This window comes from Corylus avellana, chromosome 1 (genome assembly GCF_965113065.1).
Source record: "Corylus avellana chromosome 1, dhCorAvel1.hap1.2, whole genome shotgun sequence".
Taxonomy (NCBI): Eukaryota; Viridiplantae; Streptophyta; class Magnoliopsida; order Fagales; family Betulaceae; genus Corylus; species Corylus avellana.
In genome coordinates, this window is record NC_142490.1 from 15,294,694 (window position 1) to 15,348,269 (window position 53,576).

At 35.7% G+C, this 53,576-nt stretch overlaps 4 protein-coding genes across 5 annotated transcripts; 3 read left to right on the forward strand and 1 right to left on the reverse strand.

Annotated features, from left to right (window-relative positions):
- The first annotated feature begins 11,077 nt into the window (after positions 1-11,077).
- LOC132169190 (uncharacterized) lies at positions 11,078-12,375 on the forward strand. The gene is given in 3 exon segments (XM_088513600.1): positions 11,078-11,231; positions 11,400-11,948; positions 11,951-12,375. Coding segments are annotated over 3 exon segments (1,128 nt in total).
- A 2,964-nt stretch (positions 12,376-15,339) lies between these two features.
- Positions 15,340-17,295, reverse strand: KCO5 (Ca2+ activated outward rectifying K+ channel 5). Of its 2 annotated transcripts, XM_059581382.2 has the most exons (3): positions 17,177-17,295; positions 15,849-16,843; positions 15,340-15,720 (listed from the first exon to the last, which is right to left on the reverse strand). In XM_059581382.2, exons 2-3 carry the CDS (start codon positions 16,841-16,843, stop codon positions 15,573-15,575), a joined length of 1,143 nt encoding a protein of 380 aa, XP_059437365.2. In that variant the 5' UTR covers positions 17,177-17,295; the 3' UTR covers positions 15,340-15,572. The 2 variants fall into 2 exon arrangements, with proteins under 2 accessions (XP_059437365.2, XP_059437364.2); XM_059581381.2 differs by lacking the exon at positions 17,177-17,295 and having other exon boundaries at positions 15,849-17,100.
- A 3,724-nt stretch (positions 17,296-21,019) lies between these two features.
- Positions 21,020-23,289, forward strand: LOC132169192 (acyl transferase 4-like). The gene is made up of 2 exons (XM_059580261.2): positions 21,020-21,452; positions 22,396-23,289. The coding sequence occupies exons 1-2, from the start codon at positions 21,036-21,038 to the stop codon at positions 23,287-23,289; spliced, it is 1,311 nt and encodes a 436-aa protein (XP_059436244.2). The 5' UTR covers positions 21,020-21,035.
- Positions 23,290-49,964: 26,675 nt separating this feature from the next.
- LOC132171484 (HXXXD-type acyl-transferase family protein) lies at positions 49,965-51,882 on the forward strand. The gene is made up of 2 exons (XM_059582806.2): positions 49,965-50,590; positions 50,825-51,882. Exons 1-2 carry the CDS (start codon positions 50,174-50,176, stop codon positions 51,713-51,715), a joined length of 1,308 nt encoding a protein of 435 aa, XP_059438789.2. The 5' UTR covers positions 49,965-50,173; the 3' UTR covers positions 51,716-51,882.
- The last annotated feature ends 1,694 nt before the right edge of the window (positions 51,883-53,576 follow it).

Consider the following 53,576-nt stretch of genomic DNA (forward strand, 5'->3'; position numbering starts at 1 on the left):
ATGGGCAATAAGCCTATAACAAAACAATAGGGTTTTGTTTTGTAGTATAAAATAAACACTTATATTTGTGTTTTTTAAGTGAGACTAAAGAAGAGACAAAAAGAAAAAGAAGAAAAGAAAGAGTGCGGCAGCGCAGGGAGAGAAAGAAAAAGTAAAAGAAGAAAAATGGTTTCACCTTTTTCACATCTGTCAGAGTTTGGAAGGTCGTTTGTGATCCGATCTTGATGCAATTTTAGTATGTTGCTTCTGACGACGAGTGCTACGTATTGACTAGTGTCGATCGTTGGAATTCCTCTCCAGTCGCTTGGTTGTTAATACCTACTTGGTGAGATCTTTCTTTATTCTTGTTAGAATCCACTTTAGGGTGATGAATTTATGTTTAATCCAAGAATGCATGTATTCTCGATGTGATAATAACCTCTAGATATTTCTTTGGGGAAAACAATTGTAAACTCATTATTATTGATAGTGGAAGATTTAACTGGACTAGGTCCTATGTTTTTTACCTTCGCATTGAAGGGTTTTCCACGAAAAAATTTTGGTGTCTTGCTTGTGGGTTGCTTGATTATTATTTTGCTATTGTGACTATTTAATTTGTACAAAGAGGGGTAGATTAATTCCGCTAAGCATCTGAAATTGGTGTTCACTCCTAACACATAAATAGTGATCATTATATTTTCAAATAAAGCCCACTGAGACTAATACATATTGTCTTACCGAGACTCACACACAATGTCTCGTATCACAATATCATTACCATAGTTAACACAAATGCACGCAAATAGCAACATAAAAATACTCATGATATACACAAGGCACATAACTCTCACTAACTTAATAGAACAAAAGACTCTAACAACCCCATATGAGTCGCATGCTTATAAAACATTATAAGAGTCAAATACCCTTGGTTAGTGGGTTCGCCAACATATGTTCTGTGGGAGTATGCATAACTCAAATGTGATATTCAATTAACTTTCTCTCTAGAAATAAATACTTTTATGTCAGTATGTTTGTAGCACAATGAGCTCCTAGTATTTCGAGATCCTGACACGTAGCATATCTCAATAGTTGAGGAAGCTAAAAGTAATTGTATGACACTTTTCCACGTAATAGTCCTTCCCACCATCACAAATACACTAACTGGATAACTAAAATAATCGGCATCACAATATCCAACTACATCAAGAATGTGGATTACCGTTACGTTGACACAAAATTCCTAGCACCCCTGCAAGTACCTTAGTACTTCTTTGCAGCTTTCAAGTGATTAAAGTATTTACCAAGTACACCAACAATATAATCATATGATTTTATGTACATATTTAAGGCTTCGTTTGGCAACAGTCTTGTCCTAGATACTGTTCATCTTTTGACTAGTTGACCATCAATATTTCAGACACTATCCCCATATTGCCCTTAGCTTTCTCTGCAAACACTGTTTGGGTGGGCGTCGCTTTCAAGAGCCAGCCCACATCGCCCAGCCAAAGCAGCCCGAGGCATCAGCAAAAGGGACCTAAAAATCCGAGGCATCGGCAAAAGGGACCATCGGAGGGGAGACAAAAGCATTGGCGGTGGGTGGGCCCGAAACGCTGCGACGGAAAGGAGAAGAGGAAGCGGGGGTGGTGGGGAGGGAGAGCTTGAAGAAGCCACGGAGGGTGAGGTCGTCTGGCTCGAAGAAGAGCCTCTTGGGATTGGGTTAGGAGCGGGAGGGGTCAGGGTGTAGTGGGTCTTGGAAAGAGGAAGACGACGAGGGAGAGCGCCGTTTCATGGGGTTGGAGCCAGAGCAGCCGCAAGTGGTGCAGGGTTGGTGGTTGTTGGAGTTGAAGCTGTTGAGCTCAAAATTTGATGTGGGTCTTTCTTGTTTACTGCTGCTGAACTGTTTTTCTTCGTGTTAATTCCACATGGTTGCCTGATATTCTCGTCTTTTGGGTGGAAAATGCATCATAGGGGACCGGGATTCGATACTATTGAGCTTTTTAGGAATATCTGAAGACCAATGTGTGAAGCTTCTTATATATTGTAAGTTTCGAATTACATGGTTCCGATTGAAGCCTGTTTGTATAGTTATTAGTGAACATATGTGTGGAAATTGACAAGTTCTTCATTTTGTTTGTCTCTGCTTTTGGTTCTTGATCCTTGGTTCATCTAGTATCTGGGCTACTACCCCACATGTACCCTCCAACACCTGAAAATCAGATCAGACCATGAAATGCAGGGATAAAAATTCTATCAGACCATCTCTCATCTCTTGGCGTCATGGGTTGGAGAAATGGGCTACAAAACCAAGCCCGCATCCCTCTTGAATTCCATTTCCACACTGAACGTCATAGCCATGGCTTGGTAGAAGTGCTTCTTCTACGGAGAGAGCGGTGGAAATGGAGAAGAGGAAAAGAGAAGCTGCGCCATTGTTTTTGGGAGAAACATCTGAAGGGCAAAAGTGTTATTTCACATTAGGAAAAGGACAAAAACAGTGTTTAGGCCGGGGTCATGCCCTTTGCCAAACACCGCCTAAGTGCATATCAAGCTACACACAGATAACGTAAATATGATTGCTTGGGGTTATTGAGACTTAGAAGTTATCACATTTTCACAATATGTGTCTTTCTAAGAGAGACATTTCAGGATCACTAAGGATTGTGATGTCACAATAAATTTATGATGCATGTGAAAACATAAATATGCACTCATAAATATCCCCATTCACCAAATAGTAAGATTTTTATCTTACACACATGTTAGAGTTCGCAACACACATTGCATTCTTATACATTATTTTCATCTAAAATTCATGCTAGAGTCTCTACACATAATGAACTCTTATGCACTATTTTTTATCTCACATTCATGCTAGAATCTGCAGCATATAATTGACTCTTACGCATTATTTTTATCTCAACTCCATGCTAGAGTCCATAGTACACAATGGACTCTTACGCACTATTTTTGTCAGAATTCTATTCTAAAGTCCGCAATAAAAAAATGAACTACTACGCATGATAAAGCAAAATAATTAAATACAAAGACTTAAAATAACTCACTATCGAAATGATAGGACTAGGTAACCAAGTGCAAAGTATTTAACCATTTTCTTCATCGTCCCAAGCATCCTACCAAATAATAATTTACCGAAAGGGCAAAGTAATTATTCATATAGACCTTAGTATAACAGTTCACAAAATAATAATCCAACATATATTTATTTTTTATTTTGAATAATATCCAATAAAACCCAAGAATTTATCATGGTTAGTCTCACGATAGGCGATCACATAATTACTCAAAATCATTTATTTCGATGTACAAGATTATCCATGTTGAACAACAACAACAAAACTCCAATAATTTATCATGATTAGTCCCACGATAGGCGGGTACATAAACACTCAAAATCATTGGTTTGGTCTATAACAATAATATCCACATTAAACTGAAGGTTCATTTATTTCAAAATGGATATCATAATAAATGCACGTAGTTCAACTTCAATTGGAAGATAATAGAAAATCATAAATATTACTTCAAATCATAATCAAAATGAACATTAGTCATAAATTGTATATCTCTTTTTTTTTTAAAAAAAAAAAAAAAACTTCTCTTAGGTAAAACTAAAAATGAAATCCATTTATTTATCTCACTTAGTCCTGAAATATTTTGAAATAACTCATTAAAATGATTACCAAGTGCACTTTACAATGATAAAGACACAACATATTGAATAATTACTTGATAATTATTATAAAATATTCTGGACAAAAATTGATTTTTGTTCATTTAAATAAGAATTTTATATTCGCAAATAATCTCTAGATTTACACAAAGATATCTTTCAAACAAGTTAGAAATTTAACCAATGGACACAAAATAATATTCAATCAAAATAACACAAAACCGTAGTAACCACCAAATTACACCACATGCACGGCATCACTGAATTACAATAATGGCAATGATACATCATGTATTAAACATGCTGATGCTTTCAAAGTTTGCAAAACCCTTTATTGAATTAACGATAAAATTCAACAATTTATTGTAGTTAGTCCCATGATAGGTGAGAGCATAACTGGTCAAAATCATCAATTTTATTCATAACATAATTATTCATTCACAAAAAACCATTTATTGAATTTACGATAAAATCCAACAATTTATAACAATAAAATCATCGTGTAGGGGAGAGAAACACAAGGGAGAGTCAAACAAGAGTAAATTAATATACATATTAGGACACCACTTCTAGCCTAAAAGCTTAAGCTAATGGGCTTGGGTCCACTTAGGTATATTAACCACTCTTATTCTTTACAGTTTCACAATGTGTGACACAAACCTCACAAGTGTATGCACAACACATCCATTTTATACACAACACAATTATTCATATTGCACAAAATTTCTTAATTTCAATAGGATTGTATATAAATTTCACAAGCAATAATACATGCATGATTTATGTATTTATTATAGCACATGCCTTAAATTCAATATTTGTTCATAACAAAATATTTCAGAATCACAAATCTAATGAACATTGTATACAAAACAATATGTGTATACAAAATAAGCTGATATTAACATTTGTTTTCTTAAATATAGTACTTACCCCTTTCATTTCTCAATATGTGACATAACACTCACACGTGCATTTATAACAAATCTCCTCTTCACGTGTGAGTTTCTTCTACATTGACTCAACTCTCTCTTATATGTGAGTCATTTTACAAATCATAGAGTGTCACGTATACAAGAGTTATACAAATAGCATTTTATCAACTTATGGGCTGGAACCAAAGTTTTATGAGAAAATATATAACTTACTACTCTAATAAGATGACACATTTCCAAGAAATAATACTTAAAGTCTCTTGGGTCAAAAATGCTTGTTGTTCATAACAAAGGAAATAAAAAATTTTGGATTCTATGTTCTATATTTAACACGCATGCAGGAAATTATCAATTTGTCCACCATAAGCTTACATCTTTATGTTAAACATAAATATACTGTTTAACACATTAACAATTTATGCTCGGCAAAAAATATTTCTATCAAAATAAACATCACATATGATTGAAATAAATATCAATAGAGTTGCAAAAGCCCTCATTTTTAGGGACAAAAATAATATGTATACTCAAAACCATATGTATACATAAAAAACAAAATAATATGTATATTCACAAAAATAAAACACATTGTTGAAATAAATATTGCACAAAAAACTTATCAATCTCAAAATAAATACTGCAATTGAGACCAATCTCCTTTTCACTAAAATCCTCATATCCAATAAAACCAAGTTTATAAAAATATAAACAACTCATAGTTGGACATAAAAAGACATGAATCTAGGATAAATTCACACAAATTTAATGTTTAACTGCTTTGTTTGATAAATATGTAAATTAATGTTAAAGCAAAAGTCTCATCACTCCATCACATATGCACACATTGTTGAAGTTCGCACATAGCTCTATCACATGTCCATCTTTAACCTTTTTTTTTTTTTAATAAAAATTAAGTCCTTATGCTTCGACTTCCACTTTAGTAATCATAAACTGAAACTCAACGATGGCTACTTTGAACAAGTCGGTACAAAACCCAAATCCACAATTCAAGAAAAGCCATAGCTAAAATTGCCAAATAACCCATAAATGCATGGTAGATGCCAATATAGTGTTGAGAAGAATACAGAAGCAGAGAGCAATTTACAACATGACACTAAATTCGATCAGTCTATATGAATTGATTGATGCACCCATTATGCTCAGGCCTATTCCACGACAGAATTATGGTTTGAGATTTATATAGGATCCCAAAAAAGCTTGTTTCTTCTAATTTTTACTTTTTTTTTAGAAGTTTATGACAATCCATTATCAATTTGGACCCAGATTTAGCAAATCCATTATTACCTGTAATCTCATACCACCCAAAATGCAAACAATCTACGATTCATAATCGAAAACAAAACCTACCTAAAAAATAAAAATAAAAAAGGCAGCAGATTAAGCGACTTACGAGTATTTGGCACCAAAAATCAAGATTTTTCGAACGGTACACTTAGATTACTCATAGCAGTGGTGGCGGCGAGAAATTCAGATCCACTGCCGCCTCCACTCGAAATCAAATCTCATTTGTTCACAATGTTTTTCAAATAAAAAAAAATCCAGTCTAAAATGAGATTTATTACAGCCAGGAAGAAAAGAAACAGAGGCTCTGATACCAATTGTTAGAATAAATCAATAATAAATCTGTTCTTTCTTCATAGCATGTATAAATAAATCTAACAATGTCATACTTTCAATATTCTCATGACAAGCTTTCAATATCTACCTCCATCAATCTCCTGTAAATGCCCAAACATATAGAAAAAGACTGTGTTTTGTGTGTGGAGAGAGACTATTACTCTCAACCTTAGTTTTCACATATGACATAGTGAAGCCTAATGAGTAAACTTTACTTATATATAGGGTGAGAGTAAATTGCTTCCTCATGTGTCCACAAGATTGGCTCATCCCATTAAGTGCCCAAAACAAAACAAATGACTATATTATGACTTTTATTGCCTCATTTTCTACAAATTAGTTCTACCATATATAAGACTTTGTTGATTTAAACGTCGATTTTTATTGTATAATAGTCTAATAAATAGCATTACTTTAAAATATTTTAGCATTTTGTCCAAAATGAAGAAAGGTAAAGATCAAATGTAGAGACATTTTAGGATGTAATTCTTCATTTCTTTTTTTTTAGTGGGTTTGAAGAACCGGATTCGCCGGATGCGAATGCTCTTCTCTGACTTTGTGGAAGAGATTTCCAACCATGGAGTAGCCTGATATATTCAGCAGCATAGTTTAGTCAGTGGTCAAAGTAGCTCTAGATTAGATGGTGATAATGATTGTCTCTTATCCTGTTTCCATTATGCTAATGCCTAATTGCTAATTGCCCATGTTTTTCATTGACATAATCATTATCAATTTCATGAAATATTGAATACTATGCTTTCTAGAGCACATCTGGGCAAGCAGTCAATGACTCCTTCTCCAGAAGAGCTCACTTAATCCTCAGATGCTGCCTACAATTGGTAAAGAAAAATCTCAATTATGTTTAAGTTTAATATATCCCAACACGTTATGGATTAGGTGGTTAATACAAAAGGGAAAAACACACACACACACACACACACACACATATATATATATATATATATATATATTGATGAGGCTGACCCATGCCTATTGACTTCTGCATTAATAAGTTGTTGATTTGTGTCTCATACAAATCTGGTGAGACTTCATGCCATTATATGGTTGTTGATTTACACGATTGGATAATGATACAGTTTTCGATTCTATCTAAATTATATATAACATAATGAACTTCAACTATCCTCTCTAATTATTTGGATCTTATTTATCGTCTGCAACTTTATCAGTATGTGCAACTTTACCAGCTAGTGTTTAAAGTATGAATTTGTTGGTGCAGTTATTGGTACAACTTGACCAACGATGAGCTACCTGTAAAATAGTAAACGCGTCAAATGATCCGCTAGTCCAGAAACCAGAAACACTCTGATACTCAAGTTAGAATTTTTATTTGTAGTGAAAATATAGCAATGAGTTAAGTTTGTTTTCGAGGAATCAAGTCCCCTTTACCTAGAATTGTGCTACCTTTTATAGGGTTTTATGTAACCGCTTTCCTTATTGATGTTTGTGGGAGAGAGAAAATCTTAGCTAAAATATCTGATATGAGAGATTCTGATCTAACAGCTTATTTGAATGAGATTGTTTGGGTGAGACTCATGATGAGACTTATTCCGAACATAATTAAACTAATAATTTACATTTTTTTATTAGCTTAACATTTTAAGACAAATAATAATTTAAAATGGAAAGAGTATATAGGTACAGTGATTTTTTTTGCATCATGCAAGAGTTTTGATGGTTGACAATATATATAAGTTGTAACCCTATTTTGTTTCGAGACCATAATGAAAAACGGCATTCTCCTAATGTTCACGACGACCTACTCTATTCTATAGGTCGTTGTCTTTATGACTTGAACTCGTAACGTGATGCCTGACTTTGATACCAAATTATGCAAACCTTTGTTTATGAATAATTAGTTAACATAGGTCAAAGGGACAGAATCCGGCGTATCAGGAACAAGAAGATTGCAAAATGTATAATATTTATACAAACAACGTTTGTTTATGGGCACACTATCTGGCCATGAGCTTATGTCGTCATCTTTCATTAACCGTTGTTATCAGCAATCATAGGAAATATTTGCGAAGGAAGTTTCAACTACCATATAATAAAATGTGGGGGAGGTGGAAATTAAGTGGGGCATGGATTATTTATTCCCTTACAACATAGGCTTCAAACTCAACCAATCCACTCCATTATTATTTGTTTTGGGTTCTGTGTACAGTGTAAGCTAAGCCCTAGACCAGTGGCGGACCCAGGAAATTCGTCCACGAGGGGCATGGTTTTTATTTTTTTATTTTTTTATTTTTTTAAATGAATACAAAAAATAAAGTTTAACAAAAATATAACAAGCCGAATAAGTGAATAATTCAACAAAAATTTTAATTATGTTCTAAAACATGTAAATATAACTTACAATTTGTTTTGTCACGACTAGCACTAAGGCAATTGTCCTCGACGAGTCTTCATACCTTGGAATCGCTTCATTATTTCTTCATTATTGATAGTCTTGAATATATCTTTCTCAATGTAGGTAACCTAGGCATTAAATGGTGGCTTTTGTTTTACCGAGGTTTAAATGATTTTATAGACCATTAGATTTAAAATGAAGGGTCACGATTAACAATTGGAGAATTTCCAATTTTTTTTCAATTGAAATCTTTTTAATTTTTTCCTAATTAAAGGAGATCCAGATCCGAATTTGCAGCCTGGTAGGCCTAACGCCTGGCCTGCCCCCTTGGCCCATGGCCTTGGACTTGTCTTACACGTATCCCCAGGAGGCATAATTTTTTTTTGTCTTGTGTGTTGTGTCAATGACAACATACTATAATTTTATTAATTTATAATATTATTTTTTCCACTCCAAAGTCCAAAGCAAGCTGCACCTGTACAAAATTGTCAAATGAAAAACAGTGCATTTGAAAACTGAACTGTTCATCATCTTCAAGCTTTCAACATTTCATTTTTCTGCAAGACTGCAACATTCAAATTCTTAAAAATTTTCAAATTTCAACGGAGCATAAAATGGCCAGAGCTTGAGGAAGGGGGCATAATCATGAGTAAGAGGGGCATAATCAGGACATAAAAAAAAATTTACCATACTAGGGGGGATTTTTGGGAGTTGAGGGTGGGCGGATGCCCCCCCTCGACCCCCCCTGGATCCGCCCCTGCCCTAGAGCATGGGTGCCATGGTGGTCATGATTGAATCTAATTTTCTTGCACCATTTTGCTTTAAAAAAGAAAAAAAAAAAAAAAAAAGAAAAAAAAGAAAAAAAAAATTGTGTTTTGAAAAATGAAATCTTTGTTAAATGTTTTGACAAAAATGATGTTGAAAAAAAAAAAACAACCTTTAAAAAGGATAGGGAAAATTTCACTTTACTCCCCTAAGTTTTAGGGATTTTTCAATTTGATCCCCAATGTTTAAAAATTGGCAATGTATCCCCACAATATTTCAAAAATTTTCAATTGAGGCCTCAGTTACTAATTTCCGTCTAATTGGACAGAAATCATCCCACGTGCCTCTAACGTGGGATTTTGATGCTCTCTATTCCAATTTTGCCTTCATTAAAACCTATGAAATTATGTAATTACTCTCATAAAAACATATGAAGTTACGTAATTTTTTTCATTAAAACTTAGGAAATTGAGGGTAATTATGTAATTTTATAGGTTTTAATGAGGGCAAAATTGGAGTAGAGGGCATCAAAATCTCACGTGAGATGCACGTGAGATGATTTCCGTCCAATTAGACGAAAATTAGTAATTGAAGGTCTGAATTGAAATTTTTTGAAACATTATAGGGGTACATAGCCAATTTTTAAACATTGGAGTCCGAATTGAAAAATCCCTAAAACTTCACGGAAGTAAAGTAAATTTAACCCAAAAGAATAATAAGAGCTAAATTAAGGTCCTTTTAAAGAGATTTGCACACTATGTGTTTGAATAAATGTTTTCCTCACTGTTTCTATCATGAGGATGAAATTCTAAGTTTGGTCATTAGAAACCAAACTTTTAGCAATATCGTCGTTGCTAATTTTAGAAAAAAATTCATATCAGAAAGTTGATGTTGTTGCTAATAACATGGCAGAAATTTTTGTTTCGCAGCCGGGTTGTAGTGGGAAGTTGACACGTTCAGTCTAATAGTCTATTAAAATCTCAATTGTACGTTGTCACTAATAGTCTAATTAAAAGGAAAAAAAAAACCATATCAACAACAACTGAAGACGTTGCTAATGCATAGTTTTCAATGAGTAACTCAATCGACTGGAGAGCGATCATATAAAAAAAAGAAAATTTTATAGTCTAATTGAAGATAAAATATAGAAGAGGTGACAAGACTAAATTACGTACGGTGAAGTGCAAAAAGTTGTAGCTAGGCAATCATATTAGGAATTGTAGAAATACCAAAATATAAAGAACAACTACACTTAGGTCCACGTTCACCTCAACTGCAAGGTTTTCCGTAAATTAAACAAATTTACAATTGACCCCCAAATTACTTGCCCCTTTTACTTAGTCATTTACGTTAAAATTTTTTGTTAAATCTAACTGCAAATAGGTCACTTGCTACATACGTTACCCTAAATCAATATAATATCCTTATATTATTACTTTTTTAAAAATAAAAACTAAAAAAAACACACGGAGGACACATAGAAGAGGAGACCTGCATGCGTGGGTCTCCATTTTTGACTTGTAGAAGGGTTTAATTAGTTTCTTGCAGAAGGGTTTTAGACTTTTAGCTGTAGAAGGGCTTAAGTAGGGTTTATACTTTATACGTACCTTTCATATCACTCTCTTAAAACCTCAGAGAAGAAACTCGGTCTAGAGCCATTTCAATTGTAGTGTACGTCCATCAGAGAAGATGATAATGAGGCATATGATCTCGGAAGCCGGTACCCTTCACAACCTGCATTCTTTGAAATACAATGGAGTCATGGCCTTAGGTTTCAGAGCGCTTTTAACCTCGTCTTTCTTGCTTCTCAAGCAACCCTCTCTCCGCCCCACTCAATCTCCACGCCAATATTCCTCATCAATCCGTCAATTTTCACACGCTAGCGGGGATCCTCGACTTGTTTATAACCAGGTTAGTTGTCCTCCCATAAACTGGGGCATCCAAATTGTCCCCGAGAAGAAGGCCTATGGGGTCGAAAGGTTCGGCCACTCAATATTCAACTTGCTTCTCAAGCAACCCTCTCTCCGCCTCACTCAATCTCCACGCCAATATTACTCATCAATCCGTCAATTTTCACACAGCGGGGATCCTCGACTTGCTTATAACCAGGTTAGTCGTCCTCCCATAAACTGGGGCATCCAAATTGTCCCCGAGAAGAAGGCCTATGTGGTCGAAAGGTTCGGCAGGTTTCATCGGGTTCTTAAGCCCGGAATCAACTTTCTGATTCCGGTGGTTGATAAGATTGCATACGCGCATTCATTAAAAGAAGAGGCTATTCCCATTGCCAACCAGTCTGCTATTACAGCAGACAATGTTATTATCCACATTGATGGTGTGCTATACGTGAAAGTTGTCGATCCAGAGCGAGCTTCTTACGGTGTTGAGCGTCCTATCTTTGCGATTGTTCAGATTGCGCAGACAACAATGCGAAGTGAGCTTGGAAAGATGACCCTGGACAGGAGTTTCGCTGAGAGAGACGCTTTGAATGAGAAGATTGTGCTTGCCATCAGGCAGGCGGCGGAAAGCTGGGGCTTGCAGTGTCTTCGCCATGAAATCAAAGACATAGCGCCCCTGCCGGGGTGAGAGTAGCCATGGAGATGCAAGCGGAGGCAGAGCGCAAGAAGAGGGCTAAAGTGCTTGACTCAGAAGGTGAGAGGCAATCCAACATTAACATCGCTGAAGGGCAGAGGAATGCCGTGATCTTGGAGTCGGAAGCTGCGAAGATGGATCAGATTAATAGAGCTCATGGAGAGGCAGAGGCCATTCTTGCCAAAGCCAAAGCCACGGCGCAGGGGATTGAGGTGGTGTCCAAGGCTATTCAGGAAACTGGGGGTGTAGACGCTGTGAGTTTGAGAATTGCTGAGCAGTATATTGATGCTTTCAGCAACATTGCTAAGGCGAGCACCACAGTGCTGCTTCCTAGCAATGCCTCTGAACCTTCCAGCATGATGGCTCAAGCTCTCACTATTTACAACAACATGCGTGATGGCTAGGTTTCATTCCCTACGAGAAAAACCAGAGGCTAGTTGATGTAGGTTGAAGTGTAGTCCGAACCCATATGTTATTTCATGTTTTTGTCGTTTAAGTGTCTTGGGTCCGGACGGACGCCGTAGCTTTATTTTATTTAAACCGTCTTTATTTCATGTTTTATTAGGTTTAGGGTTTTGGGAGTCTTTATTTCGTATTTTATTAGGTTTAGGGTTTTGTGACATAAATACATACTTATAGCGTCCAGAAAAGAGAGTTTATGTTGATTATTGATTTTTATTAATGAGAATTACTCAAAGTTGAGTTTATTCCTCTTTTTCCTTTAAACTTTTGATATAATCTATTGTTTTTAGAAGAATTCTCAAGTCTTTGATAAAATCTAGATCTAGAATTGTTTATCCGTTTTTTTTATTGTTGTTCTTCGCTACAATCCACCAAGTCGGGCTGCATCAACTGGTAACAAAGCTCAATTACTTTCCATGAATAGGGAGGATCAACCGTTGTGCAGACATGAACGAGGTGCACGTGCGCACGGAGACAGCACGTAAGGAGCAACTGGCAATTCATTTGCGGCACATGGGTGGTGAGCCAAACGGTTGTCGTCACCAACCAAGACCGCGATTCACAAAGGCGAAAGGCAAATTTAACGCTAAACGTTGGCAACACATAGAGGATCAATTCAAGGCTACAAGGGACCAAATTGAAAACCCCACTACCCAAATATCCAACATCGGTGGTCACAATGAGAATGGATCTAGAAACCTGTTTGCGGAGCGCCGAACGCAAAGACGTCAGCACCTTGCGCAAGCTCATGCGAATTGGCAGGTGAGTAGGTTCAAACTCGATATATTGGAATTCCAAGATTACTTGAAACCCAAAGAGTTCCTTGTGACAGAAAAAATAGAAAAAATCGACAAAAAGAAGGTTCCTAGAGAGGTGGCAGAGATTATGAGTCAATCGGTCGTGGAGGAGGAAGATAGCTTTATTGAGGAATATTGCTCTGTAGATTGGGCCTTTCCATCAATCTATGACATCTATCCCGATGAAGAGGAGTCGTTAGAAAAGGTAAATCTCTCGGATACACACCATGTGCTTGATAAGAGCCCCGAAAATAAAGTCTTTGATTTGAGTGTAACACCAATTAACTATGTTGATTTCATCGAGGTAGATGCTATTTTATCAAATTCTTCTAACAAAATTTGTGATGAGATCGGTATGGCGGGGAAGAGACGAGAAGAGCACAACATGCTTGACGTTTAGCAAAGTGATGCGTGGGGCATTCAAGATTATCATCATTGTCTCCCAATGATTAGGGGCATCACGTGTATTGTGGGGCGTTGCCGTGTCTTGATCTTGAGGAAGGGCGAATGGAACGAGTTGATAGGGCACCCGAAGGACCGTGGGAAGAACCGGCCGAATTCGAAGATGAATTCTCTCCTGAGGAGAATGATGTAGATCGGAGTGTAGTCTGAACTCATATGTTATTTCATGTTTTTGTTGTTTAAGTATCATGGCTGTTTGGATGGCCATATGTCTCATCCGAACGGGCGCCGTAGCTTTATTTTATTTAAACCACCTTTATTTCATGTTTTATTAGGTTTTGGGTTTTGGGAGTCTTTATTTTGTATTTTATTAGGTTTAGGGTTTTAGAGTTATAAATACATGCTTATAGCCTACAAAAAAGAGAATTTATGTTGATTATTGATTTTTATTAATGAGAATTATTTAGAATTGAGTTTATTCCTCTTTTTCCTTTAAACTTTAGATATAATCTATTGTTTTTAGAAGAATTCTTAGATCTTTGATAGAATCTAGATCTAGAATTGTTTATTTGTTCTTTTATTGTTGTTTTTCGCTGCAACCCATCAAGTTGGGCTGCATCACTAGTTGATCGAGTTGGTCAGTTTTATCTGCTGGAGTAATTTGCTTCTTTAGTTTTAGCCTTGAATTCTGTTCGTTTAATGTTCTAGGGACTAGGGAGTTTTTTGTTCATTCTTTAGGTCGTGTTGGGCAATTGGCATTGCCTTTTTGGAAGAGATCATCGGATGGAAAGTGGGATTTTTATGAACACTGCTTTATTCATTTCCTAGCTGCTAAGAGACAAAACTCACATAACTTGGGGCCATATCATATGGGGAAGCTTCCAGATTTAGAGTTCAATAGGTAAGGTGAAGTGGTGAACCAATGTCTGAGTGCAATCTGCATAATCGAAATTTTCATTTTAGGGGCAATTTTAATTGATTAATGCAGCAAGTCGTTGAAGGAGTTTCTGTGTGTTCTCAAAGAAATTTCATGGGTAAATGCTCTCCAAGTGAGAAGAATATCAGCATTTATTCTATCCCCCTCTGCTATCAATGATGTACAGCTACAATCATGGGATCAGTAGCATCATATCATGGAATCTGTTCATAAAATCTAAAGTCATCAAAAGCTATTACTCCTTTCCATTTATAAACTAAAACACTAGTAAAAGGAGAGTAATGATATAAGAATAACTAAAGTTCTTATAGCGTCTTCACAAATGTAACGTAACATTTAAAATCACCAATAAATCAAAATTCAATAATGATTATTTCAAATTCAATAATGATTATTTCAAATTCAATGATGATTTTAAGAGTTACGTCACATTTGGAAAGACTCTAGTCTTCCTTATATCATTACTCGTAAAATGAGCTCACGCAAACTCATTTAAACCGACATAAAGAAGAAGAAAACAGAGTTAGAAGTAAATCCATCTCCTAATGTTTTAAATCCCTTGTTGAACTTTTGAATCATTAGAGTGTCATATGTAAATGGCTAGGGACAACCACCATAGTCTCTCTCTCTCTCTCTCTCTCTCTCTCTCAAGTAAATGGCTGTAAGAGAACCTACCATAGAAGGGGAACGTATCCCATTGTCTTCTGTTTAACATTGCTCCTTCCTGATTTGAAACCTCCACAGAATCAAAAGAAGAAGAGAAGAGAAGAGAAGAGGGGAAAAAAATCTGACAAGATTTATACACTTATACAAATGTACATTCCTTTATGCAAAAGTTTGTTCGACCTAATATCAATCCACTACCATCTTTGCGAGGCAGGGCAATATACAGTACATGAAGTGGGAGGAAAGGAGGAAATACTCAGGCCTCCCTCCCGCAATTTCACCTCTTCTCCTAGAATGAGAAAAAGAATAGAAACAAGCAGCAATCACTTTCTCACTGTCACAAGTGATTCTCCAAAAGATAAGGCAGCATAATCTTCCCAGAGTTGTTGCGATCAAGCTTACTGAAATGATTGCAGATCTGCAATATATCTTTCTCCCCTATCTTTCCCATCTCTTTGAGCTTGTAAATTATGTACTCTGATTTACTGAAACAAGGATTAAGGAAAATATTCAAGCTTGGTTTCTTCTACAAAAAGAACAAGAACATCAAGCAGCAGAATACAACTGAAATGCCTATGTAAACAAGCAGAAAGAAAGCTTTCAATGATCTCACCTGATGAAACCAGTGTTATTGATGTCGGCCGCAAGCAAATCCCCAACTGTTATATCCCTTTGAAGCACCCAGTTGGCAATTCTCCTGTGCCTCTTATCAATTCTCGCCTCCGCCAAATACAGAAACGCCCGCGCCGCCATCAACGTCGAAAACAGAAGCCAAACGGAGGCGAACAACCGCCCCTGAAGCGTCTTGAAGGCCCTATCGCCATACCCAACTGTCGTAATAGACATAACCGACAAATAAACCGAATCAATCCAATCCAAATCCTCCACAAAATACAACACCAATGCTCCCATCCCAATACACAACACCACCACACCAAGAGCCAAACAAACCTTGAGCCTAATTCTCATCCTACCCTTTGCTACATCAACAATATAGTCCCTAGCAGAAAAACCCTGATGGGATCTTCTTCTACCCATGTGAATCCCAGCCAAGATCATGTTCTCTTGCAAATCTAGCACATAATTCACAACCCCACTAAGCAAAATATCTATGAAACCAAAACCCACCAACACAAACGCACAAGCAAAGAGTTTTGTAGCTGGTGTTAGAGGAGCTATGTCGCCATAACCAATGGTACACATCGTGACTATACAAAAATAAAGCGCGTCGACAACCGGGTGGGTTTCTACACCCGAGAAGTGTTCAGTGTTGGAAGAGTATATCAAAACTCCAAAAGAGAGATATATCAAAAGCAAGAAAATAGCTTGCCTGATGATGGAGCTCGACTCGGACTGTGGCTTCGGAATCTGGGGTGTCTCTGTTTTGAGCTCTCGCATGACGGTCATGGCTGGAGCTGTCTTGCACCGGTGCAGACCACCCGGTTTCTTCATGCGGGTACTCGGGGCTCCGAGTTGGGATGATGATGATGAGGAGGATTGTGGGTCTTGGGACTGCGGGACTCTGAAGGATGAGGAACAATCATGACGTTCGATGATTGGTTGGAGTTGGGGCCGTGCTTGGGAGGCGAGAAAATGCTCGTTTTCCATCTGGGAAAACAAAGTATTAAAGAAAAGAGAATAAAAAAACAGAAAAAGTATTGCTCTTTACAGATCGGAGTGTGTGTGTGTGGTGGGCGCAAAGTTGATTGGAGATTAAAGCGAGTCCTTTTGTTAGACGTTCGATGAAAAATCATCATGAGAAGCCCGGCCGGAGAGATGTCTATCTTGTGGTCTCACGGGCCCCATCATACTAATTGTGACCAAGAAACAGACGCACAGAAACTCGTTTCAATATCGAACAACCCAAAAAATAAAAATAAAAATAAAAATAAAAATAAATAGAAAAGCATATAAATATAAAATGTTAATTATTCTCAGCACCTAAATAATTAAGCTGGTGAACTGCTGCTAATGCTTTGATGAAAGACTCTTTCCTGCAGCAGGAGTAATGCTAGAATTCAAGCAAATAAAAATAATTAATTATGCCTCTTTTTCCGGTGGAAAGTATATCGTAGGACGATGGTGTACGAAAAGAGTCCCACCAACGTCCGGAATGAAAAGCAAATATGAAAGAAAAGATAAGGACAACAACGTCCACTCACTCACGCATCATTGATTCTTCCATCTCTAGTGGGGTAAATGGGCCTAATGAAGCCCAATACAACAGATTTTAAAGGCCCAAGAAATTGTTAAGTCTTTTCACAAAAAGGTCAAAGATGCTAATTAAGAAGAGACACAGAAAAAGCCCAAGAAAATACAGGGAGCCAGAAATTCATGTTTAGGATGAAATGCTCTTCTTTCGAAATCGTAGCCGCCAAATTGTGGAGGTGTCAAGTACGTACGTCATGATCAGAGATGATGACATGGGGTGTGAAGGAAGGAGGCCCATCGCCAACCCTTCCTCAATCAGATGATGACAGCAAGTGGACAGCAAGTGGTCAGCAAGAGCTCAGTAACATAAATCTATTCTCTGCATAATAAGTGTTTTTTTGTTTCCTTCAGCTACAAAACGGCCGGGGATGAATAGCGACATATTTTGGGTTGTAATTGTTTTATTGAAAATAGACATAAGTGGTTGCCTCAGTTGAAAGTTTTTTTTTTTTTTTTTGAAACATATCATACTCATTCATTGATAAAAGTTGTGAGCCTAAAGCTCTTACAAACAGAGCAAAAAGCTCTGAAGTAAATCATAGCCGAAGCTAAAGATACAGTCATCAACAACAGATCAAATCAACAAAAACACAGCATCCGCTAACCTATGACTAAATATCAGGTTGAAAACTCAGATCTGCATCAAACAGACACCATCTAATGCATAGGTAGCACTTATTCCTCGGCCTTGAGAGCAAAACCCCCAAACCGATACTTGTTCCTCGGCCTTGAGAGCAAAACCCCCAAGCCGATACTTATTTATCGGCCTTGAGAGCAAAACCTACAAGCCGATACTCATCCTCCTCAACTCGAAAGCCAGGATAAATTTCACATCCACAACCCAAAGGTTTGGACCAGTAATATTGGGCAGCAGCCGGGCGCAACAAAGCAGGAGGAGAAAACCTTATTACAAGCATAAATAAAACCATACAGGGAAATAAAGGGAACAATAAAATTAATGCAGGAAAAGAAATTACAGTAAATAAAACCAAATACAGGGGAGCTCAAAAGAAATACAAAACTGAAAAACAACAAAACAGGAAAATAAATGCGAAAAACACTCAAAGCGGGTCACGGCAGCCGGAGGAGGCCGATCGCGAGCTGGCCGGAAACTGCCGCGAAAGGTGGCACAAAAAGCTTGGCGCGGGAGGGGCGCGTGAAAAGACCCGACAGCGAGCGGTGAGCAGCAAAGCGAGCGCGGAGGAGATCGGCGGCACACATAAACAAACAGGGAGGGGGAGAGTTTGAGTGAAAACCCCCAAAAGCAGTACCCACCGAGAAAGAACACAAGCACAACAGAATAGAAAACACCAAAGACAGAAACAAACCTAAAACAAAAATCGGGAAGCAAGGAAGGGAGGAGGGAAGCAGGCAACGAGCATCCCTCCTCCCCTGAGGCGGCGGCGCTCTGAAGGGGAGCTTAAGGTTTCACAAGGCTTGCCTCAGTTGAAAGTGATGATAGAGAGAATCACGCCGGTGTTTTTTAATATTTTTTAATAATTTTTAATATATATATTTTTAATTATAATATTAAAATATATTATTTTAATATTAAAAAATATTAAAAAACACGGGCGTGATGCGTATTCTCTCTATCATCACTCTAGTTTTCAAGAGAGGGTCTAGTTAAGTTCGTCTTAATATGTGTTTTTTTTTTTTGTTTTTTTTTTTTATTATTGTTTTATGAGACCAATTTGAGAGGATCGAGACACTTATCTATCTCATTTCCTACTATTTGTTCTTATTTTCATACGTGGAGTGTTCGTATTGGGACAATTGTTGGGGAGCTTACCTATTTTTTTGGTTTTTGTTTGTTTTTCTTAGGATTCTTTATTCTCTATTCCTTTTGGATCGAGAATGGTAATGTAACCCTTTTCCCCAATCAATTAAAAAAAAATTTGACATATTCTTGGTTGAGAGAAAATGGTTGTCTTTTTTGTTACCGGATATAAGCCCTGTGTTTGAGGTGTAAAATATTTATTTGTCAGTTCTTTTTTCAATGTTTGTTTGCAACTTTAATAGTTCGTTTGGTTCGCAGAATAGACCTAAAAAATAGTAGTCATTTTTTTATTTGGTATGAACCTACTACTAGTAATAGTTATTCTCACTTACCAAGATGATAGGAGAAGTTATTCTTTAAAAAAACAAACAACTTTTTTCCAAAAAAGAAAATCTTTCAACCCCACCCAAAAAAAAAAATCATTGAATTGTTGTGTGTGGCCGGCCACATATCGGGATCCACTTATTGTGAGAGAGTTGATATGAGACCTACTAATTATCGGAACATGCAGTATGGATAGACCATAGACCCACCTACTAATTGTTGCCTTGTTGGGACATTTTCTGTCCAAAAAATGTTTGATGCTCTTACTAGTTTGAGGTTAGCAAACAGTCCCTAAAAGAAGATATTTTTAACCAATTTATGAGGGACCTATACGTGGAGGTAATCTCTACACCAATAAATTTGAGAAATACTAACAACACCAAATCTTTTACTAAGATAATGTTTAATTAATTCAATAGAAATAATTAAAACAATTAATAAAGAAAATGTTACGAGTACAAATTATGAGTATGCTATACATCATCTTAATTATATTCATATTTTGATAAAACATTTAGAGTGATGATAGAAAGCACGCTGAGCGTGCATGAATAGTATGCACGCCGGGCGTAAATTTTTTTTTATTATTATTTTAATTATAAAGAAAAAAAAAAACTTATGCCCGGCATGCATACTGTTCATGCACGCCAGGCGTGCTTTCTATCATCACTCAAACATTTAATACCCATAACATTTCTTAATAAATTACGTGCAATTACATAAGCAAGAATGCAACCCTTCCTATATGATGGTACCTGTGCATATTTTAAAAAGCAAGTTGTCAAAAACCCTAAAGAAAAAAGGCCATAAAACATTTAGTGAAAATTTCACTTTGGCCCCCTAAACTTTTACCCAATTTTACAAACTCCTCTGAACTTTCAAATCTTTTATTTTGGACCCTTGAACTTTCAATTACTCTCAATTAGAACCCTTACGTTAATTTTAGCCGTTAAAAATACAAAAAAAATACCAAAATGTCCTTGATTTTCATTTTTTTAAAAATAAAAAAACATTTTGAAAGTTGGAATGTTAGGGTATAAATGTCATGTAACGTTTAAAATCTGACAGAGGGGTCCACATTGAGAGTAATTGAAAGTTCAGGGGTCCAAAATGAGATATTTGAAAGTTCAAGAAAAGTTTATAAAATCGAGTGAAAACTTAGTGGACCAAAGTGAAGTTTCCCCAAACATTTAATACCCATAACATTTCTTAATAAATTAGGTGCAGTTACATAAGCAAGAGTGCAACCCTTCCTATATGATGGTACCTGTGCGTAATTTAAAAAGCAAGTTGTCAAAACCCTTAAAGAAAAAAGCCCACTTTGCTTGGAGAATTACTTGTACCAAACCCCAATAGTTCAGATTTCAAAGCCAAGGAATTTATATGTTTAAAATATACATTTCCATTCTCCTACTCTCCCTATAAAATTCTATCCAGTCCAACACATACCAAAATGGTATTCTATCCTTCAATCTTCATCTAATTATGGCTTTCTCTGTGATCAGGTCAAGAGGAACCCTAGTTAGGCCATCTGAGCAGACACCATCTGGAACACTTGATCTGTCAGTTATTGATAGATTGCCTGTCCTGAGATGGAATACTCGAACGTTGCATGTTTTTGGACATGGCCCTGAAGAGGCAGCAAAAATTATAAGACAAGGTTTGTCGAGGGCTTTGGTTCCTTACTACCCTCTTGCTGGGAGGCTGAAAGAGTCGAGCAGCCAAGGTGGTCGGCTCCAAATCGAATGCTGTGGAGAAGGCGTGTGGTTTGTCGAGGCTTCTGCTGATTGTACTCTTGATGCTGTCAATTACTTGGACGATGTTGTTTCCATCCCATCTGATGACCTTCTGCCTGACCATATCCCTGAAAATCAAGACATAGACCCACTGGTGCAGATGCAGGTATATATATATCCAATAATTAAGTGTTAAGAAATTAATTCTATTTCCCAAAACCCGTGAGATGCGAAAAATAAGAAGAATGCGGAATAACAAAGATAAGTAATCACACACGACACAAAGATTTAAGTGGTTCGGCTTAACAAGCCTACATCCACTAGCGGAAACAACCCGGAGAAAATCCACTATCAAAAGATGGAGTACAAAAATAATAAAAAGAAAATCACTCAGATCCCAAAGCCCCAATACACTCAAATCTCACTATCACACAAGAGAGATTATTCCCAAAATAAAATACAAAAGACAGATGTACAAACTCTTCTTTTGTTGGAACGGATGGCGGCTGATCTCTATTTTCTTCTCTCACTCTGCAGCACCTTTTTTCTTCTAATCACTTGTTTTTGGCTCCCCCAAAAACCACCAAGAAGAAAACACCCTTGCTGCCCTTGTACCTCCTTCTTTCAAATTCTCTCTTTTTTCTACTCCCTTTGGTGCTTCACGTTTTTGGCACACACAAATTCACCTTGTGCTTTGTTCCTTATATAGAAGCTTAACTCTCCTTTTACATGTTGGTCTAGGACTTCTACTATAAGTCAAACAAGGAGTCCAAATACACATAGGAGAAGGTCTCCAAAACCCACATGCAAAGGAGCAAACCGATTGAACCAAGAACCTCTCCTACTTGAAGAAGGAGACAAATCATTGGGTCCCACCATGACTTTTAATTCAAGTCATACTTAACATTAAGGAACCAATTCCCCTAGTACTTTGCTAAACAGTGCTATTAGCTAGACTTTGAAACATTCTCAAAGAAAAACACTTAATAGTTTTTTTCAGATTAGACGATAAAATACCCGATAAATGGTTTGTTAGCATGTTTTATTTGCAAAGAAAAAAAAATAACAGCAAAAGCTTTAACAAACAAATTTGCATCAATGTGTTTCAGGTGACACAATTTGCATGCGGTGGAATCGTGATTGGCCTCCTATTCTGCCATACCATATGTGATGGCCTAGGAGCAGCACAATTTCTAAACGCGGTCGGCGAGATGGCTAAGGGGTCTGAGCATCTGAGCACTATACCAGTGTGGCAGAGGGACTTTTTCCCACCTCCACCGGAAGAAGCAAAGATCATTGCAGCGGTAAACCCACCGCCGCCGCCGCCCCCAACACCCAACAACAGACTAGCGCATGCCAACGTAGATATAACTCTCGGTCAAATCAACCAGCTCAAGCAAGAATTTCATCAATCAACAGGACAGAAATGCTCTGCTTTCGAAATTGTGGCTGCCAACTTCTGGAGCTGCCGAACGCGAGCCATAAACTGGAAGCAAAATACACAACTCACGCTTGTCTTCTTCGCAAATTGCCGGCAGCTCTTGGACCCTCCATTGCCAAACGGTTTCTACGGCAACTGCTTCTTCCCAGTGACAATCAGAGCCTGGAGTGATTCCCTCGCCGGTGCATCAATCAGCGACGTTGTGGGTATGATCCAAGAAGCAAAGGCTACGCTTCCCACTGCGTTTGCCAAGTACATCAAGGCAGTAAAGGGTGAGTCAGTGGAGGAGGAGGAGGACGGAGACGACCCATTTGCACCGCCGAGGGCCTACTCCACTCTGGTCATTTCGGAATGGGGACGGCTGGGATTCAACCAAGTGGACTACGGATGGGGCCCACCGGTCCACATCGTTCCAATACGAGGGTCAAGCACGATACCTGTGGGCATAATGGGATCCTTGCCTTCGCCCAACAAAGGAGTGCGGTTGATGACATGGTGCGTGGAGGAGCCCCATCGCCAACATTTCCTCGATCAAATGATGGCTGCAGGCTGCAGTAAGTGATCTGTAACATTAAATATTCTCAAAAAACTATATCCAAAAGAGAAGAGGATATGATCTTCTCCAGTCCATTATAGACTGAAGAATATTCAGTTCATGGCTAAGATTTCAACTCAAAAATTTTATGGCCACAAATGAGGTACAGATCCCACTAATAAAAATAATAACAAAATATTATTTTAAATTAAAAATAATTAATAAAAATTTAAGAAAAAAAAGAAAAGAAAAAAGAAGGGGTGGCTGGCCACCATCGGTGGTGGCCGGCCACCCCATTTTGGGTAGGGGGTGGCTTGAGCCACCCCCAATGGCCGGCCAGGGGGTGGCCGAACCACCCCCATGGCCTATGGGGGTGGTTCGGCCACCCCCATCTTGCAAAAAGGGGGTGGCCGCACCACCCCCAAGAGCATTGGGGGTGGCTCGGCCACCCCCTTTGGGGCAAGGGGTGGCTTCGGCCACCCCAGACCGGCCGATTTGGGGTGGCCGAAGCCACCCCATGGCCCTTGGGGGTGGTTCGGCCACCCCCAAGGGCCAAGTTAAAAAAAAAAAAAAAAAAAAATGGGTTGGCCCTTGGGGGTGGTTCGGCCACCCCCCTTTTGCAAGATGGGGGTGGCCGAACCACCCCCTTCTTTTTTCTTCTTTTTTTATTAATTTTTTTTAATTTAATATATATATATATATATATATATATATATATATAATGGGATATGTGTTTCATTTCTAGCCATAGGATTTATGAGAAAAAATCTTCACATATATATAATGGGATATGTGTTTCATTTCTAGCCATAGGATTTATGAGAAAAAATCTTCACCATGAACTGGATATTCTCCAGTCCATTATGAACTGGAGAGGATCCAGTTGCATCCAAAAGAACGTGGAGGGGATAATTATTGTCATATTTTGGGTTGTTATTAATTGCATTACTCTTTGGGTTGTACTTCGTTTTATTGAATATGTTTCGTTCATGAGTGAAAAGCAGTAAAATTTACATATTCTTGGTGGAAAAGTATTTTTTGGTTTTTGGATTTTATTGAAAATCGTCAAATATTTTTTATATTTCCGTATAATATGAAGAGACGTGAGAAAGAGATAGACACGATTGAGATCCATTGCAGTTGCCTTGCAATTTGAATAGACAATTATGAAAAAGCCCAGCCTTAGAACATTCACATCCAGCTCAACAAAGAAGTCATCAAATTGTTGAGCAGCTATAGTGCGGAGTAAAGTATATCATATATTAATAAAAAAATGCATTCTTTTATCTCTCCTCTAATAAAAAAAACTATTTTATCATTTCTCTTCTATAAAATGAAAAACCAGTCTTCTTCTTCTCCCTCTTTCTCTTCCGGCATTATTTAAGAACTTTTATTGTTAATAACTTGCAATAGAATGCTTTATTTTAAAACAATATGATGGTTAATAAGAAACGTGGTATTAAATGCTTCATTTTTTTTTTCTTAAATATGATGACCATTTGGAAAATAATTTTTTTAAAAAAAATATGATAATTAAAAAAAGACAAATTTTAAAAAATATGACCACTAGGAAATGACAAAGTTTAAAAAATATGATCGTTGAAGAAAGAATATTTAAATGGAATAATAAAAATGAATAGCTAAAATGTTGAGCCGGATGTAGATACTTTTAAAAAGTTAATAGTTAAAAAAGTAATATTTAGGCTAAATTTTGCTGAACCGGATGTGAATGCTTTTATAAGACTTTACTATATAAATAGATGTTGAGACAATGCGTTTTAAATGTTTATAGACACTTTGCCCTATTTTAAATAGGTTTTGTGTATACTGATTTGAAGGAAATTTATGTCCATCTAAGAAGATAACCTCCTCCCCCTCCCCCTAAATGAGCTTTCTCATAATTGTGAAAGTTAGGGGCAGGAGCCAAAACAAAATGATGCAGAAACAAGGGGAGATGAGCACATGAGCCCCTGGAAGATAATGGTGAATAAACTGTGAAGCCATTAGGATATGCCATCCTGCATTAATCTTCTTCCCTGGGTACAATGCCAAGTCTGTCTAATGGGCCAACTTTGGTCGAGTCTGGGCTTGGTCAAAGTTTGGTTATTCCTCTAAAGTTACTTAAAATTGTATTAAGAACAAGGTTCAAATGATTTTTCTTTTTTTTTTTTTTAAAAAAAAAAAGTCAGTCTATTAAATTAGGGTGAAGTATATATATATATATATATATATATATATATATATATATATATTTGCACTGGCGTGCCACGCATGCCTCGTGCTGTGTATCATGGTCAATTAAATTAATAGACTGACTTTTACATGTATTAAAAGTCAGTCTATTAGAAAAGTCAGTCTATTAAAATTTATGTCATTAAAGCACATAAATTTTACATGTATTTTCAAAATTCACATGCTCTCATGACATATATCACTTTATATTATAATTGCATGTCCATACTTTTAAATATAGGTGTCATTTTAATAGATTAGATTTGAAAATTTTCCTTCAATCCCAATTTGTTTGATTTGTATACTAATCCTATTTTTACTAAAAATCGGATTCTAAAGTTCGAATGGGTATTATAAATCATTTGATTTGATTTGCAATGTTTTTCTTAATTTTTTTTAAAAAATTGTAATTAACCTTCCAAATTTGGAAGGTTAATTAAATCAAATGAAAAAAAAAAAAAAAAAAAAGAATTTTCTGCATCAAATAAAAAATTCAAAAAAATAAAAATAAAGAATTCAAATAAAAGTAGTTATAATACCATTTTCTTGGTTGCTATGATGGAAAATTTTGGGAATATGAGGATGTGAATGTCAATAGGGAATCCAAATCCACATCCCACATATCCAATGGCCCCATTGAAGAAAGCAGGCAATATAAAAGTCGACGACATGTTTTGCATTTCTTAGCTTTGCATCATGCCTGCTTGACAATCATACTTCCCGTTCACACCGAAGTCTGCAATTGGGAACCAAAATTGATGTATTTTGTTTTAAGTAATCTTGCTGTTTATGTTCATTTTGAATTTGCTTGTAATCTTTATTATAGGTTCATTTTGAGTTTGCTTGTAATATCTATTATAGGTTCATTTTGTGTTTGCTTGTAATCTATATTATTGGTTCATTTAGAGTTTGCTTGTAATCTCTATTATAAGTTCTTTTTTTTTTTTTTTTGTTGCTTGTAATCTTTATTATAGATTCATTTTGAGTTTGCTTGTATTCTCTATTTAGGTTCATTTGGAGTTTCCTTATAATCTCTATTTTAGGTTTATTTTGAATTTGCTTGTAATCTCTATTATAGGTTCATTTTGTGTTAGCTTGTAATCCCTGTTTTTGGTTTATTTTCAATTTGTTTGTAATCTCTATTATAGGTTCATTTTCAATTAGCTTGTAATCTCTATTAAAGGTTCATTTAGAATTTGCTTTGTAATCTCTATTATGTTTTTATGTTCATTTCCAATTTGCTTGTAGTTTGTCATATGGTTGTTTGCTGATGTAGATACAATCATACAATTATATTGAATTTTTATGATGAATTTTGTGTTTTTGTTCACTGAATTTGAATTTTTCGTGATTTTAATTTTAATTTTTTTTTTTTAACCATTAAACGAGCCTTTAATGGGCCGAGCCACACATTTTAAGGCTCGTGTGACCCTTTAATCGGGCTCGATAAACTGGACCATTAAACGAGCCTTAAACAGGCCGAGCCACTCATTTAAGGCTCGTTTGGCCCGTTAACTGGGCTCGGGCTCGATAAACTGAAAAGAAATTAACTCATCATTTTTGAGCTCGAGCCGAGTCGAGCCACTCGAGTACTCGACTCGACTCGATTTTCCCATTCTAGTTAGCCCAAGCTCGATCCTGGGCCAATGTAGTTTCCAATGAGCCGAGTTCGAGCAATGGTTTTCTAGCTCGGCTCGAGCTCGAGACCGACTCGATTATTTCCCCTCTGTAATGAGCCGACCCAGTATTGGCAAAGTTCAACTCGGCTCGGCTCATTTACAACCTTAGATGGTGAGTGTTCGTATTGGGACAATTGTTAGGGAGCTTACCCATTTTTTTGGTTTTTGTTTGTTTTTCTTAGGATCTTTGTTCCCTATTCCTTTCAAATCGAGAATGATATTGATTCTCCCTTGTAACCCTTTTCCCCAATCAATTAAAAAAAAATTGACATATTCTTGGTTAAGAGAAAATGGTTGTCCTTTTTGTTACCAGATATAAGCCCTGTGTTTGAGGTGTAAAATATTTATTTGTCAGTTCTTTTTTCAATGTTTGTTTGCAACTTTAATAGCTCGTTTAGTTTGCGGAATAGACCTTAAAAATGGTTGTCATTTTTTTATTTGGTCGGAACCTACTACTAGTAATAGTTATTCTCACTTACCAAGATGATAGGAATAGTTATTCTTTAAAGAAACAAAAAAACCTTTTTCCCAAAAAAAAAAAAAAAATCGTTGAATTGATGTGTGTGGCCGGCCACATATCGGGATCCACTTATTGTGAGAGAGTTGATATGAGACCCACTTATCGGAACATGTATGGATAGACCATAGACCCACCTACTAATTGTTGCCTTGTTGGGACATTTTCTGTCCAAAAAATGATTGATGCTCTTACTAGTTTGAGGTTAGCAAACAGTCCCTAAAGAAGATATTTTTAACCAATTTATAAGGGACCTATACGTAGATTTAATCTCTACACCAATAAATTTGAGAAATACTAGGACTATCAAATCTTTTGCTAAGATGATGTTTAGTTTTTTTTTTTTTTTTTTTTTTGAAAAGAAATCAGTCTTTATTGCCAACAACTCAATGAGAGAAACAAAGAGTCTAGAGTGGTGAAACTGTAATACCCCGAAATTTATACTTAGAATAAAGGTGATCTTAATATCAAGGATAAGGAGGATTTGCAATTTTATTAAGATTTATATGGAGTTAGGTAAATAGACTTAATGTGAAAGATGATGAAAAATTGCTAGTTATAATTTTAGTGGGTTATTGAAAGAAAAGTCACATTATTTTGGACACCAAAAATTCTATGAGTGACCTTAAATAAAACTGTTTTAAGACTTATAGAATGATGAGAAAGGAAGATTTTAAAAGTGGTTTCATGATTTTTGGACACTTGTAGAAGGAGTTATGATTTTTAGAAAATTCAAGTGTCAAAACAGGAATTTCAGTCAAACAGAGGTACAGGATTTCGAGGGAATTTTGAGGTACCAAAATGTTATCGGTTGCTATGATTTTTGGATATGTTTTGAATCTTTGAATGAGGAAAATTTCAAGCTAAATTTCGTGTCATTTGGAGTTAAATTGAAAGAGTTATGATTTTTCCAAGTTTAATAGGTCAAGATGTCGAATAGTTGAAATACTTGCAACTTGGAAAATTAATTGGATGGGTTAATGATGTCCGTAAGCCCCGATTTTTTGGAATAGGATCCTCTCCATTTTGAAGGGTATTGCATTTATTGCATTACCATTATTAAAAATTTTGGACAACACTACCCTTCAAAATGCACTAAATGGAGGAAATTGAGGGATTTTGAAATGGAGAGGATCCTTTTTCCGATTGTTTTGGGTATGTGGTAGTCAAAAGGTTTAGGTTCATTGAGGATATAATTATAAATTTTTATGATCACGTTTTAATGTAAATGCATGAGGATTTTAAAGCTTGACAAGTTACCAAGTTCAAAATTACACGTGGCTTTGCATGAGAAGTTGCTTGGGGGCTAAGTTTAAATTCCTTGGTTGACACCTAAACTTACAGATGGCATACAGCATGCTCCCACTACTTTCTCGGTGAACACCTGGGCAGCTAATGTGTCAATCTTACTTGACACTTGTACTGGTTCAGCAGGTGGCTAGAGTACATGTGGGACAAATGTCCCACATGCGGCCAGCTTTTACATCTTATAAAGGGTAGCAATTTTCTCCCGATTTGCTCACAGCTCAAGTGAGCATGAGATGAAGGAGAGAACCGGAAGAGGAGAAGAAAGAAAGAGGAAGAAAAAAAAAAGGATGAAGAAATAAAAAATTTGAGAACTCTCCAAGGTAATATTTTCATATCTTTTATGGTATTTTTAGTATGAAGCTAAATCCTAATTTTGTAGTTGGAACTAAATTGGAGCTTTTAGTGTATGAACACTTGAATTGCTATTTGGAGAAGTTAATTATATCCATATAAGTTAATGCTTATTTGGTTTAGATGCTAATACGTCTTGTGATAATTAGAGTGATTGTTGTAAATGTTTCTAAGCTTTTGATATTGAGAGTAAGTTGCTAAATTAAATGGCTTAGGAAGATAGCGATATTATGGCTAGATAGACTTCTTAAGCGGTTAATTGTAGTCGGATGATTTTAAAGTAATAAGAATGTTATAACCTTGGTGTTTTAGTGTAAAGCAATTGGTTAAATTAAGGCCTTAGTGGAGTTGATTATTAAAATTCTATGTGAAGCATATAAATCAAGCATGGTAGGGTTCATGTCACTCTAATATTTTTGGCTAACGATAGACGATGGTAAGATAAAGATTAGAGTTAAGATCCTTAGCAACTAAAGTGATGCATGATTGAGACTTGAAAACGAATTGATGACTAAGGTACTTTTTACCTCCGTTGTAGGAATTGTGAGTTGGATGCGGATTCAAAATAAGGGCATGCAATACCAGGTAAGGAGACACAACACCAAAAACCTCAATAAATTTTTATTATATATCTTTTGAAAAATGTTGGGGGTTTTATAAAGAATCCACTTACATGATTTTTAATTGCACTTCCTTCCATATTTTAATGACAAGTTTTATTTATTCATATGTCATTGTTTAAGAATTTTGATACAGTTACCATATTTCATGATTTATGCATGACTGCAATTATGAATGAAAAGAGTTCTCAAAGTTCATGGCACAAATGAGTTTACAAATCATATGAAATGTTATATGTGCATTCATGACATAGTATACAGTTACAGATGAGTTTACAGATCATATGAAAAGTTATATGTGCATTCATGATTATAAATGTTTAACCCGAAACACGATTATAGTGACGATCGGTACTGCATAGGGTAGCATGGCAAGCACATTGAAGGACGATTACGAGAAGGTGTGTGCTACCGGCCAAGTGGCCTTCACCTAGGGAAGTTCCCAACCTGGTAGCTCTACCCTGTGACGACAGGATGAGCATATAGGTCCTTCGGGACAAGCCAACATGTGCCGCTCACGGTAAATTTGTGATATCGCGTCAAAGGGTAAAATAGTAATTTTAAAAGAAAAGCAAAATGAAGTGCTTGCATATCTCATAACTTACTTGCTATTCTTGTATTAATTGTCAATTACTCATTTTGCAACTACCATCACTACAACAATTTAATTTTTTAGTTACGCTCATTTTTTAGTAACAGTGTTAACACGTTACTAAAGCGTAGTAACGTGTCTATAGTAACGTGTTTGACGGGTTGTGAAAGTGGTCGTGACCATTTTAAATTTAGTAACGTGTCAAATTCTGACACATTACAATTTGGTAACGTGTTATCAACTAACACGTTACAATAAATTTTGTAACGTGTAGATTCTAACACGTTACAATTTGGTAACGTGTTAGAATCTGCCACGTTACCACACATGGTAACGTGGCAGATACCTGCCACATTACAACACATGGTAACGTGGCACGCCTACCACGTTACCATGTATGGTAACGTGGTATGTTCTACCACGTTACAAAACATAGTAACGTGGCAGATTACTATGTGTGGTAACGTGGGAGATTATGCCACGTTACCATTTAGTAACGTGGCATAATCTGGACACGTTACCAGACGTGGAAACGTGGAACGATCTGCCACGTTACCATTTGGTAACGTGGAACAATCTGCCACGTTACCAAATTTGACTGAGGAATTTTTTTTTTTTTTCAATTTTCTCTGTTACAATAATTTTATCCGCTCGTTATACCTAATATACGAGTTACATATAATGACAATCCAATAATCTATCAATCCAACATCAAATATATCTATAAATTCAACATCAATCCAACTATCACAAATACCACAATCCAAACTATCCACATTTCAATTAACAATCCAACTATCCACAAATACCACAATTTAATTCAACTATCCAATAGAACCACAATCCAACTACCACAAGTAATCCAATTACCACAAATAATCCAACATTAAATATATACACAAATACTTGAACAATATTCCAGAATCCAACATTAAATAATCCAACACTAAGGTTATGCACAAATACAAAATATCCTTAAACAAACACTACTTTGACCAAAGCCGAATGAACATCATGATGACCATTATCTTCCGACTTCTCCGCACTAACTGCAAATAATAAAACAAACAATCAATCAGTTAATTGACATTTGTAATATAATATTATCAACTCCTAATAGATAAGCAATGTCCAAGTAAGTGAGAAAATTAACAATTGAATTATTGTCACATAATAACCTCGACATACATATTTGCACGACCTATGCATATACATATTTGCACGACATACATAAACACATACATATATATGTACATATACATTTATTCAATGAGGCGGCTTCAACAAATATGGTAATATTAACTATGCAAAGCTCCAATCACAACCAAACCAACCAGGAACAGCAAAGTAGAATATTTTGAGTTTATAGATATATACTCACGGGGTGCCTGAACGACGGGTATATTGTATTGACAAACGAGATTTCTGTCCAGCCGGTGTCTGGTGTAGGATTTCATTGTGATCGTCGTCCTCAACTTCTATTCTTATGTCATCTACACATGCAAATTACGTTGCAATTGTGTTAAATACAATTGTGTTAGATATGACTATAATTTATTTACCAAACAAAATTACTAGCCCTTAAAATTATATTCATCTCGTAAGATAATCGTGTTACTCAAATAAAAACAATAAGAATATATTGTTACCTGATCGGCTATCAACTGAGGATCTCACAATCACTCGGGCTGGGGACTCTGCATCTTGCAGATTCCTCAAAGTCGTCACCTCCGGCTCGGACCCCATCTGTCTCGACCCCTCAAGGCTGCGAATCCGAGCTTCATACGCCGCCATCTGAGCAGACATCTGGTCAGCCATCTGCGCTAGCCTCGCATCCATTTGCTCTATGTGCTTCTCCCTCTTCGCTTCAATGGCTCTTTCCAGTTCTTCAAGCGAGACCATCCCCCACGGTTTTGCGGCCGTGCTTGGGACGGTGTATAGTATGAGTGGATGGTGCCACGTGCAGGCAAAATATTTTTACTAACCCCTCGTACACAACCCGCATACTTAGGCTTATTGTTGTGCGCCTGAGCATACATGTCATCCGGTGTCCATTTAATTGTGTCCTAGGCCCATCTACGACGTTCTCAGCTGGGTTATTTTCTAATAACTCTTCCATCCGTGCCTGTACGTGAGCATTGTTATATATATAATTGTTAAGACTCAATAAGTTAATACATACATAAAAATTCATGACAAGATGTCTGCCATTTATAATTCGAGCTGCGGTCACTGGATTTGGGCAACTACCATCTTTCTTTTTATGAGTCTTAATATAAGTCTTGGCTCGCGTAGGAGCCTTGCCCAAATTAAGTACCTGCAATAAGTTTAAATCATCAATGAAACGTTCATATATATACTACGCAGTAAATGACATATATATATAGTTATGGTAAGTTATAGTAGTATATCCTCATATGCCACCCTTGCATAGCTCTTCGAGCCGGTGTAGTGTGGCGTTTTATTCAGTGCTCGTATTTCTTTCATCTGCAGGCAACAACTGATTGATTAGCTCGAGGAAACACGAGAATATCGTATTACTAACTCCACCCACACACGTCAAATTATACAGATGTACAGTAGCACTCAGCTTGCTATGTTTGGTCTTATCATAAAGCAGTTTGTCTACCTTTGTCAACAATTCCTCGTACTTTCGTACGTCACCTCCATCGGATTCGTCATGCACAATGTTTTCTTCCTCTCCATGCACCTCAACCCGAGGCTCACTATTGTCATCTCTAACTTCGTGCAAGCCGAATGCATCACGCAACATGGCGTGCATATTTCCACCCTGTTTAGTGCTTGCACCCACAGCTGTTGCCGGACGTGATGAATTTGAGCCATCAACAGGAGCTCTAACAGGCCTCTCGCCATGATAAATCCAGTATGTGTATTGGAGCCACATTCCTTTCACCCCTGTCAAGTGATCGTATACCAAATCTGGGGGGTGTCTCCTGTTACAGCGACACGTCTTACAGGGGCACAAAATAAGTTTGTCTAGTGTATCACAGTTCCTAACTGTGAAGTCCACAAATGCTCTGCATCCGTCTCTGTATTCTTTCGTACCCCTAGATTTCTTCATCCAACTCTTGTCCATAGTGTTACTACGTACATTATAAACATTAATATATAAGAATTACGCTAAACCTAATAACATGTACGTTCGTTGTTTTATTAATAACATGTACTCGATCTAATAAAAATTTGCAAAACCTAAACCAAACCAACCACGAAACAAATTGAAACGCATAATTTGTTACGGGGACCTAAATAAAATCAAGCTTAGTTATGTTTATGTCGCAATATTTTTAAAGAAATAAAGTTACATAATTTGTACTTCGTATGCAGACCCTAAATAAAATTCATCTAATTAACCACATATGTAGGTTTTTTTAATTTTAATTTTAATTTTTTAGCATTATGTATTTTTAATTATTATATTTGTAATCATTTATATAAATGAGTACAAATATAAATCTATTTTCTATTTTTTTATTTTTTACTATGTAAATGATAATTTATATAATAAAGGTTTGCAAAACCTACACAAAATAAAAAAAAAGTAACCTAATAGCAATTAGATTTCTTAAAAACGTAAATATAAATATTTTGTATGCATGCATATATTGAGCAATCCCCTAAATTCCTACGTACGTACCTATCATACAAACATGCATGGACCATAAAAATATTATATTTCAACCAAACTAATAAGTTCATTAGCTAACAAAAAAATATAAATATATTAAAAAATTATATATATATATATATATATATATATATATATATATATATATATATATATATATATATATATATATATATATATATATAATTGGTGATGATGACAGGGAGATGGCCGGAAAATGAGTGAGTGGTGCGTTGCCCGTCAGTTGCCGACCGAAGATGACGTCGCCGGTAAAGAGAGCAGGTGGCGGTGGCTGGTGCGGCAGATTTAGGATGAAGAGCCGAGCGACCTGGGAAGCTACAAAATCGAAGTGGTGAAGCTGATCAGAGAAGAGATCAAAGGGGGCTTTGTGAGAAGAAGAGGAAAAAATGCAGAAGAAAAGAGGGAAAAAAAAAAAAAAAAAAAAGGAGAGGAAGAAGAAAGTCTTGCGCAGGCTCGCATTGCGGGTTCCCAAGCAAAAATAGTAACGTGCCACATAGGCATGTTACTACAAGAGTAACGTGCCCATGTGGCACGTTACGCTTGTTGTAACATGCCTTGCATGGCACGTTACCTTTTTGTAACGTACTCTTATTGTAACGTGCCATGCATGGCAGGTTACTACTAATATATAATATATTATATATATTAATATTAATATTACTTAATTAATTCTATAATTAAGATATATATATATACTTATAATTAAGTATATTAATTAATATATGTATGTATATATATATATATATATATATATATATATATATTAATACACTTAATATATTATATATATCTTAATAAGTAGGTGATTGATATATATGGCATATATATATATATATATATATATGTAATATGTAAAGTATGTTTATACATGACGAAGAGCCGCTCTATTTAATTAATTTGTCCCTACTTGTATCTATTCCTCAACACTTGGCTCATTAATTAGCTAACTGGTAGATGAATCGATCCAACACTACCTTCTTCACTTGTATTTCACCCTTAAGCTCTATATATATCTAGGACGTCGACGGACACCTCTATTTTGTCTCCACTTAATAATTATCAAATAATTAATTAATTAATTATCAACGTATAAGATATATATATATATATATATAATATTACGTGTGTATATATATATATATATATATATATATATATATACACGTAATATTAAATATGCGTAATATTACGTATATGGCGTGCATATATATTTCCACCATGCATGTTCAGGGCTTGCATCGGCCAGTTCTCTTAATTTATTGGTTAATTAATTGATCAATTAAGTAGTGTTATAATTTGCATGCTTGATGTTAATATAGGGCTATAATGCTAGTGCATAACCTGACTATGAAATAAAGCATGGTGTTAGTGTTTATAGAGCTGATAGCCTCTAGCGTGCTTGACACATAAGTAGTGATGCCTATAGTGTTGTAAAACACAAGCAGTAATGCATATTCTTTTCTAGAGGCATATCTTAGCCATATCTTTTTTGGGTTCTAATCTTTCTCTAGAGACTCACATGTAATCTAGATTATGATTTGCCTGCCCCAAAGTCTTAAGCGAGCCCCAATATTTTTTTCTCAAAGTTATTAATAATAGAATGAATTAATGTAAACAAAATTGTATGATCATTTACAAGATTATACTTGTATAAAAAATACACTTCTCATCTAGCAAATAATGCAAAGAGTGCCTGAAAAAATCTTTTTATCATCAAATTTCTAAAAAATTTTATTTTTTAATTTATTTAAAATTCTAACCAAATAATGACGTGGTAGAAATGCAACGTTACCATATGGTAACGTGTCATAATAACACGTTACCAATTTTGGCAACGTGTCATTCTAACACGTTACCATATATGGTAACGTGTCATTATGACACGTTACCATATGGTAACGTGGCATTTCTACCACGTCACCATATGGTGACATGTAAAAAATTACATGTTACCAAAAATAATAGCAATGTGTTGTAGTTTAACACGTTATAATTCAGTGACGTGGCAAAAAATAACGAATAGTTGCCACGTCACTACACCCATAATTTTTTGTAGTGCATGCTTATTTTGTTAATTATGTTATTTTGCATAAATTGTTATTGTGCATAACTGAGATTTTGACATAGAAATCTGTATAACATGTTTTATAGCATCTTGGTTTTGTGGCTACTTACTGATTTATCGAACTCACCCCTTCTCCCTATACATCTTTTTCAGATTGCTCTCTCTCTCTCTCTCTCTCTCTCTATATATATATATATCGTAATATTGAAGACATGGGTACCAGTGGGCCTCTAACACTACAAAAAAAGGAAGTTTTTTTGACGTGGCAAACAGTAACTAATATTTGCCACGTCAAAACATTTTGACGTGTCTAAATAGACACGTCAAAAAAAATATTATTGACGTGCAGCATTTTAACACGTCAATAATATTTTAACATTAATTTGTAAATAATTAGGTAATAATTGATATCAAAAATATGTATTAAAAAATAATTAAATTTAATTGGCATAAAAAATTAAATTTGATTGCTGAGGAATATTAAGTTTATCATATTAGTATAAATTACTTGGTATATATATATATATATATATATATATATATATATATATATATATATATATGTTTGTTGTATATATATGCATGCGTAATCATGCTTGCTATATATTGTGTACCAATTAATATAATTATCACATGCATGCATCTAATTCAGCCATTTCATTACTATTAATTTGAACATGATATTATCATGCATAAATCAGTCTAGTAATATTAATATGATAGCCATATTAATTTTGTAAAAATATATAAAACATACTAAATACATTTGTTTTATAAGACCCGCAAACTTCACATGAACTCGGCCAACACAAAATATGTGGTCGGTGAGTGAATACATCTAATTATTTATACATCTAGAATATTAATTTATTTATTCTCTAATTAATTGTAATTGTGTTGTATGGATAATGTGTTATATAAGAGGAAAAATTATATAATAGAATAAATATAATTTTGAATATAAATTATAATTTTAATAGAAATATAAATTAATATATAATGGTAATAAAATTAAAATAAATATAAATATAATAATTTATATTTATTTTAATTTTATTACCATTATATATTAAATTATATATATCACACATATAAACGATATTATATATATATATATATATATATATATATGTGTGTGTGTGTACGTACATGCATAATCATATCATACTATTAATATTGTATGATATTTAATATCATATATATGATATTAATTATCCTATGCATGCATAATCATTTTATATATTATATACCAATTAATATAATTATCACATGCATGTATATAAATCAACCATTACATTAATATTAATTTGAACATGATATTATCATGCATAAATCAGTCTAGTAATATTAATATGATAGCCATATTAATTTTGTAAAAATATATAAAACATACTGAATACATTTATTTTATAAGGTCCGCAAACTTCACATGAACTCGGCCAACACAAAATATGTGGTCGGTGAGTGAATACATCTAATTATCTATACATCTAGAATATTAATTTATTTATTCTCTAATTAATTGTAATTGTGTTGTATGGATAATGTGTTATATAAGAGGAAAAAATTAAATAATAGAATAAATATAATTTTTAATATAAATTATAATTTTAATAGAAATAAAATTTAATATATAATTTTAATAAAATTAAAATAACTATACATTATTATATTTTTAATTATATAATATAATGAAATTAAATTAAATATAATTTGTATTATTTTTTTCAAGTGCCATGTGTGGCACGTCAAAAGCTTTTGACATTCTATGCATGGCACGTGGAAAACGTAATACACAATATATTAATTTCTTTTAAATATATTATATAATTAAAAATATATAATTTATCATATTATTTTTATTTTATTAAAATTATATATGAAATTATATATATCACACATATAAACGATATTATATATATATATATATATATATATATATATATATATGTGTGTGTGTGTGTGTGTGTGTACACGTACATGCATAATCATATCATCCTATTAATATTGTATACCAATTAATATCATATATATGATATTAATTATCCTATGCATGCATAATCATTTTATATATTATATACCAATTAATATAATTATTACATGCATGCATATAAATCAACTATTACATTAATATTAATTTGAACATGATATTATCATTCATAATGCAGTATAGTAATATTAATATACATGATAGCGATATTAATTTTTTAAAAATATATAAGACATACCGAATACATTTATTTCATAAGACTTGCAAACGTCATATGAACTCGGCTAACACAAAATATGTGGTCGGTGAGTAGATTATTGAGCCCTCATTAAAAAATATATTTAATTATCTATATATCTAGAATATTATTGTATTTATTATCTAATTAGTTTTAAGTATAAGAGGAAAAAATTATATAATAGCACAAAAATTTTTTTAATAGAAATTCCATCCTTCTATTTCTTGACGTGCCATATGGCACATCAAAAGCTTCTGACGTGCCATGTGGCACGTCAAAAATCTTCTTGACGTGCCACATGGCACGTCAGAAGGCCAAGAACCTTCTTGACGTGCCATATGGCACGTCAAGACGTGCCCTCGGGAAGGCGCAGCCTACGCATGTACCTACATATTTTTTTTTTCTTTTTTTTCTTTTTTGCTGCGCCTTCCCCAGCCATTTCTTTCTTCCCTCCCATTTCTTTCTCTCCCCCACCCAACTCCTCCACTTGCAACTTTCTTCCGCCATTTTTTTTTCTCCATCAGCCCGGCCGGTCACCTCTGCAGCATTTGTCTCACCTGCGTCCTCTCAGCCAGCCCGGCCATTTTCTCGCTTTTTCACGTGGTGTTTCTCCCTCTCGGTGGTTCTCTCTCTCCCCGACACACGTCACCGTCGTTGCTCGCTCCGGCGACCACGACCTCAAGCTTCGAAGGCCCTCTCACGCTCTCACTCGTTCTCCTACTCGAAAATCAAGTATATATATATATATATATATATATATATATATTTTGTGAGTAATTTATTCATTTATTTATTTATTAGATAATTAAATAAATTATATAAAAATGTAATTTACAATGTATATTATTAAATATTTTTGATGTAGTTATATTAGCAAATTAATTTTATAGGTTAAGTAATTAATTTATTTGCTTAAGATATATGTTTTGTAATATTAATTACTTGTTTGACATGTTTGGTTTGTATATGGTGAGAATATTGTTTAATGTATTTGCATGCATGCATGTACAATTACGTACCTTAATAGTTTGAAATTATGTTTTTATGGGGAATTTTGCATTTGGATGTAAACCCATATTTTGTGTAAGTTTTGCTTGTGCACCTTATCATAACCAAAAAAAAAAAAAAAAAAACAGACAAACAAATAATTAACAAGGCCATATCTATTTTGGTCGATCGTTAATTAATGTTTACATTTTGAAAATTTAGAATAATTAAGTTTGTAAATGCTAAGATGCGTAAGTACAAAGTAAAAAACAACTAACATTGGAAGCTGGATTTATTTTATCTACACTGTCCATACAAATGCATAAATGCTATAATAAACGGAAAAAAGAAAGCCAACATTTAACTTAACTAGCTATATGTAATTTATTTAGCGTCCCCATATATATGTAATTTATTTAGGGTGCCCGTATGTAAAAAAATTAATTTAGTTCTTACAAATTTAGATTATGTAAATATCATAAAAAATGATAACAAAAAAATTGCAGCAAATAAGATAGCCACATATATTTTATCAAGGGTCCCCATGTGGCACGTCAAATGTTTTTAAAATTGGACCTTAATTTTGTTTAGGTTTTGCATATTTAGATTATGTAGATGTTATGATTAAAAGTCAATGTATGTGTTTGTTTGTTAAAAGTGAAAATAAAAAAATTGAAACGATGTACTTAAAGAACCACAAAAAAAAAAAAAAAAAAAAAAAAAACATCTAGGTAACTAACTTAGATTTATTTTATTCAGTTAGGGTTCCAATAGCTAAAGCTACGGACAAGAGTTAGATGACAAAGTATAGGGGTACGAGAGAATATAAAGACGGGTGTAGATCATTCGTGGACTTTGCAGTTAGGAACTGTACAATCCCTGGTGGAAAAATTCACTGCCCCTGTAAGGTGTGTCGTAATAAGCAGCGCCACCCGCCGGATTTGGTATTTGACCACTTGAAAGGGGGTAAGGGAATAATGATTGCATACAGAACCTGGTATTATCACGGGGAGAAGCCTGTCCGGGCTCCTGTTGCAATCTCTACGTCGACTACCACGAACACAGATCAGGGTTTAGGCGCAACACAGAGTGAAAACATGCAGTCAATGTTGCGTGATTTATTCGGCATGCACGGTGTCATGGAAGACAATTGTGAGCTTGAAGTTACGGTGCAGGGGAATGAAGAAACTGTGAATGAAGAAGCCGACGATGGTGACGTACTAAAGTACAATAACTTGCTTAAGAAGGCAGAGAAGCCACTTCATGATGGGACCAAACATAGCAAGCTTAGTGCTACTGTACATCTGTACAACTTGACGTATGTTGGCGGACTTAGTAACGCAATATTTTCATCTTCTCTTGAGTTCATCAATCAGTTGCTGCCTCCTAGTGATGAAACTTTGCTGGTTAATACATATGAGGCAAAAAAGTTTCTAAGGGACATGAGCCTCGGGTATGAGAAGATTCCGGCGTGTCTTAATAATTGCATGTTATTCTGGAAGAACAATAAGGATTTGGATACATGTACTATTTGTGGAGTATCTAAGTGGAAGGATGAAATTCAGTTGGATGAGGATGTGCAACCCATATCATCGAGTAAGAAACGCCGTTCAAGGTGTTGCGGTGGTTTCCACTCATACCACGACTACAGAGATTGTTTATGTCAGAGCATACTGCTCCTTATATGAGGTGGCATGCAGAAGGCCGGACTAAGGACGGTGTATTGAGGCATCCGGCCGATGGTGAAGCGTGGAGGGCATTCGATAATTTGCATCCAGACTTTTCGGCGGACAGCAAGAACGTCAGGCTTGGACTAACCTCTGATGGATTTAATCCATTCGGGAACATGAGCACATCCCACAGCACTTGGCCTGTAATTCTTGTACCGCACAACTTGCCTTCTTGGACGTGCATGAAACAAACTTCATTTATACTATCCCTGGTAATCCCGGGCCCAAAGTCACCTGGAATGGATCTAGATGTTTACCTACGACCCTTAATTGATGAGTTACAGGAATTATGGACTGTAGGTGTACGCACATTTGACGTGTCCCAAAAAAAGAACTTTGTGCTTCGAGCCCAGTTGATGTGGACAATTAATGACGTCCCGGCATACGCAGATTTGTCTAGGTGGCCTAACAGGGGTGAGAAGACATGTCCCTGCTGTATGTATTCGACGAGGTCCAAGCGATTAAAACACGGCAGAAAATTTTGTTATATGGGGCACAGGCAATACTTGCCCATTGATCATCCTTGGAGGAGGAATAGAATAATATTTGACAGCAAACAAGAATTTGAATGTACCCCAGATGTGCCAAGTGGAGATGAAATTATTTGACAATTACAAGATATGGCAAATGGAGATGAGAATGCCGGTAAGGCAAGGTCGGATAATAAGAAAAAAGAGAAGAAACCGAAGAAGAGTGGGCCGACAGACGGAGAAGGCGATACTGCTAACGTATTGTGGAAGAAGAAAAGTATTTTCTTTAGGTTGCCGTATTGGAAAGATAATCTATTGCGGCACAACCTTGATGTCATGCACATTGAGAAAAATGTGATGGACAACATTCTTGGCACAATATTAGACATTCCAGGCAAAACGAAGGACAACATCCAAGCCCGTACAGACTTGCAAGAAATGGGGTTGAGACATACACTTCATCTGTACACGGGCGAGGATGGTCAAACATATATGCCCGAAGCTTGTTACACGATGTCTAAGGATGAGAAAACGCATTTTTTGAAAGTGCTTCGAAATGTAAGGGTGCCGGACGGATATGCCTCGAATATTTCCCGATGTGTACGACTTAATGATCGTACGATATTCGGTTTGAAGAGCCATGATAGTCACGTAATTATGCAACAACTTCTCCCTATTGCATTGCATGGATCATTGCCAGGAAATGTGGTTAGACCACTTGTCGGGATGTCTGCATTCTTTTAGGGGCATATGTTCAATGTCATTGACATGAGATGATATGGACCGATTAGAGGGTGGCATTTATATTACTTTGTGCTAGATTGAAAGGGTCTTCCCCCCAAGTTATTTTACTGTGATGGTTCACTTGGTCGTGCATCTTGTCCGTGAATGCCGATTTGGTGGACCGGTACAGTATAGGTGGATGTATCCGGCAGAGAGGTAAAATAACTTTACTAATATTCATATTTATTATTTTTTATCCGATATAAAACTGTCACTAACTATAATGAATGAATTATGATCATATGTAGAAGCCTTGGGGTGTTCAAATCTAATGTTCGCAATAAAGCGGCCCCTGATGGCTGCATTGCGGAGGGTTACATAGCAACGGAGTTGGTGGCGTTCTGCTCAAGGGATCTAGATCACGCACCAACATTTGACAATAGGACTGTAAGAAACATGGATAGTTCAAAGAGGGCGGGAAGACGAGTCATCCTCGACCGTGTCACATTGACACAAATTCACCGATACATTATTTTTAACTCGGATGAGTTCCTTCAACTACGGACGTAAGTCGTGCTAGTAGTGTATACAGGTTCAATATTACCTTGCACCCTTAGTTGTGAATTATAATATAATTTAAATTTTGTATTGTAGGGTGCACATAGATACACTTAGGCGATCATGCGATAGGGGGCAAACGACGGAGGATCAGTTGGAAACCCAACATCATATGTTGTTCTCCGATTGGTACCGTGACTACGTAAGACTACCGTGATGTTGAACTGTTACAGACCCATTATATTTAGTTATTGGTTCATAGCAACTAACAAAACTAACTTTCTTATGGTCAATTGTACGTATGTGCTAACAGGTCGATCGATTGGACGATCGACAAAGAAAAGAATTAGGTGACAAACTGGTAATGCATTGTAGATGGCCGAAGGCCACAGCGACCAGATATAACAGATATGTGGTTAACGAAAAACTGTTTCGCACTATTGCATTCGATGCTGAAAAAAGGACCCAGAACAGCAGGGTGTGTGTGCCAACAGTTGATGGCGAAACGTACTATGGGAAGTTGACGGAAATAATTGAGGTGGAGTACTTCGACAGGACTAAGTATGTTTTGTTTAAGTGCGATTGGGCGAACAACACGAGGGATAGGGGGTACAAAGTAGACGAGTATGGCATACTGCTTGTCAGCTTCAAAAACCTTGTCCACCGGGGCCAGAAAATTACTGATGAGCCGTATGTGCTAACGTCACAAGTTGACCAAGTCTTTTACGTCGAAGATGAAAGGAATCCTGATTGGGCTTGTGTTGTAAGAACTAAACCTAGAAACATATGCGACGTTGGACAAGGTGAAGGTTCCGATGATGAAAGTGTCAACTACCACGAGTGTGAGCCGCTCCTATTGACCAGCAATAATGAAGTGGATCCGCAAGATGACATTGACTACATCCGACGAGACTTAGATCCGTATGTGATTTAAAAAAATTTAAAACTTTAATAATATATATCGTTCACATTATTTTGACGTATTTAATGTTATTTCTTTCTACATTGATTGGTTATTGTGGTGCATTTTTTATCTATTATATACATAATTAATTGGGTATATTATGTGTTTTGCAGGTTCACATGAGTACCAGGGGGAAGAGTAGACGACGGGGGTCCATACAGATAGACGACCAGGGGTATAGACCCTTACTTCCTGAGCCTAGGAAGGGTCGCAGCCGGTTCCCTATCACACTAAGGCCTCATATGATCTTGGTACTCCATATCCTCTCATGAGCGAGCTGGGTGTATATGCACATGGTGAGGCAGATAGGATGTTCCCCTCCGAGTTGAACACGAGTATCCCATACAATGAGCCATCGCAGCCAGATGACAACGTGACACAATACTATGGGGAGAATGAGGATGATGGCTCAGGTGACTTAGAGGCCGATGATCCTCCAGAAGTGTTGGGCGTTCGCCAGCTCCGTACAATAAGTATATATGCTTCAAAAATTCATTTTGAATATGTATAAAATTTATGTAGTTACTATTAATTTTCAAATAATTAACATTTGCAATTATTAATGTGTTAGGTATCAAGGGAGACGGGAGCACCCAATTTCAGGTGGTGGGCATCCCAGAATAGAACAAGAAGTGGGAGGTCCCCCTTGGCCAAAAAATCGTCTGCGAGTACAATAAGGCGTCGCAGCCCGTAGGATTTAGCGAGATGAAATTCAGAAGGGAGGCCGGCAACGTCATAAGGGCAGGGACTTATGTTAGGCTCCGGGATGAATGGGAGCATGTACATCCCCGTGCGAAGGAAGATGTATGGGACACTTTGATGGTATGGTTAAATTTTTTCTCATATTTTCGCACGTGTATTTCAATATTTTAAACGTTGTTAATGTGTGCAATTATACGCCTAATTTGTTCGACTTATATATGCAGACTCAGTTCTACATGCCGCCTGAGTATGATCTTGAGGCGATTAAAAGGGACGCCTTCAGAGATATGGCACGAAGCTGAAGAGTTGGAGACACTCTGTAAAACGCTCATTAAAAATCCAAGCGGGCGATACTCCAGACTCAGTGAAGGCGAGAATGGGTGAGGCTGCCATTAGGAAATACGACGCTGAGGACTTGAATATCTTGTTTACGAGATGGTGCGACCCGAAAAATCAAGTACGTCCGGAGTGTTTTCAGAATCTGTCTTCTTGATTGGTTTGCTTTGTTCATAGGCTTGTGATGATCGATCTCCTGTTGTTGATTATTATCCATGTTCGGGTGTTCTCTAAAAAAATTTAGCTTTTTTATTTTTTTCATTTTCGTGATTCATGATGCATTGACATACAACTCAGAGATCATCATAATTTCTTCAACTCAGCAATTACGAGCTTCAAAACATTTTATGAATGACATATATAGAAGTTATTTTTTAAAGAAAAACTAGGAAGAAAAAGAAAAATATTCATGCTTCTTATTTTTAAGTTGTTATTCCCCAAAAAACAAGTTTTAGGAACCAAAAACAGAATATAGAAAAATGGGGAAAAAAAAAAACTATCCCAATGAAGGTAGATAAATTTGATCCATGATCCATCCCAATGACCAATCTAATTTGTGTTTTGAAACAACATGATCAATTGCATATATATATATATATATATATATATATATATATATATATATATATATAGTAAAGAAATATATGAATATATTTGAATAGGAAGAAAAAAGGAGCAATTGGCTAGTGGAATTAATTGTAATTGTTTAGTTTCATTAATTGTAATTGGGTTATGCCTGACATTTTAAGAGTGATATACATATAGAAGTTTGCTGCCAAGATGAAGGAATTGCGAGCAAGAAACAACACGCCTCACTGCACTGGGTTGATGAGCTTCGCTAGAGCGACATATCAAGAGGTATTTATATATCTTTACTGCATATATATATAATCGGTTGTTTAGGTCGATCATTTTCTTAATTTTTTTTGTTTTTTTGTTGTTGTATTGATATATTTTCTATGCAGACCGTATCCGCGGGGGGCACTCCTCCAACTCGAGCAGAAAGTTACATCAAGACTCACAGATGCAAGGAAGGTGGCTATCCGAATGACGTGGTCATGGACAGATGTGTAAGTACTCAAACATATATATTTTGATAAATTATTTATGATTAACGTTCCTTATACGAGATACTAACTTATTTTTTAATGTACAGGAGAGGATGAAGGAATTGATGCCCACTGATCCGACAAATACTAAGACTGTGACGGAAGGGTCGATACGGTGGACACCTGATGACGCGTATGTTCAGGCGCATGGAAATAAGCCTAAGTATGCTGGCAGGGTCCGCCAGCTGGGTCCGAATGTGCTGCCGGTGCGGGGCAGCATACATTCATACTATACACCGTCCCAAACACGGTCTCAAAATTCTTGGAGCTCCTCGTTCTCACAGATGACAGATAGAATTAGAGAACTTGAGGAGGAGTGGGCAAACACAAAAAGTGCAATGGATGAGATGGCGAGGTAGATTGAAGCACAAAAAGCCCAGATAGCAGAGAAAGATGCTACGATTGAGGCTCGTTTCCGCCAGATCGAGGCAATGTTCGGGTCTACGTCTGGATCTACGCCCCCTAGAGGTAATGATATATTTTATTTTGTTTTTCTAACAATTGTTAACTGTTAGAAATAACTGTTAGAAACCCCTAGTTACAGCGGTCTATTTTAGAACTTACGTATATTTGCATCATATTATAGAGTAATTTTGAGTTTTTATATTGATTATTATTGGTTCACAACTCATTTGTAGGTAATGCAAAATAAGAGTTAGGGAATGATTGTGTTGAGTTGGGCGCCACATGGCTGGTCATCACTGTTTGTTAAGTTCTATATACATATTACTGTTTATTGTTTTGTATATAGTTAGATCAAACTATATGTTTGTTGTGACTAATTGAAACTTATTTCTAGTAGATAGTCCAGAAATGTTTTATTGTATATTTGTTTTGCCTTGTGTTAGAATGTTTTTTCGATGTATATATATGTTTTGTTATGTGTTGTGTTGAAATGTAGTATGTGTGTTGAAATTTTGTTTAATGAAGTATGTGTTGGATATATGTTTGTTGAATATTGGATATATATTATTAATGAAGTTGTATTGTGTTGGATATATATTATTGGATATTTGATATATATTATTAATGAAGTTGTGTTGTGTTGGATATATTATTGGATATTTGATATATATTATTAATGAAGTTGTGTTGTGTTGGATATATGTATGTGGATTATGGATGTGTATTATGTATGTGGATTATGGATTGTATTGGATTTGATTATGGATTGTGGATTATGTATGTGGACTATGGATTGGATTGAATTATGGATTATGGATTATGGATTATGTATGTGGATTGGATTGTATTATGGATGTGAATTATGGATTGGATTGGATTATGGATTGTGGATTATGTAGGTGGATTATGGATTTGATTGAATTGTGGATTATGTATGTGAATTGGATTGGATTAGATTGGATTGGATTGGATTATGTATGTGAATTGGATTGGATTGTGTATTATGGATTGGATTGGATTATGGATTGTGGATTATGTATGTGGATTGAATTGGATATGATTATGTATGTGGATTATGGATTGAATTGAATTGGATTGGATTATGTATGTGGATTAGAAATATTTGAATATTGGAATTGGAATATCAGGAATTATTAAAAAAAAGAAGGTTTTTGACGTGTCAAACTGCGTGACACGTCAAAAACCACACGTACATATTTTCGACGTGTCAAAAATGCCACGTCAAAAATCTTTTGACGTGTGGAGAATTTTGACGTGGCAATTTTTGCACATGAAAATTTTTTTTTGACGTGTTAAAAATGACACGTCAAAAGTTTTTGACGTGTCACTGTAAACATGTCAAAAATCTGGGTTTTTTGACACCCACCCTTTTGACCGTTGATGAACGTCAAAAATGACACGTCAAAAACCCCTGGTAAAAAATTATCCCCATTTTTGTAGTGTTAGTTGTTAAAGATCCTATCACTGCTTTATGGATTAGTAGGAGCAGTAGCAGTAGAAGTGTCTGGGACTCCATTCTATAGACTAGACGGCTTGGGCTAAGCATAGACGGTGTAATTTTATTGCTTATGAGATCATTGAATACTAGCACATTATGTGTTTGTGATTTTATAAATGAAAAATTATAGTACTCTGGTGACGTTATGATCTTATATTAGGAGAATTATTTTTATTTTGTTTAAATATGAATATGTTACAATTGCTCCCAATCGCTCTACCTCTAGAACTTGGGGCGTTACAGAAACACTCTAATGATAGAGAGCATGAAGCTCTAGAGTTACAATATCAGAAATACATCTAGGGGTTTCCTCAATCCAAGTATGATCAACCATGGATGCCGTTGCTTCCTTTGCTAATCCATGTGCAGCTTGGTTGGCATCTCTCTTCACATGACAAAACTTCCAAGTGCGAAGAGATCCCAAGACTACCTTTGTGTCCTCTAAAATCTGTCCAAACGGCCTCAGGCTGGCCTCTGACTCCCTAAAAGCTTTGACTACAGTTAATGAATCCCCTTCTAGAATAATGTCAAGGAAGCCCAATTCCCTGCAGAATCCAGCTGCTCGAAGAGCCCCCCAAGCCTCGCCAGTACTCGGTTCTTGAATCATCTGAACTATTTCACTTTTTGCTGCATTAACCATTCCTTCATGGTCCCTCACAATGACACCAACCCCATCCTTTTATTTTTAAAATCAAAGGAAACATCCCAATTGACTTTAGTTTATTCAATAGAAATAATCAAAACAATTAATAAAGAAAATGTTACGAGTACCAATTATGAGTATGCTATACATCATGTTAATTATATTCATATTTTGATAAAACATTTAATACCCATAACATTTCTTAATAAATTACGTGCAATTACATAAGCAAGAATGCAACCCTTCCTATATGATGGTACCTGTGCATAATTTAAAAAGCAAGTTGTCAACAACTCTAAAGAAAAAAGGTCATAAAACATTTAGGGAAAACTTCACTTTGGCCCCCTGAATTTCTACCCGATTTTACAAATCTCCATGAACTTCCAAATCTCTCATTTTGGACCCCTGAACTTTCAATTACTCTCAATTAGAACCCTTACGTTAATTTTAGCAGTTAAAAATACAAAAAAAAAAAATACCAAAATGTCTTTAATTTTCATTTTTTTTTAAAATAAAAATATGTTTTGGAAGTTGAATGTTAGGGTATAAACGTCATGTAACGTTTAAAATTTGAAGGAGGGTCCACATTGAGAGTAATTGAAAGTTTAGAGGTCCAAAATGAGATATTTGAAAGTTCAGGGAGAGTTTATAAAATCGAGTGAAAGTTTAGGGGACTAAAATGAAGTTTCTCCAAACATTTAATACCCATAACATTTCTTAATAAATTACGTGCAATTACATAAGCAAGAATGCAACCCTTCCTATATGATGGTACCTGTGCATAATTTAAAAAGCAAGTTGTCAACAACTCTAAAGAAAAAAGGCCATAAAATATTTAGGGAAAACTTCACTTTGGCCCCCTGAATTTCTACCCGATTTTACAAATCCCCATGAACTTTCAAATCTCTCATTTTGGACCTCTGAACTTTCAATTACTCTTAATTAGAACCTTTACGTTAATTTTAGCCGTTAAAAATACAAAAAAAATACCAAAATGTCTTTAATTTTCATTTTTTTTTTAAATAAAAAAATGTTTTGGACGTTGAATGTTAGGGTATAAACGTCATGTAACGTTTAAAATTTGACGGAGGGTCCACATTGAGAGTAATTGAAAGTTTAGAGGTCCAAAATGAGATATTTGAAAGTTCAGAGAAAGTTTATAAAATCGAGTGAAAGTTTAGGGGACTAAAATGAAGTTTCTCCAAACATTTAATACCCATAACATTTCTTAATAAATTAGGTGCAATTACATAAGCAAAAACGCAACCCTTCGTATATGATGGTACCTGTGCGTAATTTAAAAGCAAGTTGTCAAAAACCCTAAAGAAAAAAGGCCACTTTGCTTGGAGAAGTACTTGTACCAAACCCCAATAGTTCAGACTTCGAAGCCAAGGAATTTATATGTTTAAAATATACATTTCCATTCTCCTACTCTCCCTATAAAATTCTATCCAGTCCAGCACATACCAAAATGGTATTCTATCCTTCAATCTTCATCTAATTATGGCTTTCTCTGTGATCAGGTCACGAGGAAGCCTAGTTAGGCCATCTGAGCAGACACCATCTGGAACACTTGATCTGTCAGTTATTGATAGATTGCCTGTCCTGAGATGCAATGCTCGAACGTTGCATGTTTTTGGACATGGCCCTGAAGAGGCAGCAAAAGTTATAAGACAAGGTTTGTCGAGGGCTTTGGTTCCTTACTACCCTCTTGCTGGGAGGCTGAAAGAGTCGACCAGCCAAGGTGGTCGGCTCCAAATCGAATGCTCTGGAGAAGGCGTGTGGTTTGTCGAGGCTTCTGCTGATTGTACTCTTGATGCTGCCAATTACTTGGACGATGCTGTTTCCATCCCATCTGATGACCTTCTGCCTGACCATATCCCTGAAAATCAAGACATAGACCCACTTGTGCAGATGCAGGTATATATATATATATATCCAATAATTAAGGAACCAATTCCCCTAGTACTTTGCTAAACAATGCTATTAGCTAGACTTTGAAACATTCTCAAAGAAAAACACTTATTAGTTTTTAGATGAGATGATCAAAATATCCGATCAACAGTTTGTTAGCATTTTTTATTTGCCAAAAAAAATAAAATAACAGCAAAAGGAAAAAGCTTTAACAAACAAATTTGCGACAATGTGTTTCAGGTGACACAATTTGCATGCGGTGGAATCGTGATTGGCCTCCTATTCTGCCATACCATATGTGATGGCCTAGGAGCAGCACAATTTCTAAACGCGGTCGGCGAGCTGGCTAAAGGGGCTGAGCATCTGAGCACTATACCAGTGTGGCAGAGGGACTTTTTCCCACCTCCACCGGAAGAAGCAAAGATCATTGCGCCGGTAAACCCACCGCCGCCGCCGCCCCCAATACCCAACAACAGGCTAGAGCATGCCAACGTAGATATAACTCTCGATCAAATCAACCAGCTCAAGCAAGAATTTCATCAATCAACAGGACAGAAATGCTCTGCGTTCGAAATTGTGGCTGCCAAATTCTGGAGTTGCCGAACGCGAGCCATAAACTGGAAGCAAAATACACAACTCACGCTTGTCTTCTTCGCAAATTGCCGGCAGCTCTTGGACCCTCCATTGCCAAACGGTTTCTACGGCAACTGCTTCTTCCCGGTGACAATCAAAGCCTGGAGTGATTCCCTCGCCGGTGCATCAATCAGCGACGTTGTGGGAATGATCCAAGAAGCAAAGGCTACGCTTCCCACTGCGTTTGCCAAGTACATCAAGGCAGTGAAGGGTGAGTCAGTCGAGAAGGAGGACGGAGACGATCCATTTGCACCGCCGACGGCTTACACCACTCTATTCATTTCGGAGTGGGGACGGCTGGGATTCAACCAAGTGGACTACGGATGGGGCCCACCGGTCCACATCGTTCCAATACAAGGGTCAAGCACGATACCTGTGGGCATAATGGGATCCTTGCCTTCGCCCAACAAAGGAGTGCGGTTGATGACGTGGTGCGTGGAGGAGCCCCATCGCCAACATTTCCTCGATCAAATGATGGCTGCAGGCTGCAGTAAGTGATCTGTAACATTAAATATTCTCAAAAAAACATATCCAAAAGAACGTGGAGGGGATAATTATTGTCATATTTTGGGTTGTTATTAATTGCATTACTCTTTAGGTTGTACTTTGTTTTATTGAATATGTTGTGTTCACGAGTGAAAAGCAATAAAATTTACATATTCTTGGTGGAAAAGTTTTTTTTTGGTTTTTGGCTTTTATTGAAAATCGTCAAATATTTTTTATATTTTCGTATAATATAAAGAAACTTGAGAAAGAGATAGACACGATCGATTGAGACCCATTGCAGTTGCCTTGCAATTTGAATAGGCAATTATGAAAAAGCTCAACTTTAGAGCATTCACATACAACTCAACAAAAAAGTCATCAAATTGTTGAGTAGGCACAGTATTTAGTAAAGTATATCATATATTAATAATAAAAAATGCATTCTTTTATCTCTCCTCTAATAAAAAAAACTATTTTATCATCTCTCTTCTATAAAATGAAAAACCAGTGTTCTTCTTTCTCCCTCTTTCTCTTCCGGCATTATTTAAGAACTTTTGTTGTTAATAACTTGCTATTGAATGCTTTATTTTAAAACAATATGATGGTTAATAAGAAACGTGGTATTAAATGCTTCATTTTTTTTCTTCTTAAATATGACAATTAGAAAAAAAAAAATACAAAATTTTTAAAAATATGACCATTAGGAAAATAATATATTTTTTAAAAGAATATGATCATTAAAAAACAAAAAAGACAGTTGATAGTTTAAAAAGTGATATTTTGGCTAAATTTTGCTGAGACGGATGTGAATGCTCTTATAAGGCTTAACTATAAATAGGTGTTGAGACAATGCATTTTAAATGTTTATAGATACTTTGCCCTATTTTAAACGGGTTTTTACCATACTAATTTGGAAGAAATTTCTGTCCGCCCCCCTAAATGAGCTTTCTCATAATTGTGAAAGTTAGGGGCCAGGAGCAAAAAAAAAAAAAAAAAAAAAAAAAATGATGCAGAAACAAGGGGAGATTAGCACATGAACCCCTGGAAGATAATGGTGAACAAACTGTGAAGCCATTAGGATCTGCCATCCCACATTAATCTTCTTCCTTGGGTACAATGCCAAGTCTGTCTAATGGGCCAACTTTGGTCGAGTCTGGGCTTGGTCAGAGTTTGGTTATTCCTCTAAAGTTAATTAAAATTGTATTAAGAACAAAGTTCAAATGATTTTTTTTTTTTTAAAAAAAAAAAAAAAAGTCAGTCTATTAAATTAATATGTCATTAAAGCACATAAATTTTACAAGTATTTTAAAAATTCACATGCTCTGATAACATATATCACTTTATATTATAATTGCATGTCCATACTTTTAAATATAGATGTTGTTTTAATAGATTAGATTAGAAAATTTTCCTTCAATCCCAATTTCTTTGATTTGTATACTAATCCTATTTTTACTAAAAATCGGATTCTAAAGTTCGAATGGGTATTATAAATCATTTGATTTGATTTGCAATGTTAAACTATCATTTGTTTTGCAATGTTTTTCTTAATTTTTTTAAAAAATTTTAATTAACCTTCCAAATTTGGAAGGTTGATTAATTAAATCAAATGGAAAAAAAAAATATAGAATTTTCTGCATCAAATAAAAAATTCAAAAAAATAAAAATAAAGAATTCAAATAAAAGTAGTTATAATACCATTTTCTTGGTAGCTATGATGGAAAAATTTGGGAATATGAGGATGTGAATGTCAATAGGGCATCCAAATCCACATCCCACATATCCAATGGCCCCATTGAAGAAAGCATGCAACATAAAAGTCAACGACATGTTTTTTCAGGGCCTCGCATTTCTTAGCTTTGCATCACGCTGC

What these genes read in the sequence shown, in the direction of transcription:
- LOC132171484 (XM_059582806.2), top strand. Translation starts at nt 50,174, where the DNA reads ATGGCTTTCTCTGTGATCAGGTCACGAGGAAGCCTAGTTAGGCCATCT. An exon ending in ACCCACTTGTGCAGATGCAG is followed by an intron (nt 50,591 to 50,824) that starts GTATATATATAT and finishes AATGTGTTTCAG; the next exon opens with GTGACACAATTTGCATGCGG.
- LOC132169192 (XM_059580261.2), top strand. Translation starts at nt 21,036, where the DNA reads ATGGCTTTCTCTGTGATCAGGTCAAGAGGAACCCTAGTTAGGCCATCT. An exon ending in ACCCACTGGTGCAGATGCAG is followed by an intron (nt 21,453 to 22,395) that starts GTATATATATAT and finishes AATGTGTTTCAG; the next exon opens with GTGACACAATTTGCATGCGG.
- KCO5 (XM_059581382.2), bottom strand. Translation starts at nt 16,843, where the DNA reads ATGGAAAACGAGCATTTTCTCGCCTCCCAAGCACGGCCCCAACTCCAA. An exon ending in AATAACACTGGTTTCATCAG is followed by an intron (nt 15,721 to 15,848) that starts GTGAGATCATTG and finishes TCCTTGTTTCAG; the next exon opens with TAAATCAGAGTACATAATTT.